The sequence below is a fragment of the Somniosus microcephalus genome, chromosome 1, assembly GCF_052327205.1.
Source record: "Somniosus microcephalus isolate GS21.2 chromosome 1, FLI_Smic_1.0, whole genome shotgun sequence".
NCBI lineage: Eukaryota > Metazoa > Chordata > Chondrichthyes > Squaliformes > Somniosidae > Somniosus > Somniosus microcephalus.
Window position 1 is genome coordinate 429,264,200 of NC_140987.1, and position 71,921 is coordinate 429,336,120.

A 71,921-nucleotide genomic window follows, 5' to 3' on the forward strand; every position below is an offset into this window, starting at 1 on the left:
GGCCTGCAGTTCCCTGGACATGTTCTCTCTCCCTTCTTAAATATAGGTATTACGTTAGCTATCCATTAGTCCTCTGGCACTACACCTTTTTCTAACGAATTATGAAATATAATCTCTTTTTTTAAAAAGAAAAGCAGCTTAATGCCATGACAAAAGCATACCGATGATCTTCTGTGGCTCAAGATGGCGAGGTAACAGAAAACAGAGAGTTGGGATAAATGGTTCATTCTCGGGTTGGCAATCAGTAACTAGTGGTGTTCCGCAGGGGTCAGTGCTGGGACCCCAACTCTTTACAATCTATATTAACGATTTGGAGGAAGGGACCGAGTGCAACGTATCCAAGTTTGCCGACGATAAATAGATAGGAGGGAAAGCAGTGAGTGAGGAGGACATAAAAAACCTGCAAAAGGACATAGACAGGCTGGGTGAGTGGACAAAAATTTGGCAGATGGAATATAATGTTGGAAAGTGTGAGGTTATGCACTTTGGCAGAAAAAATCAAAGAGCAAGTTATTATCTAAATGGAGAGAAACTGCAAAGTGTTACAGTACAAAGGGATCTGGGGGTCCTGGTGCATGAAACACAGAAGATTAGTATGCAGGTACAGCAGGTGATCAGGAAGGCCAATGGAATATTGGCTTTTATTGCAAGGGGGATGGAGTATAAAAGCAGGGAAGTCTTGCTGCAGTTATACAGGGTACTGGTGAGGCCACACCTGGAATACTGCGTACAGTTTTGGTTTCCATATTTAAGAAAATATATACTTGCCCTCGAGGCAGTTCAGAGAAGGTTCATTCGGTTGATTCCGAAGATGAGGGGGTTGACTTATGAGGAAAGGTTGAGTAGGTTGGGCCTCTACTCATTGGAATTCAGAAGAATGAGAGGCGATCTTATCGAAACATATAAGATTGTGAGGGGGCTTGATCGGGTGGATGCGGTGAGGATGTTTCCACTGATGGGTGAGACTAGAACTAGGGGGCATAACCTTAGAATAAGGGGCTACCCTTTCAAAACTGAGATGAGGAGAAACTTCTTCACTCAGAGGGTAGTAAATCTATGGAATTTGCTGCCTCAGAGAGTTGTGGAAGCTGCAACATTAAATAAATTTAAAACGGAGATAGACAGTTTCCTAGCTGATAAGGGAATAAGGGGTTACGGGGAGAGGGCAGGGAAGTGGACGTGAGTCTAAGTTCGGATCAGCCATGATCCTATTGAATGGCGGAGCAGGCCCGAGGGGCCGTATGGCCTCCTACTTCTTATGTTCTTATGTAGCTCCAAATGTTAGCTGCAGATTGGAAGATCCAGGAAAATCTGGGTCGTCTTTGCAGTTGAAACGACACAAACTGGTAGGCTTATATTTCGTAGTGCCAAAAACGAGATGACATAAGAACATAAGACATAAGATGTAGGAGCAGGAGTAGGTCATTCGGCCCCTCGAGCCTGCTCTGCCATTCAATAAGATCATGGTTGATCTGATCTTGGCCTCAACTCCACTTCCCCGCCCGCTCCCCATCACCCTTGACTCCCTTATTGTTCAAAAATCTGTCTATCTCCACCATAAATATATTCAATGATCCAGCCTCCACAGCTCTCTGGGGAAGAGAATTCCAAAGATTCACGACCCTTTGAGAGAAGAAATTCCTCCTCATTTCCGATTTAAAAGGGTGCCTTCTTATTCTGAAATTATGCCCCCTAGTTCTAGATTACCCACGAGGGGAAACATCCTCTCTGCGTCTACACTGTTAAGCCCCTTCAGAATCTTATGTTTCAATAAGATCCCCTCTCATTCTTCTAAACTCCAATAAGTATAGGCCCAACCTGCTCAACCTTTCTTCATAAGACAACTCCTTCATCTCCGGAATCAACCTCGTGAACCTTCTCTGAACTGCCTCCAATGCAAATATATCCCTCCTTAAATAAGGAGACCAAAACTGTACACAGTACTCCAGGTGTGGTCTCACCGACGCCCTGTACAGTTGTAACAGGACTTCCCTACTTTTATACTCCATTCCCTTTGCAATAAAGGCCAACATTCCATTTGCCTTCCTAATTACTTGCTGTACCTGCATGCTAACTTTTTGTGATTCATGTACAAGGACCCCCAGATCCCTCTACCTCAGCATTTTGTAATCTTTCCCCATTTAAATAATAATTTACTTTTTTATTTTTCCTACTAAAGTGAATAACCTCGCATTTTCCCACATTAAACGCCATCTGCCAGATTTTTGTCCACTCACTTAGCCTATCTATATCCCTTTGGAGATTCTTTGCATCCTCCACACAATTTGCTTTCCCACCTATCTTTGTATCATCAGCAAATTTGGCTACATTACACCTAGTCCCTTCATCCAAGTCATTAATATAGATTGTAAATAGTTGAAGCCCCAGCACTGATCCCTGCGGCATCCCACTAGTTACAGTTTGCCAACCTGAAAATTACCCATTTATCCCGACTCTCTGTTTTCTGTTAGTTAGCCAATCCTCTATCCATGCTAATATATTACCCCCAACCCTGTGAGCTATTATCTTGTGCAGTAACCTTTTATGTGGCACCTTATCGAATGACTTCTGGAAATCCAAATACACGACATCTACTGGTTCCCCTTTATCCACCCTGCTTGTTACATCCTCAAAGAACTGCAGCAAATATGTCATATATGATTTCCCTTTCATAAAACCATGCTGATTCTGCTTGATTATATTATGATTTTCTAAATGTCCTGCTATCACTTCCTTAATGATGGTCTCCAGCATTTTCCCAATGACAGACGTTAGGCTAACTGGTCTATAGTTGCCTGCTTTCTGTCTCCTTCCTTTCTTAAATAGGGGCGTTACATTTGTGGTTTTCCAGTCCTCTGGGACCTCGCCAGAATCCAGGGAATTTTGGTAGATTACAACCAATGCATTCACTATTTCTGCAGCCACCTCTTTTAAGACTCTAGGATGCACGCCATCGGGTCCAGGGGACTTGTCCACCTTTAGTCCCATTAGTTTGTCTAGTACTTTCTCTCTAGTGATAGTGATTGTTTTAAGTTCACCCCCACCCCAATAGCCCCTTGATTATCCATTATTGGGATGCTTTTAGTGTCTTCTACCGTGAAGACCGATACAAAATATTTGTTCAAGGTCTCCGCCATTTCCCTGTTTCCCATTATTAATTCCCCAGACTCATCCTCTAGGGGACCAATGTTTACTTTAGCTACTCTCTTCCTTTTTATATACCTGTAGAGGATCTTAATGTCTGTTTTTATATTTCTTGCTAACTTACTCTTATAAGCTATCTTCTCTCTATCATTTTTTTAGTCGTCCTTTGCTGCTTTAAAAAAATTTCCCAATCCTCTGGCCTTTCACTATTCTTTGCAACATTGTATGCTTTTGTTTCCAATTTGATACCAACCTTTACTTCCTTAATTAGCCACGGATGGTTCATCCTTCTCTTAGAGTCTTTCTTTCTCACTGGAATATATCTTTGCTGAGAGTTGTGAAATATCTCCTTAAATGTTTGCCACTGCTTTTCTACAGTCTTACCCTGTAATATATTTTCCCAGTCCACTTTAACCAAGTCTGCCATCATACCTTTGTAATTACCTTTGTTTAAGTTCAGGACACTAGTTTGAGACCTAGCTTTCTCACTTTCAAACTGAATTTGAAATTCTACCATGCTATGATCACTCTTCCCAAGAGGATCCTTCACTTTGAGATCATTAATTAATCCAGCCTCGTTACACATTACCAGATCTAAAATAGTCTTCTCCCTGGTTGGTTCCACAACATAGTGTTCCAAGAAACCATCCCGTATACACTCTATGAACTCTTCCTCAAGCCTACCTTTGTCTATTTGCTTTGTCCAATCAATATGAAGATTAAAATCTCCCATGATTACAGCCGTAAATTTCTTATAAGCCTCTATTATTTCTTATTTTATTCTCTGTCCTACGGTGTGGCTACTGTTTGGGGGCCTGCAGACCACTTCCACCTGTGACTTTTTCACAGAATCACAGAAACCCCACAGTGCAGATAGAGGCCATTTCGGCCCATCGAGCCTGCACCGACACATATCCCACCCGATCACCGTAACACCAACACATATCCCACCCTATCCCTGTAACCCCACCTATTTAATCCCCCTAACGCTAAGGGTCAATTTATCATAGCCAATCAACCTAACCCGCACATCTTTGGACTGTGGGAGGAAACCGGAGCACCCGGAGAAAACCCACGCAAACACGGGGAGAATGTGCAAACTCCACACAGACAGTCGCCCGAGGCCGGATTCGAACCCGGGTCTCTGGCGCTGTGAGGCAACAGTGCTAACCACTATGCCACCGTGCTGCCCTTATTTTTTTACCCTTATTGTTCCTTATCTTCACCCAAACTGATTCTACGTCTTGATCTTCTAGGCCAATATCATTTCTCATTACTGTACTGATCTCATCCCTTATTAACAGAGCTACACCACCTCCTTTTCCTTTCTACCTATCCTTACGAAATTACAAATACCCCTGAATATTCAGTTCCCAGCCTTGGGTCACCTTGCAACCACATCTCTGTAATGGCTATCAGATCATACCCATTTATTTCTATTTGTGCTGTCAACTCATCTATCTTGTTACGAATGCTGCGTGCATTCAGATATAGAGCTATTAATTTTGTCTTTTTACCATTTTTCCCTACTCTGACCCCTCTTCCTGATGTACTCTTATGTGTATACGCTCTGTCCCTTCCTGCCACACTCTGGTTATCATTGTCCCTATTGCTACCCTGCGCTTTTGCCGTCTCATTTTTCTTTGACTTTTAAAATTTTCGCTCAGCGTATCCCTTACCCCCACTATTTAGTTTAAAGCCCTATTTACAATCCTGGTTATTCAGTTCGCCAGGACACTGGTCCCAGCCAGGTTCGAATGAAGCCTGTCCCAACGGAACAGTTCCCTCTTATCCCAGTACTGGTGCCAGTGCCCCAGGAATCGAAACCCATCTCTCCCATACCAATCTTTGAGCCACTCGTTCATCTCTCGAAACTCAAGAAGCTTGATACCATCCAGCGCAGATTAGTTCACTTGATCAGCCCTCCCATTGGACTCTTATCTACCTTCTCCATCACCAGCACACTGTGGCTGCAGTATCTACAGGATGCACTGCAGCAACTCATTAAGCTTACTTTGACAGCACCTCCCTCCCCCATGACTTTAACCATTGAGAAGGATAAGAGCAACATTGTCATCACCTCCAAGTCTCCCTCCAAGTCACACACCAACTTAATTTGGACCTAATCACCATTCTTTCATCATTCCTGGGAGAGAACTCTAGAATTCTGTATTTAATACAAGGAGTGCAGCAGTTTGAGGAAAAGGCCCACCGCTACCTTCTCAGGGCAGCTAGGGATTGCCAATGAAAGCATCACCCCAAGAATAAATTTTTTATAAGCTCTATTGTGGACTTCTCTCCCACGCCACCTGTTGGTTCCCTATTTTAGGGACATTAAACTCCTGTCCATGGGGTTCAACAGGGATTTAAAGTCAAAACCTCTTGCACCCTAAGCAAGAATTGTACCCCTAGATCAATAAATAAGGCCTTGCATTTGAGTAGCTTGGCCACAGATGGTAGGAAGCCGAGGCTAGCTGACTTGAACAGCAGACAAAAGAGGGATCATACCCTTACAAAGGGAGAAAAAAAATAAAGGCTGAATTGCATAAACAATACTGTTTGCTTGCTGGGAAGTGGCTTTGGTGCATTAATGCAACCTGGCAGGTGCTGGGCAAAACTGGTTCTGTCAGTGTCTCATATTGTCTTTGCCAGTGGGCAGATGTGCATCTAATCCCACAATGCATGTGTGTTACCATGTAATGTGAGGTGGATCAAGACTGAACTTTCCCCCAGGTCTCTACCGGCCTATTTTTAACAAAGAGAGCATGTAACTAAGACAGGTAATTGGGATCTAAAATAAATCTATTTTCATCTACCTTTAGAAAGGATATTTTGAATACAAGTTTAGTCACTGAAGCACCAGTTCAGATGGCAGGTGAAAGTTAACACTTTAGTTGACAAAATTGCTTCATTTCCCTGGTGAGGACAGCGTTTTGGCTTGATTTAAATCCCTGCCGCCTCAGTAGGTAGACTGAGGGTGCTACACCATGCAGATGAAAGCTGCAGGTTTGATACTGAGGTGGCTGATCCTACATAGGGCAACAATATGGGCATCACAATGTCCACCAGGAAAGGGAAAATCAGCCAGGGTTCCTGCTCTTAATTCTAAATAGCCAATCAACACCCACTATACGGGTCCACTTGTGAACAATAATTACTCGGTTGAAGTGCAGCGCAGCTACTGGTGACTGCTGGTCTGTGCTCCAACATGAATTGGGGAAAATCGCAACAAAATACAAAATTCTATGGATTATCCTCGTTATCTTGCTACAGATAGAAGAATAAAGGAAAAGGTATAATAAAGGTCTTCGTTGTGATGAACTGAATGCATTGGCTGTTTGCTTTTAGAAGAATGTGAAATCGGAAGAACTGAAAAATACTAATCATTTAAAAAAAAAACACCTGTTTCATGATTACCGAGATTGAGCTGCCTGTGACACAGTGATATCTTCCAAACGGCTGCAGCAATGGTGTAGATAAATCCATTCATTTCAGAGATCAGTGCGTTCTGAGTCGGTTCATGTCTGCTGGAGATGGAATGATAGTAATTACACCAGCATTGTTTTGTATAACAATGAGAACATTAACCTTGTGCCCCCCTCCAACTTCCATTTATATATTTAAAAAAATCACTCACAAAAACACCCCTGCAATCCAAGTAACTATTGTAGCAAGCAAACTAATGGTGAAATGTGTATCTCTGTGAAGACAATAGACTAGCTTGTAAAGTGCTGGGATGAGGTTTTTTTTTGTCTGCAGTTATAGTTGTGTAACTTTTGTACAGGTTAAATGGAATATATTTAATGCACTTGCAGAGCGCATGGAAACATTGATTCACGGAATAAAGAATAACGGGCAAAATTGATGGATGAACAACAAGAAAAAGACTTGGATGCACAGGACCACAGTACAGCACTGGTTAACGGGGTCAATGTACACGGTAAGGAATTAATTATAGCTGTAAGATGATTCATCGACGATATTTTTGAAATGAGAATTTGCATTTTTAATGGATTTAGCTTTTTGAAAAATTTCATCATAAAAAGGTGTTACATTTCATACTTTTTTTTTGAAGAAAACTTAAGTTACAAACAATATGCCAAATCTAGTTTAATGGGCATAAAATCAGGCTGGGGGAGGCAGCCTGCATCATGGATTATAACATATTAGTGCAGGAAATTTTCCTAAAAGAACTTGAAAAAAGAAAAAGAAAACAATTTATTTCCAGTGATCTTAGGGAAAACAGGGTAGCACTGAGATATGAGCTGCACTTTAATGAAGAAACATTGGCATCAAACCACTATTATAATAATGAAAATTAAAATCTTTGGAATTTAGATGTTTGTCTCTCAAACTCCATGATTTTAATTTCCATTCTCATTAGATTTATAGTGCATCAGTCTTAATATGGTATCTTGATTGAAATTCTATCAGTTAGAAATAGTCTCTGGTATTGATACAGTAGGAAAGGGAGCAGAGGCTCTATTTCTCTTCAGCAATGAGCTAAATCAGGAAATAGCTCCACTAAAAAACATAGGGTTCGGCAACCTTCTCTTCCAGGATGCTAATCCAGCGTGGTCTCTTAACTCAGTACAGGGTGACTGCGCAGTACATTCTATTAGTTGAGGTACTCACTGACTCAGCTTCTCCTGGGTTTCATAGCCACACTGATTTGGATGCCCAGGAGTATATAATTGTAGGCAAATTTGTGTCTAATCCCTCCGTCCCTTCTCTCTCTCATTCCAACTGGTACGTCCACCTGGTGCATCCACCATTTCCACCAACCATTTCTTTTGGCCCCCTTTAAATAGAAAGATAACTTTCCCTTTCATTGGGGTGGTGAACTGGCGGTAGCAGATTGGACCGCCTGTTCTGCAGGGGTGTTCCCCCAGGTGGTGTTCCGCAGGGGTCAGTGCTGGGTCCCCAACTCTTTACAATCTATATTAACAATTTGGAGGAGGGGACCGAGTGTAACATATCAAAGTTTGCAGATGATACTAAGATGGGAGGGAAAGTAGTGAGTGAGGAGGACATAAAAACCTGCAAGGGGACATAGACAGGCTAAGTAAGTGGGCAGAGATTTGGCAGATGGAATACAATACTGGAAAGTGTGAGGTTATGCACTTTGGCAGGAAAAATCGTAGAGCAAGTTATTATCTTAATGGCAAGAAACTTGAAAGTACTGAAGTACAAAGGGATCTGGGGGTCCTGGTGCACGAAACTCAAAAGGTTAGTATGCAGGTGCAGCAAGTGATTAAGAAGGCCAATGGAATGTTGGCTTGCATTGCTAGGGGGATAGAATATAAAAATAGGGAGGTATTGCTTCAGTTGTACAAGGTATTGGGGAGACCGCACCTGGAATACTGCGTACAGTTTTGGTGTCCATACTTAAGAAAGGACATACTTGCTCTCGAGTCAGTACAAAGAAGGTTCATTCGGTTAATCCCGGGGATGAGGGGATGGACATATAAGGAGAGGTTGAGTAGATTGGGACTCTACTCATTGGAGTTCAGAAGAATGAGAGGCGATCTTATTGAAACATATAAGATTGTGAAGGGGTTGGATCGGGTGGATGCGGGGAAGATGTTCCCGATGATGGGTGAAACTAGAACTAGGGGGCATAGTCTTAGAATAAGGGGCTGCTCTTTCAAAACTGAGATGAGGAGGAACTACTTCACTCAGAGGGTGGTAGGTCCATGGAATATGCTGCCCCAAAAAGCTGTAGAAGCTACATCATTACATAAATTTAAAACAGAAATAGACAGTTTCCTAGAAGTAAAGGGAATTAAAGGTTACGGGGAGCGGGCAGGAATTTGGACATGAGTCTAGGTTCGGATCGGCCATGGCCCTGTGGGTAGCGGAGCGGGCCCAGGGGCCGTGTAGCCTGATCCTGCTCCTATTTCGTGTGTCTAATTCTGTTAGATTCAGGAGATGGTTCTGTGATAGTGGATTGGCGGTTAGGATCAGATCAGCCATGATCTTATTGAATGGCGGAGCAGGCTCGAGGGGCCGATTGGCCTACTCCTGCTCCTATTTCTTATGTTCTTATGTTCTACACCAATTGAAGTCAATGGAAAGGAAAATCATGCGGGGTTTATAACGGAAAGTCGATCTGCTACTGCCAGTTTACTGCCCCCGCTGAAAGTGAAAAATTACTCCCACAATGTCTGACATGCACATGCAAAAAAATTACAGCAGTGTACATGCTCTGCTCAGAACCAGCAATATAAGTGGGCAGCTTCGCTCGAACCCTAATTACATATAGAGCCTATTTAACAGGATAATCTCTTGATATAGCCAACTCACTCCCTCTCCTACCTTACCTTTCCTTTCCAGTCAGGCGACATGAATACTCAAGCAATTGCCCACTGTTTTATATGGAATTCTCTGTTCATAACGCTTTTGAATTTTCCTTGGTCTGCTCTGTATCCTAAAAGTGTGAGCTGTCCAACTTGCAGGTTGGGATGAAGCTTGGGGTTGGATGAAGCCACACAGAGACAGGTGTAGAGCATAGACTTGAGGTTAGGCATGATGCACAGGGAGTATGTGCTGGGGAACAAAATGGTACTTGCTGTGTTTGCTGAGGAAGCACAATTGGAACAGAGGGTTTTCAAAATGTGACAAACAGATGGTCAGATTGACGGCATATGATGCAGAAGAGGAGCACTGAGAAAAATGATTTTGGATAATAGCATTGCTCCCTGAAATTAATTTGCATCATTAAATCAGATATGGGAAAATCCACGGTTTCAGGAAACCGGTACCGTAAATATTAGAGTAAAATATACCATCAAATTTACCCATACAGAACTCATATATAGACAACTCACTCCCTCCCCTACCTTACCTTTCCTTTCCAGTCAGGCGACATGAATACTCGAGCAATTGCCCACTTTGTTTTATCTGGAATTCTCTGCACACAAATTTTGATTGATTTGATTAAATTAAGCACTTAATTTTCCAACAGTTAATTATCCATAAAGCCCACCCCATATCTGGAGAGAGCCACCTAACACCTTTTTTAGAATTGGCAACAAACGTGACAACTAGTGTGTGAAATCTGTCTCATTTCCAGCCTCTAACCTATATGTTGCAACCTTCCTTGTTTATCTTTATTTTGCCAGTACTGTCATGTTCGGTGCTCCACTGAACTTTCCTGTCTTGTCATTTGCAAATTGCAGATACTCGTTCTTTCTCCTCCCTGCATCCTCTCAGACTCATTGCATAGACGCCTCCCTGCATCCTCTCAGACTCATTGCATAGACGCCTCCCTGCATCCTCTCAGACTCATTGCATAGACGCCTCCCTGCATCCTCTCAGACTCATTGCATAGACGCCTCCCTGCATCCTCTCAGACTCATTGCATAGACGCCTCCCTGCATCCTCTCAGACTCATTGCATAGACGCCTCCTCTCACTCATTCTTTCACAACTGGAGCTCCTTACCTCTCTCAGTCTTCCTCCTACAATCTTGTACCTCTCCATTCTTGGCCCGCAGTGGGGAAGGGCCTTGGGTGCTTGGGCCGTAGATGGTCTTGACTGCGCTAAAGAATCTACGCACATCGTGGTTGTCGGCTAGCTGCTGGACCTCCTGCGCTTTTTCCACCCACCATCTGTTCTTTAGGTCGCTAGTTTTTTGTTGGACCTCGGCCTTCAGGCTTCTGTAGAGCTGCTTTCTTGCTCTCGAGTTCTGTTGCTGTTTCCAGCTCAGGAATGCCTTGCGCTTGCGGCTTATTAGCTCCGCCTGCTTCATGATGACATGCAAGCCGTGATCCTGACCAACGGTTCCACCACAGACCCAATTAACGTACGAACCGGGGTCAAACAAGGCTGTGTCATCGCACCAACGCTCTTCTCGATCTTCCTTGCTGCAGTGCTCCATCTGGAGTGGAGCTAATTTACAGAACAAACGGGAAACTGTTCAACCTCCGTCGCCTCCAGTCCAGATCCAAGGTCGTCCCATCCTCTGTCGTCGAATTACAGTATGTAGACGACGTTTGCGTCTGCGCTCACTCGGAGATCAAACTCCAAACCATCGTCAACACCTTCACCGACGCGTATGAGAGCATGGGCCTTAATTAAACATCCGTAAGACAAAGGTCCTCTACCAACCTGCCCCCGTCACACAGTACTGCCCCCCGATTATCAAAATCCACGACAAGGCCTTGGACAACGTGGACCACTTTCCATATCCGGGAGCCTACTATCAACAAGGGCAGACGTCGACGACGAAGTCCAACACCGCCTTCAGTGTGCCAGTGCAGCCTTCGGTCACCTGAGGAAGAGAGTGTTTGAAGACCAGGACCTCAAACCCGGCACTAAGCTCATGGTCTACAGAGCAGCAGTGATACCCGCCCTGCTGTATGCCCCAGAGACATGGACCATGTACAGCAGGCACCTCAAAGCACTGGAGAGGTACCACCAACGCTGCCTCCGCAAGATCCTGCAAATCCATTGGCAGGATAGGCGCACCAACGTCAGTGTTCTTGCTCAGGCCAACATCCCCAGCATCGAAGCTTTGAGCACGCTCAATCAGCTCCGATGGACGGGTCACATTGTCCGCATGTGCGATACGAGGCTCCCAAAACAAGAGCTCTACTCGGAGCTCCGGCACGGCAAGGGAGCCCCAGGTGGGCAGAGGAAACGCTTCAAGGACACCGTCAAAGCCTCCTTGGAAAAAGTGTAACATCCCCATCGACACCTGGCCCAAGACCGCACAAAGTGGAGGAGAAGCATCCGGGAAGGCGCCGAACACCTCGAGTCTCTTCGCCGGGAGCAAGAGGAAGCCAAGCGCAGGCTGCGCAAGGAGCGCACGTCAACCCAAGCACCCCACCCACCTGCCCCTTCAACCACCGTCTGCCCCACCTGTGACAGAGACTGTAGGTCCCGCATTGGACTCATCAGTCACCTGAGAACTCATTTTTAATGTGGAAGCAAGTCATCCTTGGTTCCGAGGGACTGCCTAAGAAGAGAAGGACAATCTTAAGGCTTGTACAAGATCACAAAATAATTCTGGACGAGAGAGGCCATTTGGCTCATTATTATTCATCCATCCAGAAGCACCTAACAGTACCCAAGCTCGGTGCCGCCTAATTACTATTTCCTGATTTATCTCATCTCTTTCACTCTTTTCAACCTTGCTGGTGCCCTGCACTTAGTGACCTAGGCCCTTCATGCTAGTTTCTCAATAATAAACAATGACATTACTCTGACCTGTTGTATGCAACACTGTGTAAAAAAAATACCATTTGTATGCAAAAAAATTCTTCCTTCGATGAATAGAAATTCTGACTCTGATATCAGGAAATGCAGCCTTTACCTTCACAAATCACAGAATAGAGAGGAGTCTCCTGAAGTTTCACACCTTTTGATTGCTCTTCTCACTATGCCCTTTTTGGTGACCAGCAACACACTCATTGTTCTGCATCAGTAGAATGGCTGCAGCTGCTTTCTATGTAAAGTGTGATTTTTTAAATCTCTCCAATGAAGCAGCAAACCCCAGTGACAGTGAAAGGTATCTGGAATTCTAAGGTTCTAGGTAGATCTGTCTATCAGGAACCTCCGTATTGCAGAGCTTTCGCCTTGTTGTTGGCTGAAGTTTCACCGTTGGAAGCTGTCACAGAATTTAGGCCTAGAAATTGGGTGTAGCCCCGCTTGAGGCGTTAGAACTGGCGATGCGCAAAGTTTATAGCCAGACTGTTGAGATACCACGGCAAACGTGGGAGTCGAGACCAGAGCTAGTAAAACACAACTGCTTTTATTCTACCTCATGGCAAAGAGGAACTGGAAAAGCCCGCGCATCCACTTAAATACTCCCAAGACAGGAAGTGCTCCCGGCAGCCTGTCCCTGCGGGAAACAAGTTGCTGGAGGAAAGGGCCCCCGGCTGGGGGCGTCTGCTTAAACTGTCCGTGCCGCCGTGAGCGGATTATGTCCAGTGGTGGCGTGTCGCCACAGAGCTCCCCCCAGAATCGGCTTAGGAGGAGTGGACGAGTCGTGACGGTGGTCTGATGGTTCTGCCGCAGCGGCTCTGAGTGGTCGCCGGTCTAGTTGGTGGGGCCGGGCGGTTTGCCGCCGGCTGTGCTGGCTTGCTGGCAGGACGGCCTCTAGTTGGAGGCCGGGCCATGGGGACCTGTTCCCCTGGTTCTGTGTGTGCTGGTTTGAGCCGGTCGATGGAGACTGTGTCGACCCTGTCGCCGAGTCGCAGCTTGAAGACCTTGTCCCCGGTTTGTAGTACCTCGTACGGTCCGTCGTACGGGGGTCGCAGGGGCCCGCGGTGCGCGTCGTGTCGCACGAAGACGAAGCGCGCCTGCTGTAAATTTGGCGGGACGTGAGGTGCAAGTTCGCCGTGTCGGTTGACCGGAAGTGGGGCGAACTGCTGAGCGGAAGAGAAAGAGTTGAGCCGCTGCTGTTCGGCCGACCAAGGCGTGGTAGCCTCCGGAAGGAATTCGCCTGGGACGCGCAGCGGTTGTCCGTAGACTAACTCCGCTGCCGAGGACTGGAGGTCTTCCTTGACCGCGGTGCGTAGGCCTAGTAGCACCCACGGTAGGCGGTCAGTCCAGGTACTGTCCTGCAGGCTGGCGCGGAGTGAGGCCTTGAGTGACCTGTGGAAGCGTTCACAAAGCCCGTTGGCCTGCGGGTGGTACGCCGTGGTTCGGTGGAGCGTCACCCCGAGGTTGCGTTCTGTGGCCGTCCAGAGTTCGGAGGTGAACTGGGCGCCTCTGTCGGAGGTTATGTCGGCCGGTACGCCGAACCTCGCAACCCAGGTGTTAACGAACGCCCTGGCGATGTCGGCTGTGGTGGTGGAGGTCAGCGGCACTGCCTCAGGCCAGCGTGTGTAGCGGTCGACCATCGTGAGGAGATAAGTTTGGCCTTGCGATGACGGCAGAGGACCGACGATGTCGACGTGTACGTGGTCGAAGCGGCGGCTGGGTACCTCGCAGTCTCCCAGGGGTGCTTTTGTGTGCAGCTGTACCTTAGCCCGTTGGCAGGCGAGGCAGGAGGTGGCCCAAGTCCGAACATCTCTGCTGAGGCCGCGCCAGATGAAGCGCTGGGAGAGGAGTTTGACGGATGCGCGGGAACCCGGGTGGGAGAGCCCGTGGAGCGCGTCGAAGATGCGGCAGCGCCAGGTTGCAGGGATGACCGGCCTGGGTTGGCCGAGTGAGACGTCGCAAGTGACTGCCGTGGCTTCGGGCCCGTACGCGACCTTGGCTAGGCGTAGCCCTGGCAGGCTGGTAGCCGCCGAGAGGAGGTCTGGGTCCGTGAGCTGGGCCGCTGCTAGTTGCGCGTAGTCGACCGCGAGGTGATTCGCGCAGATGGCGGGACGGGAAAGGCAGTCGGCGACAACGTTGTCTCTACCGGAGATGTGCTGGATGTCCGTAGTAAACTCGGACACGGCCGCGAGCTGGCGTTGCTGCCTAGCGGACCAGGGTTCGGTGTGCTTGGCCATCGCGTATGTGAGCGGCTTGTGGTCCACGTACGCGGTGAAGGGGCAGCCTTCCAGGAGGAACCTGAAATGGCAGACCGACAGGTGGAGCGCGAGAAGCTCGCGGTCGAAAGTGGAGTATTTGACCTCTGGGGGGCGCAGTTGGCGGCTGTAGAAGGCAAGTGGCTGCCACGCGCTATTGACCCACTGCTCGAACACGGCGCCGACCGCGTGGTCGGAGGCGTTGGTGGTGAGCGCGACCCGGGCATCGGCCCTCGGGTGCGCGAGCAGGGTGGCGTCGGTGAGCGCGTTTTTGGTGGCGTCGAAAGCGGCTGACGTGTCAGTGGTCCAGGCTACGTCCATCTTGCCGGATTTACCTCGGAGGGAGTCGTATAGGGGCTTCATGAGGGCTGCAGCTCTGGGGATGAACCTGTTGTAGAAGTTCACCATCCCGAGGAACTCCTGGAGGCCCTTGATGGTTGTGGGGCGGGGGAATTGCTGGACGGCCTGCACCTTGTTGGGCAGGGGGACGGCCCCAGCAGGGTTGATGTGGTGACCAAGAAAATCAATCTCGGTTAGGCCGAATTGGCACTTCGCCGGGCTGAGGATGAGCCCGTGTTGGGCTAGGCGCCCGAACAGGGAGCGAAGGTGTTCGAGGTGTTCCTGTTTGGAGGAGCTGGCCACGAGAATGTCGTCTAGATAGACGAATAGGAAGTTCAGGTCCCGGAGCTGGAAAGCCTGGGCTGCATTCTTGAGGCCGAAGGGCATCCTCAGGAACTCGGAACAGGCCGAATGGGGTGATGACGGCCGTTTTGGGGATGTCCGCGGGGTGTACGGGGACTTGGTGGTAACCGCGCACCAGGTCGACCTTGGAAAAGACGGTTCGTCCGGCCAGTCAGGCCGAGAAGTCCTGGATGTGTGGCACCGGGTATCGGTCGGGGGTGGTGGCGTTGTTGAGGCGGCGGTAGTCCCCGCAAGGGCGCCAGCCTCCGCCGGGCTTGGGGGCGATGTGGAGGGGCGAGGCCCAAGGGCTGCTGGAGCGGCGGATGATGCCGAGTTGTTCCATGGTGGTGAACTCGGCCCGCGCGATTTCCAGCTTGGCCGGGTTGAGTCTGCGGGCGTGGGCAGAAACTGGGGGGCCGGTGGTGGGGATATAGTGCTCCACACCGTGTTTGGCGGCTTTGGCCGAAAAGGTCAGGTTAGTGAGGGCGGGAAACTCGGCTAGGAGTGCCGAGTAGTCGTCCGTGGCTCTGGCGAGGCAGTAGGTTGTCAGGCCGGCCGAACGGGCCGGGGTGAATGCGCCGGGGATGGGGGCCATAGTGTTGATGTCGACGAGGCGGTGCCTCGGAATGTCGACAAGGAGGCCGTGGGCGCGTAGGAAGTCGGCGCCGATGAGTGGGCAGAGGACCTTGGCTGTGAGGAACTCCCAGCGGTAGCGGCGGCCCGCGAGGTCGAGCGTGACCATGCGGGTGCCATATGTGCGGATGTCAGAGCCATTGGCTGCGGCCAGCGTGATACCCCGTGTGCCGCGTTGGATTTCGAGGGCGGAGGCGGGGGTGATGCTGTGCTGGGCCCCTGTGTCGCACAGAAATCGGCGGTTGGTTCTGTCGTCGGTGACGTACAGTAGAGACCCCTTTTGCCCCGCGGCCATTGTGGGGGCCGGTGCGGGGGGGCGGTTTGAAAGTACACGGTGGCGTGCAGCTTTGGGCCCTAGTGCCAAAACGGGTGTGGTAGTAGCAGTGACCCGGAGTGTTAGGGCGGTCGGGCCTAGTGGGCCGGGAAGACCGCGTGGTCGTTGCCGTGAGGTCGGGCGCGACGTCGCGAGTGGACTGTGCAGAGAGCAGCCGGTCGGCCTTTTCGGCTATGTCATTCAGGTCCGTGGAGCCAGACTCCACAATGAGCGGGCGGATGCTGGTGGGGAGCTGCCGAATGAAAAGCGTGCGAAAGAGGGCGCCGGTGTTTTTGTCATCCGAGAGGGACAGCATGTGGGAAAGCAGATCCGAGGGTGAAGCGTCACCAAGGCCGGGGAGGTCAAGGAGTTGGCAGTTGCGCTGGTAAGAGGACGTTTGAAATTTTTTAAGGAGCGCAGCCTTCAGATGTTCGTACTTGCCTTCTGGTGGTGGATCCTGCAGCGCTGCCCAAACCTTGGGGACTGTGGCGTAGGTGAGAGAGGAGACGAGGTAGTCGTACTTTGTGGCGTCGACTGTAATGTGTTTCAGCCGGAATCTGGACTCAGCTTGAACAAACCAGGCTTCAGCCAGGTTCTCCCAAAAGTCCGGTAGTTTAACCGTGGCTGCGTTTGTATCCGCCATGCTAGCTTAGGATTCGTCCTGAGCGTCGGGGTCACCAGTGTTGAAATACCGCGGCAAACGTGGGAGTCGAGACCAGAGCTAGTAAAACACAACTGCTTTTATTCTACCTCATGGCAAAGAGGAACTGGAAAAGCCCGCGCATCCACTTAAATACTCCCCAGACAGGAAGTGCTCCCGGCAGCTTGTCCCTGCGGGAAACAAGTTACTGGAGGAAAGGGCCCCCGGCTGGGGGCGTCTGCTTAAACTGTCCGTGCCGCCGTGAGTGGATTATGTCCAGTGGTGGCGTGTCGCCACAAGACGAAACTTATCGCCGCCTGGCGCGATATTGGGTTGCATCGCCCCCAAAGGGGATTGAGGCGCTAAATCAGCCGTTGCACGGTGCTCTTAAGGCGCAAAAGGTCAGGCGCTACTCAATATCGACGCGGACGGGCGCAGCGCAGGTGAACTCAATTACGGGAAAGCACGAGACCTACAGGCGCCGGCCGGCTCTTAAAGGGGCGGGTCAGTCAGACTGAGCTTAAACACCCAACGCCCTGTAGGCCTCAGATTCGGCGCTCGTCCTTGTCTGGCGTTAGAAACTTGTGCATTATGGAGAAGGTTAGGCAGAGAGCAGAGCGCTTCAGCACTGAGGCTCTGGACCACTTGGTGGCTGCAGTTGAACACCGTCGAGAGGTACTGTATCGGGATAATGGCAAGAGGCCAAATCAGAAGGCTTATCGACGATCTTGGAGGGAGGTTGCTGTGAGGGTGAATTCCAGCAGCATGGCGACCAGGACCCCTGTTCAGTGCAGGAAGAAATTCAACGACCTCACACGGATCGTTAGGGTGAGTGATGGTTTACCAAACTTGTGCTTCCCTCCATCTGCAGCTGACTTCGGGCACCCTGCTGCAATGATGCGACAATGGCCATCTGTCAGTATGCACCCATGGCCCTTTCTGGCCACACACATGGACAGATGTCTCAAGGCCTCATGTAAGGGCTCTTGCACCATGGGGGGCATGCGATGAGGTCTCAAGGCCTCATGTAACAGAACCTCCCCTTCTTTCCCCTGCAGTCCAAGATGGCACAGATTAGAAAGGAGCAGCGTCGAACCGGTGGCGGACCTGCACAAGTGGTCACTCTCACGGATCTGGAGGAGAGAGTGCACCAGATACTTGGAGGACGTCTGTCTGGTCCAGTGACCACTGCTTCTGCCGACCCCATTACCGACAGCGAGGGTAAGACTCTCACCTTTTCCACCTGTTGCCTTCCACTTGGTCCCCCCGCCAGCATGCATCCTCAGTGTGCAGCCATGTCAGAGCCTTGCCGCAATCTGGCATGCCTTTCAGCAAACCTGTCCTTTTGCTAAAGCCACTCTTCCACCTCCCACTTTCAGATGAAGCAGCACCAACTCGGGCTCAACGCGCTGAAGCTGCCAGTGCCAGTGCCACCGGAGGCGAGGACCAGGAGGAATCCGGACCAGCTGTTGCAGAATCCGGGGAGCGGTGACATCTGCAGACTGGGGATAGTAGTCCCCTGGAGGGGAGGGGGGGTGGCTCTGAGGATGAACCAGTTGCCGGACCAAGCGGCATGGAGCAACGCAGGGGGGATAGGCAAGTTTGGCCACCGTCTCCCCGCAGGGCAAGGCAGGTCGTCATGACTGCTGCACAGAGTGCAGATGAGGTCCGTCGCCCTCCAAACAAGCTCCCATTCCGATGCCAGTTGGTCAAAAGGCTTTTAGGTGTAGTGGTGCAAGTGCTTCGGACAGGGTTGAAGGTACCAAGTACTGTAAAGCTCAAATCCCAGAACTCCGCTCCACATTAGCTCGCCAACTCTCTCTAGCAGCGAGCGCAATGAGCAGGCCAAGTGGCAGAAGATTCTGCAGTAGAGCTGTCCCCTTTAAATAGCGCCCCCCTACTCCGAGAAGGGCCTGTTAGCCCTCCCTCGAACTGTCACTAATAGCACTGGGCGCTAAGGCTCCGGGCGCCACCCAATATGCGCTCAGGCGCTCCTAAAAGGCGTTGCACACTGAAATGATGTCATGAGCTGCTTGCGCTCGCGGGCGCGCGCAAACACTTAGCGCAGGCGCTAAATGTATAGTCAATATCTGAGTTGGCACTATCTTCATAGCGTCCGCCCCAACATAGCGCTTCACCCCAATTCTAGGTCTCTTTAGGCGCTCAGCGCCGGCGCTACCAACCCAATTTCTAGGCCTTATTGTTTCCAATTTCTTGTTTAAATTCATCTGGATCCAGGTCTCTAATAGTGACCTTTTTGCTGTTAATTCTTGTATAACAAAGTGTTTTGCTCATAACTGCTTTCTTTCTATGACACGAGAAACCAATTGTCAAAATTACACCATGTTGGCAGATGTCTTTAATTTGATTCAGTATAACTGTTTTTGACTCACTTAGGCTATTAGAAACAGTAAAAAGTTAGGTGGACTGCTTTGTTCCTATCTCCCTGACCTGGGCAAAAAGAAGCATGAACCCTTGCTTTAGGGGTAATGAGTAGATGTCAGTGAATTGCATTAATCCTGTCACAGGTGTGAAAACATTGCAGCTCTGAGTAAGATGTTGTGCTCCTTTGCAAAGGACAAGACTGCTTAGAATTTACAGTCACTCAATTTGCAAGAAGCCTTTGCATGGTATCTGCCACTCAACCATGAATTCAGCCAATCATTCCAGGGATGGTTGAAAAGAATATTGGCTTGAATGACTGGAAGAGGCCATTAAATCCAAGCATGGTGAAGCCAGCTGTGACGAGCCTCAGGCAGGTGAGCGCACAAAGTCATCTCACTCTTCCCCGAATCTCACCCTTCCCCTTCCTCTTCCCAAGACCATTCCCATTTGGCTAAGTTATCCAAGCATCACAGAGATCTGCTTCAAAGGTGCGGTGAGTAAAAGCAGGAAACCAAACTGATCCAAAGGCATATCAATGAGGATAAAGGTTTCCACATTGACCACTTGAATTGGTCTTGATAGGGAGTGAGAAAAGTTGTGATGATTTTTATTTTTATCCTGAATGTCTGTGAATTGGGAGCTTATCCTTGAATCTTATTGCCAGACATTGAATATCTTAAGGCTTGGCTTTAACTACATATACAAAACTAAAAAGAGTAGGAAAAATGAATGGGTGGAATATTAATGCATCATTCTTTCATTGTTTCTTTGGCCAAACAATGTTTTGATTTTTTTTTTGCAGGAGAACCTTTCTGAAAACTGTTGGTGACCGTGATATAAACTGTGCATGTGCACCAGCGTGATGCAGGCTCACAACACTTTGACTAACTTTACAGGGAGAATTTAAACCCAGCCAGTATTTCATGTTTGTCGAAGCACAGAACATGGAAACAGCAGGTATGTCAATGAGTTCATAAATTATTCAATGCCTGTTGCAGAATTTTAAAAAATGTGCCAAAACTTTGACATATGTTGCTGTTTCCATGATATACATTTCAACGAAAGTCTTATAAATGGCCTCACTCGAGAATAGGAGGTTGAACAATACATCAAAAGGCTCCTGAGATTTTTGGATAATTTTGTCAACCATTTTAGTTGCTTGCTTCCTGAAAACAGTAAAACAGACTCCCGAACAAGTTCTTTCCCATATCTATTCTTTGGGCAAGATTCCTAACGAGGCAGAAAGACTACAAGCGGTGAAGTCCTTCTCCTGCAGGACCTAGCATCATGCAGAAAAGCTCTTCCATTTACTGTTGTAAACAGCTTTGGTGGTAAGTTTTCTGGATGCCATCATGGAAAGAAAGAAAAAAAACTTACATTTATATAATGCATTTCATGACCTCAGGAAGTCACAAAGCACTTTACAGCCAATTTTGAAGTGTAGTTTCTGTCTTAATGTAGAAAATCATGGTCTCTATTGCTTCTTATTGTGAGCTTTAAGTATTTGGTGTCTCCCAGTTGACAGCTAAGCTGTGTGTTGTAAAAAGGCTTGATGGTGTGTAAGACCAGACTTTTCCTGCCACCTGAGTCCAAAAAATTATGCTATCCAGGAGACTCGGAGTTTCCGAAGGGGAGAGCATATCATAGAAGTTGGCCGATCAGGCTTATTCTGGGTCTCTCCACTCTGACTTTTTACAGTACAATGAAAGGAGAGGGAAGGCTGAGAGGAAAGTATGTAACAGTCTGCATCTAATAAAACTTGCTGGTTGAACACTAGGTTTATTTGGAAAAAAACTGGTGAGATGGCATGAAAGTTCAATAAAGAGCTTGGAAAAGGGCGAGTCACACAATGGTACAGCACAATGTATTTGCAAAATGGGGATGTTAGCTTTGGATCATTGCTTCTATCGTCACTGGGTCAAAATCCTAGAACTCCCTCCCTAACAGCACTGGGGGGCACCTTCACCACACTGACTGCAGCTGTTAAAGAAGGCGGCTCACCACTACCTTCTCAAAGGCAACTAGGGATGGGCAATAAATCGCTTATCAGCGACGCTCACATCCCAGGAACGAATAATAAAAAAATATTTGTACACCTTTTGGGTAATCTGTTCTTCAAAGTAGTAATCTATACTAAATATTGTACAAATGAGAATGGGAGACTGGGTGGCACAGTGGGTTAGTACCTTTAAATTCTGAGAACAGGTTTTGAATCCAGCCCATGTTGATGAGATAAAAGTCTCTCCTTCACAGCTGTAAGGATCTTACACGAGATGGGTTTGGTCAGTCTTAACCCAGAGCCTTGTGGACATATAACATGATATTGCCCACATTCTTTTTCATTCATTGGCACTGAATTGACAGTTTCATTCTTGATGAGCATTAAAAAAAGGACTATCCTTAAAAAATACATTGAAAAAATGTAAACTAGAATACATTAAAAAAAAATTGGCCCAGGGAGTATTTCCGCTTTTCCCTTATTTTAGTTCTTCGCACCAATCTTAGCATAGCGTGCTCCTAGGCCTCTGCAATTCTGCTCTGCAGCCAGCCATAGGAGATGCAATTGAGTGGCGGCCTGGTCACCAACCTTTCATCCTCTCTAGGAAATTTTCTGCAGTCTGCTGTCCAACCCTCCTGATGGCATGACTGACCGCAGGATCTCATGGGTGTAAAACTATGTTCTACTGCTCTGCGCCATAACTTGGTGGCTTTTTAATGGACGACACTATTGCCTTATCTTTAAAAACATTGTTGAAAGTCATTTTGACCAAATTCAAAAGTGAAGACCTCATTGGGTTACTGTCAAGGATGTGCGATGGATTCGGAGCCTTTCATTTTGAGTCACCAAGTGTAAGGTTGGGGACCAAAAATAATGTTTAAATCTTTTGTACATTTAAACATTCCTGAAAAGTGCTAAGGTTTAAAATTCTGGTTAAAAGCTGGGACATTTGTTTGTGAATACATTTTAATCTGCTCCAGCAGTTGCCTGTTACTTCTGGTTGACCACATAGATGTGTCTGTTGAAAATGAATGTTTTTCATTAGATTCACTGTTTTTCTTGTAGCTGGGGAAATTGCCAAGAGATACAGTACTGCGAATTGTTTTTAATTATAATACCTATATGTATAACATATTAAAACTCTTATGTCTGCATGCTCCTCCTGTAAACATTTTCCATTATAAATTCCTATGTCCACATGTATACTGGAAACTGCCTCTGTAAACTTGTCCTGCTGTAATTACACCTTCCTCCAGTGTAGCTGCTGCCGTGACCACGGGTGGAATGGTGGAATTGCTGCATGACAAGTTTACATAGGGAGTTTACATTATACATGTGGACATAGGAATTTATAATAGAAATATAAAAAGAATGTTTGACTTTAAAATGGGGGACTAGATTTTGTTCATGTACCCTGGTCCAAATTTTTTTTTTCGTTCACGGGATGTGGGCGTCGCTGGCAAGGCCGGCATTTATTGCCCATCCCTAATTGCCCATGAGTGGCTTGCTAGGCTATTTCAGAGGGCAGTTAAGAGTCAACCACATTGCTGTGGGTCTGGGGTCACATATAAGCCAGACCGGGTAAGGACGGCAGATTTTCTTCCCTAAAGGACACTAGCGAACCAAATGGGTTTTTACGACAATCCGGTAGTTTCATGGTTGCCATTATTGATACTAGTTTTTTATTCCAGATTTATTTAATTAATTGAATTTAAATTCCCCAGCTGCCATGGTAGGATTTGAACACTTAGTTTCCGAATCATTAGCCCAGGATTTTGGATTACTAGTCCCGTAACATAACCACTATGCTACCGCTCCCAATATTGCCCTACTCCACCCAAATACTACACTTGGTTTGGACTTCCCCGCTGCAATTTAATAGGATATCAGCTAGTAATATATTAAAAATCTTACATCTGCGCGCACTTCATGTCAACTTTTTCCATTATACTGTAAATCGTTTTGTCCACTGTTTAATGGAAGCTGTAATTAATCTCTCCCCCTCTGCAGCATCACCACTGGCAGGAGGGTGTAATTACAGAGTGACAAGTTCAGATATGCAACTTGCATTATAAATATGGACAAAATAATTTATCGTGAAAATGTAACAGTAAGTGCAGAATGTATAACTTTAAAATGTCTGAACACCCAATTATTTCCCCTCCCCTTCTAGTCTTGCTTCACCTGAAGACTACCTTTGGTCTTAAGTCTCCGTGTGCAGTGACACAGGCGATCAACCAGTGTGTATGTGCATGCGTATAGATATTAAATGTAATATATATATAAACAATAATGTATATGGATAAAAATGGTCGAATCATAAAGGTCAGCAGAATTAGCATCCCACGCAAACCTTCCTTCTGTTTCCTGTTGTGGTTGTAAAAGCAGATTCTAGTCTGTAAAAAAAAAAATTCACAGTTTACATTCATAGTTACTTAGGTGATTAGTCTTTCAAAACTGTGATCACTTTTTTTGCCCCAATGACACATTTTAATGAAAGATTAATTAACAAATTAAATGAATGAATAATTCTCAGAATAACACTGAATTGGTGCCTAGATGAAAGTTGAGCTATAACCATAATGAGATTTTAACAAGTTCTGCCATATCCTTTCAGTTTCTATTGAGATAATTGTAATTTGATAGCAATAATAAATTCTGTACGCTGGCTATTTCAGTTCCCTTATGCCAAAATTATTCCTCTTAGTTCAAGATTGAAGAGATTTGTGTGTAATTTTTCTTATCTCTCCTTAGTAATGTATTTTAAATTGTTTATCTGCATAGCCTAAAAAGGGAACTATAGCACTGTATATTGAAATTGTTTAACTTTCTTCCTTCCATATAGAATTATGTGGTGCAGGGAAAATTATGAAGTCTTACAGTGCAGCAGATGCTGCAGTTACTTTATCATCTTTCACTTCACCAAAAGAAAATGAACTGGGCCACAAGGTGTTAACTTTACCAACTTCAAAAGAGGCCTGCGTGTTGGACCCACCCTCTCCTCTGAGACTAGCTGATGTGCCTGAACATACTTCAAATGATTCCTCCACACATGCCATTTCCCTTACATCTTGTGTTACAAAGGGTGTGAGTTATTTGTCCGTACCAGAGGATTCTGACAAAGCCCCATTCAGGTATATGGAGCCCAAAGGCATTTCATCGCTGTCTGACGATTGTTTGATGCAACAGAGCAGAACCTGTTTGGGCTGCTTCATTGAGTCGAAAGAAAACATTGATGCGGAGCCTGGAATAAGCATGAAAATAGGTGACATGAACAAGGATTGTGACACCTGTTCGGTCTCCGATATAGGGATTCAGTGCATGAGTACAGGAGAAAGTGCAAGATATGGGGATCAGCTGCTTTCAGACCAACTGTTAAGCTTTACTGTGCACAAATCTAGGACTACAGACAAAAGAGATGTGGAGAAATCTGACAGTGAGTCAGAAGATATTACTCAAAAACATTACTATGAAGGATTACTGCTGGACAAATGCAATGGAGAGGAAGCTTTACTATCGAATCCGAGCCAGGATTGGGCTTATTTTGAGTCTTTTATTAGTGAAAGCAAAATAGAACTGCTTGACCTGTGCTCAAAAAATGAGCTTTCAGTCAATCTTTTTGCCGAGGAAGAAGTGGACAATTACATGTTTGATGATGAATCGACTCTCAGCAGCGATGTCTGCTCTTTAAAGATTAGGTACGAATCCTTTCAAGACAATGTCAGAGAAAAGACGAATGCACTTCAGGAAGAATCACAGTTAAGCTTTTTTCCTAATGTCATCTCAAACTGCACAAAAAAGGAAGGCAAAGCCTCTGTGAAAATGAATTTAGATGGGCCACAAATCAAATCTGATGAGATTGACATCTGGGATGATGACGACCAATCGGAAGAGAGGGCGGGAATGCAAAAATATGGTAGCACTGTGGATGTAAAGCTATATGCAACTTCTAAAAGAAATCATTTCTTCGAAACAAATCATTCAGTGGAAGATTCAGGAGAGTACAGCGATGACAGCTATGGAACGGATTCCTCCTATGACACTGTTAAAGGTAGCATGGATAGTATTAGGTATCTTTCGAGACAAAATGCAAATTGCTCTGGTCAACTAAATTATGCATTGCGTGCCAAAAGGAAAGTACGGTATAGTGATGACTACTTGTACGATGTTGACTCCATAGAGAGTGAAAAGATTTCAGGAAAGAAGGAATGGCCGGCGGACGGCCCTAAGAAGGAAGATGATGATGAATGGTGTCCACGAAAGCGCCGAAAATCAGCTCGGAGAGGACCGCCAGTTATTATTAAATATATAATTATTAATAGGTTCAAAGGTCAAAAGGATATGCGAGTGAAAGTAAGTAAAATTGATGCCACCCAGACACGTGTTAATTTGACTGATGAAGCACTAGGTAAATATGAAAAACTTGCACCTTTAAAGGAATTTTGGCGCCAAAAACAAGCTGAGCGTGTGTTGTCAGTGCCTACTGAAAGAAGGAAGAGGCTGCATTTAAATAGTGCAGTGTCTAATGTGTTTCTTTCCCATCCTGCCAAGAGGAAAAGCAAACAGATTGCAAACAGACACAGGGCACGTAGAGTTCGGCTTGAGCTGGGGCCCAACAAGCAGATTGCGTGCTCTTTTGATCCAGTTGAAACTCAAAGGCTGACCCGTGCTGATCGAGAAGAGATGGCATTTGTAGACTCCCAGACATTTGCAATAGAAATCCCAAGCTGTGCAAATGGATTGTGTTCCACCAGCATTACATCAGGGACTGCTTCAGTGAGAAGCAAATCGCAAGGAAAGTTTGACAACAGAGTAAAGGAGAAAGGCAGACTAAAGAGACTAAAATTAAAGGCAGAAACCAAACTGAAAAACACCAGCAAAAAGCTCAAGATGGCAGTAAATGATGACATTGACACAGTGACAAATGCAAGTGAGATGGATTCAGCTGTAACGAGGCAGAGTAGTTCAGGTAGTCTTCTGACTGATTCCATTCATTGTGTCCCAGACAACACCCATTTATCTAAATCGTGCCATGCAAAGGCTGCTGCTAAGAATTCTACTTTTTCACCAGCCACCTGCTCTTCTGACAAGCCTGTGCCATCTGCTAATGCTGCAACTACTGTGCAAGTAATCCCTGGGGGGTATTTGCAGACGCTGCTGGATGCATCCGATTCCATAAGCCACACTGGGCTCTCCTACTTCCCACATCATTCTGTTGTTGTTTCCAAACCACAGAATCATTTCAACCCTTCAAACCTCACGCAAAGTTGTGTAATGTCCCCTCCCTCTGAATCCGAACAGCAACAGTCCCCTCTTTATCAGGAGGAAAAACAAAGCTTTGAAAAGTTGTGGCATGTAAAACAGGAGTATTCAGCTATTGGCAGAGCACCTGCCATTCTGTCGACTAGTCTGGTTGGTGTAGTATCACTACCAGCGGAAGGCACTAGCCTTTCAAGAACCATTAACGATAGTTATCAACAAATAGAAATACACAGTGATGGACTTGTGCTTAGCAAGAATTATTCCCATAACCAGCCACTGCAGTCAAATATCAGCTATCAATCATGCATAATAGAAGACAGTGATGGCAATTTTCAGCTCCATCGAGATTCAGTAGCTCCAGGTGACACCAGACTCATCAGTTTTGATTCAGTGGGTTCTTTGTCAGCAAGCTCCAATAATTTTAGCTCTTTAAGTCTGAAGTCATGTGAAAATGATGGTGAGGACGATATGAGTGATGACTTTTTGGCTCATTGCAGCCCCAAGCTAGTAATTCAGCAAAGCATTGATGAAGTTGCACCTCTAAAGGAATCTGCTGACCTCCTTGACATCTCAAACTTTACTCCCGATCGATTCAGGCACGTGACACTGTCTGAGATTTCCCCACCAATTACACCTGACCTGTCACCTGAAATAGTGGGACCAGAGGTCAAAACATCAAGCAAACCCAAAGACTTTCAGGAACATGCTCAAGCAATGCTTGGAGACCCAACTGAAATGAAATGGAACTGTACAGTACCCCAGACACCTGATCAATCAACTGAGACATTCGTTTTGAATAATCATCAGTTTCAGTTTCATACTTTTAATAATGACGATACCAGTGAGATGACTGAAAAGAACCCATTTGAAAAACAAGCTGATATGCTGAAATTAAATAACAGCAATAGGGGACAAAAAGCTAAAAGAAAAAGCACCTCCAGTAAGCATGTGGGCCCAAACCAAAGCTCAACCCCAAAAGGTGCAAAAAAACCAAGGAAGCCAAAATCTGCTAAAGCTACTGAGAAAACTCAAAATAAAAGTAATTCGCGTCAGAATCCTGGCACTTCCAAAAACTCCAAAAAATCAATCAGTGCAGCACACGCTAAAAGGAGTGATCAGGAGCTGCCTACAGCTAACAGCAAGTCTCTGGATGCACTTGTTAATAAAAACAGCATATTACCTTGTGTTCAACTGCTTAATGAGACCCTTCCACATCGTGGTCCTGCTGCTGCACGGGGTAGAAAGCAAAATGGGGGAAACAGTACCTGGCCTTTGAGTAAAAAGACCAGTGCTGATTGGTCTGGGCACAGTGTTACAAACAGTAATAATCTGTTAGTTGACGATCAGAGGGAATTTGAAGAACCCAGTAATATACTTTCTAATATTGCCTCTGGAATGGCTGAAGTCCAGCGTTTTATGATGGCTTCTATTGAACCAATCTGGAGCCCTGGGGGACATAACATTGCCTCAGGTACATGCCAGTCACTTGAGGCAAACAGCCTGAAATGGAAAACCTTGAATATTTTGGGTGGTACAACATCAGAATCCAAAAAGAAATCAAATAGTTCTTCGCCTGCTAAAAACCGGAGAGCAACAGCCAAGGCTTTAAGTAACAAAAATCCTGCAAAATCCACAGTTCCTCATATTGCTGCACCAACCGGTCCTAACAATGAATTTAATTTCAGTTCTGGCATACGAGGTGGCATTTTTGACAGAAGCTCTGATACTTCAAGTATTCCTGCCAGTAACGGTCCCATCCACAAAAAAATGTACCGTCACAAAGCAACGTTAAAATTGTCAGGGGATGAAAAGGGTAAGGTAAAGAGAGCAGAACGTGAACAGCAGCACAAGAACCCATCTGTGACAGCCTCTCTTGAAAAACTGAGGTAATACAGCACTACAGTGGATGTGATGCACCCTTTACTTTCCCAGCACCTTCTAAGCCCAGGCACTGTCCCCTTATTTTCCCCCTTTTTTGACGCACGAATTGCATGCCAGAGGAAGTTTTTTTTCCCCCTTTTCAAAAAGAATGATTTGCATGAGAACTCCTGGAATGGCAAACTCATTAAGGAATAACCTTTGTTCTGGCTTGGCTGTGGTACAATTAACATGGTTGCCATTAGTACTGCTATTTCACTTCTTCAGTTTTTTCTTAATCCTTGACAACATTTTAGTAGACTCTTTACATTTTCTACAGCTTCTGCAAAAAAAAATAGAAAGCCTTTGAACCATGGAATAAATTATTTGGTTTTCCTGCAGCAAAAATGACTGCAGTTTGCTCGCAGTAAAAAAAAATGGGGCCTTTTTGAGTTTTACCTATGTTTGAAGAAGATTAATTTTTTTTCCGGCAAAACAATTGCGCTTATGTTTAGTGTTCTTCGGGATAATGTTTCACAAAAGAAGAATTGTTCAGAGGCCTTGTCAGTGATCAAACTAAAATGGAAGTGCTGGAATTACAAGAGATGTAATTGTTGTGTATCTTGCAAAATTAAGTATCTTAGTAAGACTGCAGGTTCTATGCTCTAAAGAGCGATAGAGCTCCTTTTCTTCACCGGTGATGATGTACAATAACACATGCACTACTTGCAAAAATCTGTGCCAAACCATGAACAAGTGTAAAGATAATTTTATGACAATAGGAACATAACAACTTTGATAAATTTTTCTTTATATATGTTTTAAAAAAAGAGAGGGAAATAAAGACAAATTGAACTTATTATTCCAGTAATATTATGGCAAGTCCCTTGAAGCACCTGCAGCTCATTGTGGATTATGGCACCTCAATCATTACCAAAACACTGACGACTAACAAGTTCAGCAGTGGTTCCAGTTTGCCAAATATGCTTACCTCATCTGCTTGGCAACTCGCAAACTCGCTCTGGGGAGTCTAGATGGAATTAACTGGTTTGTGTTCAATCTGAGCTTTATCGCAAGTTCAAGCAAGGGAAATATACTGTGTTTGGAACAAGCCTGAGAAAAGCAGGAAGTGCTGTCCATGTACTGAATGGAGACATTCTTACCATTCAAACTATGACGAGGTCACGATGGACAATTGGAGGATGGCTTAAGGTAAGTGTATGTTTTGATAAAGTTGAGAAACGTTTGTTTTTTTTAAAAAAAGTAGAGCTGGACTATAATGTTTCCAATGGTTCTTGTTGATCAATTTCATACTCAAATAGGCTTAATTCTGGAGATAGCATTTTGGAGACCCATTCAGAGATCCTGAGTTAGTCAGTGATCATTGATCATACCCTGAAATAGTTCATCCACTGTGAAGTGGTTATTAAACAGGCAAATTAAGTATCTGAATGCATCTGGAAGGTATTGGTTGCAAGTTAGAACAAGTTGTGCTGACATTGTATAGATCAATGGTGAGGACAATCTTGGGCCAGAATTTTGCCTACCTTGGCGTGGCCGGTGTCCGTGGCAGGTCATGACCCCGCTGCTGACTCCATCCCACTGTTGAAAATGAACTTACCTTAATGGGGCCTATTAAGCCTGCCCAGCGCGTTGCCCAGCTCAATGAGATGGAGTGGGCCTGGTGACGTCATTCTTGACGTGTTTTAAGTCGGGATCCTTAACGGGACCCTGGCCACATTACATTTTAAGTTTAATCTAACATAGTGGGTGTTGAATCTTTACTGTACAATAATATAACAAAAGTTATATATGAGTGACAAAGAAATATTTAAGTAATATCATTAAATAATATGACACCATCTACAAATACAATCAAGAACATAATTTAAAAAGTACATTAATTGGGAAGTTATTGGTGCTTTAGTCACAAATCTATAGACTTTTGTATCAGTAACTGGTACAAATAAAAGATGTGTGTGTAAAGGTAATATTTAAAATTAAGCAGATTTTAAATGTAATTGTAAAGGGGTGGATTTACAATCTTATGCAAGTTCAGCAGAAGAGCTGCGGAATGCCTGACAGACAGTGTAAGTGGTTTTTATAATGTGTTTCTGGGATTTCTGCAGCTCTTCCGTTCAAGTTAACAATGGACAAGTGAGAGAACTTCCGCAGAAATTCACCCTAAAATCTCAGACTGAAAAATTAAATTAGTCATATTCAGGGACTGAAAGCAAATTGAACCAGTGGAATGAGTGATGAGAATGAAATTGTTACGGTTGATGACTTGATTTAATGTATAACTGGACAATCACAGTATACTGTGAGAAAAACCTGACCAGAAACAACACAAAAATTTATTTAAATGATATATGTCATTTTTTATAGTGCAGATCAATTCACTGCAATTACTGTTGAGCTGGAAGGCAACAGCTGAGAATGGCCAGTGAAAAATGTATTGCCCTCACCATCCAGGGTAACACTTGCATCCCTTCAGGAATTTCTGAATTAACATTTACCAGTAGCTTTTCAAATAGAACAGAATCTCCAGCAATCTGTTAGCTGATGTAATCAACATGATTTTATTTTGGTTTGTTTTTCAAGCTGTCAAGTAATCAGCTGCAGCAATGTCCACGGAACTCACGCCTCAGATTGACAGACATGGTTCCCGAGCTACGTGATTCCTGTGGCCTTGCAGGGGAATTTAAAAAGTAGGGGGCAAAGGCTCTTAAGTGCCTGTAAAGTACCTCATAATGATTTTAACTGGGTCCCCCGCCGCTGCAAGTCGGGTCGGCTCCACGATGACAGACGCGCCTGTGGGAAAGGCACGTGGGAGCGAGATGACAATGGGTTCCTGACCCGCTGTCAAAAAAAACAACTTTCCCACCGATCGCGCCTGTTACCACCACGGAAAATTCAGCCCTTGGAATACGCTGTGCTGTTTTGATCATTATACCTCAAATAGCGTATAGGTGAGTTAGGGTGGCCAGGATGATTTCAGGCTTCAGAGGGTGAAATTATGAAGAAAGGATGAAACAACTAGACTTATTTTCACTAGAGAAAAGACTGAGGGGAGACATGATGAAAGATATAGGTAAAGTTGAAGTAAGCAGGCTGTTTAAGTTGGACAGTAAGATAGGACTAGAAGACTCGAGCGCTAATTTCACAGACTCAAGGCTGAAGGACCTAATCCTGTTCCCATGTTCCAATATTTAAAAGGAAGTTGGATCGATATTTATTGAGGAGTATTGCAGAATTTTAAGACATTTAACCCTTTGTGGCCTCGCCTTTCCTCATCTGTGTAATCTTCTCCCCCACCCCCGGAACACTCTTGGCCTCTGACTCTGGCCTCGTGTGCAAACCCCTCCCTATGCCCAGCATTGACGGCTATGATTTCGGCCACTTTAGGTCCCATGCTCTGGAATGCCCTCTCCACACCTCTGCCTCTCCACCTCCCCTGTCTTCATTTAAAACCCTCCTTGAACCACATATCTTTGACCACACTATTGGTTACCTATCCTAGTATGTTCTTTGCCTCAACATAGATTACGTGGAATATACAGCACAGAAACAGGCCATTCAGCCCAACAGGTCTGTGCCGGAGTTTATGCTCCACATGAGCTTCCTTCCACCCTACTTCATCTCACCCTATCAACATATCCTTTTATTCCTTTCTCCCTCATGTGTTTATCTAGCTTCCCCTTAAAGTCATCTATGCTAATCGCCTCAACTACGCCTTGTGGCGAGTTCTACATTCTAACCACTGTCTGGGTGAAGAAGTTTCTCCTGAATTCCTTATTGGATTTGTTAGTAATTATCTTATATTGATGGTCTCTAGTTTTGGATCCCCATAGGTGGAAACATCTTCTCTACATCAACTCTATCGAGCCCCTTCATAATCTGTTGAAGGCAAGAAGACTGAAGGTTTTCTGCACAGTTTAAGGCATTAATTTGAATATAGCTGCATTAAAACCTGTTTATACTTTTATTTGATGCATTATAGGGAGGTTTTTTTGGTCAGATAGATTTCAGTGTGATTATTAAGCCCGATGGACTGACTCCCAACATTCAGCTTCACCCCACCAACACAAATACCTTAAATGCTACTAAATTACAGTTTACATGGTAGAATTGCAACGCTGTCTTCCCAACACTAAGCATTCCTGGACACAATGCAAGGTGCGGAGCCGAACTCTGGCCTGTGCGCGCAACAGCCTCACAACTTTTGCCCCATGTGTTTCACTAGTCAATTTTCAAAGTGAAATTGATGAACTTGTACACCTTGCCAAAAATACATGGTAGAGGCAATAAATTTTAAAGACCAAGATACACATTTGAGTATGAACTGGTGCATCACTAGAGGATTTTAAAAATGAGATTCAGATGCCTAGTGTAAACCCTTCACTGTTTTTATTAAGTTTCCTGGGAAGAATATTGCTTCCATCTGATATCTGGTGCTTTGAATTTTCAAGAAGATATGGTCTACTAGAGTTTAAAATAAAAACCAGACAGTCTTAATTAGCTTTTTGACCTTGTCATTAACTGGCTTTATTGGTTGCCAACAAATTGTTTTACCCAACATCCACAGTGTACTATTGTGGATTGATAGTGCCACTAAACACCTGAAGAGGTTCAAGTCAGAGCAGTCTGTGAGAGAGAGGTGATGCAGTAACTAATCACTAATCCGATTCATTACATTTCAACTTTGGAGACCTGTGCTTCAGCTGGTTCCTAGGAGAGAAGATAAAGATGAAGATCTCTGCTCATAGATCAATGATTGTCGGGAGTTATAAGTTAATTGAATGAAGGAATCTCCATGGAACCAATCCAGAGTTCAAATTTAATAATTTTCAGAAGCAGCAAATATTTCCTAGCAGTTGTACCTGTCACTCGTAAATTTTAATTTCCACTAAGAAAGCACATTTGAATCAAAGCAAGAATGAAGGCTGAATACTGGGAATCTGATACCTTGGTTATATTGTTCTTTGTAAACAGTTCTCTGAAATCAGTTTGAAACCCAATTCCCATTCCAACCATGCTTTCTTTGTAAAATTGGTGCAGAGAAAGCCAGCACATTGATTTCTGTCCAGTTTATCCAGTATCCAATTGCACTTTATCTTCCAAATAGTTTCAATTCAGAGTTGGAAAAATGCACTATTAGTACAGTTGCACTGTTGAATAATGCATCCTGAGTAATGCATGAATGAGCTGGATTTTTAAAAAGTTTATCGCAAAGCCAGCGCAACAGCTCTGAATTGAGCAAATTTGCTTCTGATGCAACAAACTGAAATTTAGTTGAGTTGGATTTTGGTGCCAATAAGTCTCCCAGTGGGTGATCTGCCAATAGATAATGCGAATCACACTGACAGCTCGCCCTTGATGCAATGTTTCCCCCCTAATTTTCTGGAGGGGTCCCTTTAACTGACTGCGTGGCTCATTCAAAATTTCACGCGTGCACGGTTTCTCCCATTGAAATGACGGAGAGCGGCCTGTGCAAGACCTCCAGACCGCTGTGCGGCTTAACGGGAACATTGCCTTGATACTAAAATGAGGTCCAACCACGAAAATGGTTCAAGCCTTGTGGCAAAGCCATTGGGCAGGCATCGCAGACACTCCAGCCACCGCCTGCCTGATATACGTGGCAAACCAAAGTCAGTCCCGTAGAGTTAAACAAAAATGGAGTCCAGTGGAGGGCTACAGGGCTGATTCCTGAACTTAGCGGGCTAAGTCATGAAGAAAGATTGTCTGTCCTGGGAAGTTACTTTCTGGAGAGCCATCAGATAAGATAGGGGTCACAATAGCAAAATACTGCAGATGCTGGAAATCTGAAATAACAACAGATAATGCTGGAAATACTCAGCAGGCCAGGCAGCATCCGTGGAGAGAGAAACAGAGTTAACGTTTCAGGTCTGGGACCCTTCATCAGAACTGGAAAAAGCTGGAGATGTAACAGATTTTAAGCAGGTGCAGAGATAGGGGGGCGAGGGGGGGGGGTGGTTAGGAGGGGAGGAAGGAATTGAAAGAACATACTGTGCTTATGTAAGAGGCAGGAAAGATAAAATGTTGCAAATGGGAATGGCAAAATAATACAGCATGAAAAATGGGGGCAGGGGTTATTGTCTGAAATTGTTGAACTCGATGTTGAGTCCGGAAGGCTGTAAAGTGCCTAATCGAAAGATGAGGTGCTGTTCCTCAAGCTTACGTTGAGTTTCATTGGAACAATGTAATAGGCCGAGGACAGAGAGATCAGAGTGGGAGTGAAGCAGAGAATTAAAGTGACAGGCGATCGGAAGCTCAGGGTGACCCTTACGGACTGAACGGAGGTGTTCCGCAAAGCGGTCGCCCAATCTGCGTTTGGTCTCCCCAATGTAGAGAAGACCGCATCGTGAGCAGCGAATACAGTATATTAAATTTCAAGAAGTACAAGTAAATCGCTGTTTCACCTGGAAGGGGTGTTTGGAGCCCTGGACAGTGGGAAGGGAGGAGGTAAAAGGGCATGTGTTGCATCTCCTGAGCTTGCACGGGAAGGTGCCAGGTGAAGGAGAAGGGCTGTTAGGGGTGATTGAGGAGTGGACCAGGGTGTCGCGGAGGGAGCGGTCCCTTCGGAGTGCTGAACGGGGAGGTGAGGGGAAGATGTGTTTGGTGGTGGGATCATGTTGGAGGTGGCGGAAATGGCGGAGGATGATCCGTTGAATGTGGAGGCTGGTGGGGTGAAAGGTGAGGACAAGGGGAACCCTATTGTGGTTCTGGGAGGGAGGGGAAGCGGTGAGAGCAGAAGTGCGGGAAATGGAATGGACACGGTCAAGGACCGTGTCAACCACAGTAGAGAGGAATCCTTGGTTGAGGAAAAAAGAAGATATGTCGGAAGCACTGGTATGGAAGGTGGCATCGTCAGAACAGATGCGGCAGAGATGGAGAAACTGGGAGAATGGAATAGAGTCTTTACAGGAAGCGGGGTGGGAAGAAGTGTAGTCCAGGTAGCTGTGGGAGTCTGGCCTTGTAGTGGATGTTTGTCGAAAGCCGATCGCCAGAAATGGAGATGGAGAAGTCAAGGAAGGGAAGGGAAGAGTTGGAGATGGACCATGTAAAGGTGAGGGAAGTGTGGAAATTGGAAGTAAAGTGAATGAACTTATCTAGTTCAGGGCGAGAGCAGGAAACGGCACCGATACAGTCATCGATGTACCGGAAAAAGAGGTGAGGGAGGGGACCTGAGCAGGACTGGAACAAAGAATGTTCCACATCCCATGAACAGGCAGGCATAGCTAGGGCCCATGCGGGTTCTCATGGTAACACCTTTAATTTGGAGGAAGTGAGTGGAGTCAGAGGAGAAGTTGTTCAATGTGAGAACAAGTTCAGACAGGCGGAGGAGGGTGATGGTGGATGGGGACTGGTTGGGTCTCCGTTCAAGGAAGAAACGGAGCGCCCTCAGGCCATCCTGGTGGGGGATGGAGGTGTAGAGGGATTGTACGTCCATGGTGAAAAGGAGGCGGTTGGGGCCAGGAAACTGGAAACTGTTAAAGTGACGGAGGGCGTCGGAAGAGTCGCGAATGTAGGTGGGAAGAGACCGGTCAAGGGGAGAAAAAATAGAGTTGAGATAGGAAGAAATAAGTTCCGTGGGGCAAGAACAGGCTGAAACGATAGGTCTACCAGGGCAGTCCTGTTTGTGGATCTTGGGAAGGAGGTAGAAGTGGGCTGTGCAGGGTTGGGGGACTATGAGGTTAGCAGCCATGGAGGGAAGATAAGATAGGGGACTTGATAGGGGTCTTTAAGATTTTCACATGTATGTTGAATTTGGGTGCGGGAAAGTTCTTTTGAGCAAAGGATTGGCAAACTAGGGGACACAGTTTAAAGTTAAGAGTGTCAACAGGAAGTGAGAAATTTAGGTAGTTTTTTTTAAGCAAGGTGATAGATTTGTGGAACAGCTTGCCAGAGGAGGTGGTGAAACAGAAAGCCATGGCAAGTTTTTTTTTAAAAAAGGACTGGAGAAATTCCTTTTAGGGAAAGGATTACAATGCTCACAGTTATCACAGTAAGGTAACTGATGGGAGGTTTGGAAGATTAGGCTAAATGGACCAGTGTCACCTCCTGCCCAAAACATTACTATATTACTAATATCCGGTTTAATGCAACATTGTGCAACGGTTTACAAAGGGACTTTCCACATCAACTCCTATTTTAAAAATCAGCTAGTTTCAACTTTGACTCCTTTTTGATTTTTGTTCAGTGATTTCTGTTACTTTTTTTTAAAATGCTTCAACAGTAAAGCGGACTTCCTTTAATGGCTCAGTTGGTGGGCTCACTACTCTGGTGTAATGCTGAACCAGACAGACAAGGAAGGTTCCAAGCTTGATCCCTGGTTTCACTTGAGTCAGCTGATCATAGCCAATTAATGACAGGGACACTATAATTGACTCTGTTTCCCCCTGAAGTACGGAAGGGGGAAAATGGGGTAGGGTGCCAGGTTCCTGCTCCTACTGGAAAGTGCATTTGTGTGCACATTCGCTGAGGACATCATCATTCTTTTTAAAGGCCTATAAAAATCTGTAGTTAAGCCAATTTATGAAAGTGCACCAAACCATGACCTTCTTTACAGGTGATCTGGCTTATGTCACTAGGTACAAAATTAAAATATCCTCCTCTCCAGAGCCCCTACAGTGCACTTTAATTATAACAAAAAAAAACACACATCCAAATCCTGGTTCTTAGTGAACTTCTTCACACTGAAAGAAAATCAATATAGCAAGCAAATTATAAATGATACAAAGATCTGGGAAGTGAAGGTAATAATAATGATTATGGCTGCTGGCAGCACAACTGTCTCGACATCTTTACAGCTGGTACCTGTTTCCATTCCTACCCGCACCAAAATGTTAAGCATTGCCTCTTGCAGATTAAAGAAGTGTGAGATTTCTACCCAGTTTGTAATAGATCAGGGAATTAAACCACTGCTATATCTCTAATTCTGAACCGAAGAGCCTAGTCATACTAACAACAGAAAATGCTGGAAAAACTCAGCAGGCCAGGCAACATCCGTGGAGAGAAATTAGAGTCGACGTTTCGGGTCTAACCCTTTTTCAAACTGGAAAGGAAATGAAATAGATCGAAGGCAGGGCTGCGATAGAACAAAAGAAGTAAAAGAGACATTAAGAGGTATTCAAAACCAGACGAGATGGTAATAGGACAAGTGGAGACAAAAGACGGCAAGATTAGGTGTGAAGTGTACTGGCAGGATGGGAGACAGCTGCCGTGTGGGAAAGAGAAAAAAAAAGGAAAGGGGGGGAAGGGAAGATCCAAAACACAGGCGTGGAAAAAAATATAAGTAAAAATGTAATAGGGGCTGAGGTTATGATCTGAAATTGTTGAACTCATCATACGTTTCTGATAAAGAATGGAAAAACTTGCATTTATTTAGCGCCCTCCGGGACCTCAAGATGTCCCAAAGCGCTTTACAGCCAATGAAGTACTTTTGGAGTATAGTCACTGTTGTAATGTAGGAAACGCGGCAGCCAATTTGCACACAGCAAGCTCCCACAAACAGCAATGAAATAAATGATCTGTTCTTCTGTTTTAGGTGTTGGGTTGAGGGATAAATATTGGCCAGGATACCAGGGAGAAACCCCTTACTCTTCTAATAGTGCCTTGGGATATTTTACGTCCACTTGAAAGGGCGGATGGGGCCTCAGTTTAATGTCTCACCTGATGGACGGTACCTCTGACAGTGCAGCCCTCCCTCAGTAACTGGACTGAAGTGTCAACCTAGATTATATGCTCAAGTCTCCGGAGCAGAGCTTCAACCCACAACCTCCTGACTCAGAGGCAAAATTGCTGCCACTGAGCCAAGGCTGACATATACAGGAGTCTATCCTTAGGTTCAAGGAGGAAGAGTAAAGAAAAAGTGGTTCAGTAATAATGTTCAGTAATAATGTGCTGCCTTGAGTGCCTTTAGAGTGCTTTGTCAATTTGATGTAGTATTTACTTAATGACAGAACATCGGTACTGTAATAGCAGTAGAGATAAAAGGAAAATCTGTAAGTGTTGGAAATCTGAAATAAAAACAAAAAAAATCTGTGTGAACAACTGAAAAACACAGCTTAACATACTGGGCCTGCCTGATTTTGCGGTCAGAGGCTTCCCGTGGGCGGATGCCTCCGAACCACAATAAATCTACGCACCTACCTGATGGTCCTGGATCCATGGAGACTCGTGCTCCTGGGCCTCTATGCGTAGGCCTGCATAAAGGCCCACGTATCCCAGGGAGCGCATGCAGTTCGCAAGCACCCCTGGGATCATGTGGGCCGGCCCAATCAATCAGAAAGGGGGATTCCCATTATGCTTATGGGGATTCCATTTACGTACGGAATCTGCAATAAGCATGAATAGGAATCCCCTAAAAAACACATGTACACAAATTTGAAATTTAAAAAATCATTACATGTTTAATTAAAATACAATTTCATTAAATATTTAAAACAAAAATTTAATTTTTTGAAAAATAAATGTAAACATTTTTTAAGGGGCCAAAAATAACACAAACTTATTTTACAGGTTTTTGAAGGTTAACATGATTTTAAAAGTTTTAATTTAATATTTATTTTCACCCTTATGCTGGTAAAAGAGGCCTTACGCCTGCTTTTACCAAGTGCAAGAGTTTCACAGGCATTCGCTTGGCAGTAGTTGGGCAAATAGCCCAACTCTCCGCCAATGAATGTCTATTTCCTGCGCATGTGGAGGATCTGTCAAGAAGATTCTTGGCAGATCGCAAGTTCCGGGTTTTCGCGCATGCACAGCCCATGTGTAAACCCGTAACCTGCACGGCATTTACGAGCGCACGCAGTCATATGCCACAGAAAATCTGGGCCATTGTTTGGAGACCATGGGCTCGATTTTGTCAATGGAGAGCTTTTGGAGGCGGGACTCCCACTTTTTGGGTTGTAGTCCCGTCTCCATCTACTTGTGGCCAACCCACGCTATTTTCCCTTGATTGACCTTGTTAAGCCCGCTCAGCAGGCCAATTAAGGGACACCTGGTTACTGGTGACATCACTGATTGACATTTCATCTGTCAAGAGCTTTTGACAGATGAAAAATCAGCGTTTGACAGCTCTATGAAGCTGTCGAACACTGACAATCTGTCTTCTAACTTGAGTCCTTCTCTCCAGACCAGAAAGCAGAGGCTGCAGCTTTTGACAGTTCAGCGGCCATTCTGCTTTCTGTGCCGGTGAGCTGAGGGACTCCCGAGAACTGAAGGAAGGAAGCCTGCAGGAGAAAGTAAAGGTAAGTAAAACTTATTAAAACACTTTACACTTACCTCACACTCTTACCTCTGCACACATGCACCCATGACTCACCTGCACAACGGACATCTCGACCCCTCCAACCCCTGTAGACCGACGGTCCGCCTCGCTAACTTGGCGTGGTTCGGAGCCGTCGGGAAGCTCACTCTTCAGGGCTAAAAATAGGGATTAGGCAAAAAACTGCCTGTTAACAGGCAGTTAATTGGCACTAATCCCCTTCCCGCCTCGGGGAGGCGGCTCCCAGCACAGGTCGGGTACCCGCCTCCTGGGACATTGGCACGGAGGCGGGTTGGGGGCAGGATGGGTTTCTGCCCCCCGATTCTGCAATTTTCCCACCACTCCCGCCTCCAAACCCGCCTCCTTGGGGCTTGGAAAATTGAGCCCCATTTGTCAGAACAGAGCCCAAGTTCCTGAAGAAGGATCTCCACCCAAAACACTAACATATCTCTTTTTTTGAGGTGCTGATGGTGTGCTGTGTATTTATAGTATTTTCTGTTTCCAGTACTGTATTAACATTTATTTTCCATTAAACCGATGGGGTATCCAATTTACACACGCCAGGTCCTTAATCATCATGACCAGTTGCAATTTTAACCATCCATTAAACACATGGCTGGATCGAACATTAACCCTGTCCCAAAGTTGTGAAATTTTCAGAATATGTTAAGGTTGAACCTTTGTGGTTATTTTTGAGGGACAGCCATATCACCAGCCGGGTTATTTATATAACATTTGCTAAATGATTTGTCAAATAATTCACTGTTTACTGTAGTCAGCTAAAATGGCAGCAATTTGAGATAGATTATCAGAGATAGTCGACATGCGTACTTCATGAATGGCGTTAAAATAGCTGCGAATGAAGCTGAACGAGACCTTAGAGTCTTCGTAGAGTCCACGCTAAATGTGTGCAACCATTGCAGAGCAGCCACCAACAAGGTTATAGAATATTGAACTGTAGCCAAAACAGTAGAATAGAAAAAGAAAGACTTGAATTTATATAGCGCCTTTCAAGACCACCGGACGTCTCAAAGCGCTTTACAGCCAACAAAGTACTTTTGGAGTGGAGTCACTGTTGTAATGTGGGAAACGCAGCAGCCAATTTGCACACAGCAAGCTCCCACAAACAGCAATGTGAAAATGACCAGATAATCTGTTTTTAGTGATGTTGGTTGAAGGATAAATATTGGCCCCAGGACACCCGGGATAACTCCCCTGCTCTTCTGCGAAATAGTGCCACGGGATTTTTTACGTCCACCCTGAGAGCGCGGATGGGGCCTCGGTTCTAAAGTCTCATCCGAAAGACGGCACCTCCGACAGTGCAGCACTCCCTCAGCGCTGCACTGGAGTGTCAGCCTAGCTTTATGTGCTCAAGTCCCTGGAGGGGGACTATGAACCCACAACCTTCTGACTCAGAGGCAAGTGTGCTAACCACTGAGCCACAGCTGATCAAAGGAGATAATGATCAAACTGCTCTGGTGAGACAGCACCTTGAATACTGCGTCCAGTTCTGGTCTCCACGAAACAAGACACATTCAAGCGCTGAAGGCAGTGCAGAGAAGAGCCATGATGCTGATCCCCAATGTCACTGGTCTGAGTTATGAGGAAAGATTGGAGAGACAAAGGGCTGGATTTTGATTGAGGAGGCGTGTAGGAGGCAGGACTACAATTTTTGGGGTTGTAGTCCCGCCTCCATCAAGTTGTGGCCAACCCACACGATTTTCACTTGATTGACCTTGTTGAGCCCAGCCAGTGGGCTCAGCAGGCCAATTAAGGGCCACCTGGCAACAGGTGATGACACAGATTGACATTTCATCTGCCAAAAGCTTTTGACAGATGAAATATCAGCGTTTGACAGCTGTTTGAAGCTGTCAAACACTGACAATCAGTACTCCAAGTTAATTGGTGGATGAATTAGCTGTGCAAATAGAGGTAAATTAATATGATTTGATTGGGATTACGGAAACATGGCTCCAGGGTGGCCAAGGCTGGGAACTCAACATCCAGGGGTATTCAATATTCAGGAAAGATAGGCAAAAAGGAAAGGGAGGTGGGGTAGCATTGCTGGTTAAAGAAGGGATTAACACAATTGTAAGGAAGGATATTAGCTCTGATGATGTGGAATCTGTATGGGTAGAACTGAGAAATACCAAGGGGCAGAAAACGTTAGTGGGAGTGGTATATAGACCTCCAAACAGTAATGCGGAGGTTGGGGACGGCATTAAAAGGGAAATTAGAGAAGCGTGCAATAAAGGCACAGCAGTCATCATGGGTGACTTTAATCTACATATAGATTGGGCTAACCAAATTAGTAACAATACTGTGGAGGAGGAATTCCTGGAGTGTTTACGGGATGGTTTCCTGGACCAATATGTCGAGGAACCAACCAGAGATCAGGCCATCTTAGACTGGGTATTATGTAACAAGAAAGGATTAATTAGCAATCTTGTTGTGAGAGGCCCCTTGGGTCGGAGCGATCATAATATGATCAAATTCTTCATTAAGATGGAGAATGAAGTAGTCGACTCAGAGACTAGGGTCCTAAATTTAAATAAAGGAAACTACGATGGTCTGAGGCGCGAGTTGGGTAGGATTGATTGGGGAATGTCACTCAAAGGGTTGATGGTGGATGGGCAATGGCAAACATTCAAAGACCTCATGGATGAACTACAGAATTTGTTCATCCCAGTTTGGCATAAAAATAAAACAAAAAAGGTGACTCAACCGTGGCTAACAAGGGAAATTAGGGATAGCATAAGATCCAAGGAGAGGACATATAAATTGGCCAGAAAAAGCAGTAAACCTGAGGATTGGGAGCAGTTTAGGATTCAACAAAGGAGGACAAAGGGATTAATTAAGAAAGGGAAAATAGAAAATGAGAGTAAGCTTGCCGGGAACATAAAAACTGACTGTAAAAGCTTTTATAGATATGTGAAGAGAAAAAGATAGGTGAAGTCAAGCGTAGGTCCCTTGCAGTCAGAATCAGGGGAATTTATAATAGGGAACAAAGAAATGGCAGACCAATTAAATACATATTTTGGTTCTGCCTTCACAAAGGAGGACACAAATAACCTCCCAGAGATGTCGGGGAACATAGGGTCTGATGAAAGGGAGGAACTGAAAGAAATCAGTATTTGTAAGGAAATGGTGTTAGGGAAATTGATGGGATTGAAGGCTGATAAATCCCCAGGGCCTGATAATCTACATCCTAGGGTACTTAAGGAAGTGGCCCTAGAAATAGTTGATGCTTTGCTGATCATCTTCCAACATTCGATGGAATCTGGAACAGTACCCATGGATTGGAGGATAGCTAATGTTACCCCACTATTCAAAAAAGGTGGTAGAGAGAAAACAGGGAATTACAGACCGGTAAGCCTGACATCGGTAGTGGGGAAAATGCTAGAGTCCATTATAAAAGATGTAATAGCAGAGCACTTGGAAAACAGTGACAGGATCGGACAAAGTCAACATGGATTTACAAAAGGTAAATCGTGCTTGACTAATCTACTGGAATTTTTTGAGGATGTAACTGGTAAAATAGATGAGGGAGAACCAGTGGATGTCGTGTATTTGGACTTTCAGAAGGCTTTCGATAAGGTCCCGCATAAGAGATTAGCGTGTAAAGTTAATGCACATGGGATTGGGGGCAAGGTATTGACTTGGATAGAGAACTGGTTGGCAGACAGAAAGCAAAGAGTTGGAATAAACGGGTCTTTTTCCGAGTGGCAAGCAGTGACTAGTGGGGTACCGCAGGGATCGGTCCTTGGGCCCCAGCTATTCACAATATATATTAATGATCTAGACAAGGGAACCAGATGTAATATCTCCAAATTTGCAGATGACACAAAGCTGGGTGGGCGTGTGTGCTGTGAGGAGGATGCCAAGAAACTCCAGGATGATTTAGACAGGTTGGGTGATTGGGCAGATGCATGGCAGATGCAATATAATGTGGATAAATGCGAGGTTATCCACTTTGGTGTCAAAAACAGGAAGGCAGATTATTATCTGAATGGCAATAGATTGGGAGAAGGGGAAGTGCAACGAGACCTGGGTGTCCTTGTGCACCAGTCGCTGAAGGTAAACATGCAGGTGCAGCAGGCGGTTAAGAAGGCAAATGGCATGTTGGCCTTCGTAGCGAGAGGGTTTGAGTACAGGAACAAGGATGTCTTGCTGCAGTTGTACAGGGCCTTGGTGAGACCACATCTTGAGTATTGTGTGCAGTTTTGGTCGCCTTATCTGAGGAAGGATGTTCTTGCCATGGAAGGAGTTCAGCGAAGATTCACCAGGCTGATACCTGGGATGGCAGGAATGACGTATGAGGAGAGATTGGGTCGATTGGGCTTGTATTCGCTGGAGTTTAGAAGAATGAGAGGGGATCTCATTGAAACTTATAAAATTCTGACAGGACTGGACAGACTAGATGCAGGAAGGATGTTCCCGATGGTCAGGGAGTCCAGAACCAGGGGTCACAGTCTAAGGATAAGAGGTAGGCCATTTAGTACAGAGATGAGGAGGAATTTCTTCACCCAGAGAGTGGTGAACCTGTGGAATTCTCTACCACAGAAGTCAGTTGAGGCCAATACATTAAATATATTCAAGAAGGAGTTGGATATATTTCTTAAGGCTATAGGGATCAAGTGGTATGGGGAGAAAGCAGGGACCGGGTACTGAATTTGGATGATCAGCCATGATCGCATTGAATGGCGGAGCAGGCTCGAGGGGCCGAATGGCCTACTCCTGCTCCTATCTTCTATGTTTCCAATTCCTTCCTCTCAGGCTGATTTAGAGATCTCTCCAGAACAGAAAGCTGAATGTTGCAACTTTTGACAGCTCACGGCCATTCTGCTTTCTGTGCCGGTGAGATGAGGGACTCCTGAGACGTGAAGGAAGGAAGGAAGGCTGTAAAGGTAAGTAAATGTAAGTAAAACTTCTTTAAACACTTTACACACACCAAACACAGTTACCTCTGCACTCATGCACCCATCACTCACCTGAACACCGGACATCTCGAACCCTCCAAGCCCTTCAGCCCGACGGTCCGCCTCGCTAACTTGCCGTGGTTTGGAGCCGTCGGGAATCCCACACTTCAGCAATAAAAATAGGGATTAGGCTAAAAACTGCCTGTTAACTACCTGTTAACAGGCAGTTAATTGGCACTAATCCCCTTCCCGCCTCAGGGAGGCGGCTCCCAGCACAGGTCGGGTATCCGCCTCCTTTGAAACTGGCATGGAGGCGGGTTGGGGGCGGCATGATTTTGTGCCCCCCCGTTTTTGAGATTTTAACCCCCCACACGCCTCCAATCCCGCCTCTGTGGCCCAATGAAAATCCTGCCCTTAGTTTTACAGCCTGGAAACGAGCCATTTAAGAAGTGATATTACAGAGGTATATGAGATAGTTAATGGTATAGGAAAACTTAATCTGCAATATTATTTTAAATTAAATGGTGGGACTAGCACAAGGTTCCAACTACTAAAAGGTAATTTTAGCAAATCAGATTACAGGACACTTTTCTTCAGAGTGATCAATGTGAAGAACAGACTTCCAGATAGAGTAGTAGAGACAAAGGCCGTGAATTTAATAGTGCTGAGGGGGGCAGGTTTTGAGGCGGGTCCGCTGTCAAAATTGCAAAGATTGACAGCGGGTAGGAAACCCGCTGTCAACCCGCCTCCACGCGAGTCTCCCAGGTGTCGGGTCTGTCAGCGCAGAACTGACCCGACACCAAGCGGCATGGGAGACAATTCAGCTACTTAAATGGCTTGTTAAGGGCCAAATTAAGAGTATTTTGAGGCTTAATTCTAATTTTACTTTCTCCCCCCACGGGTTACCCGCTGTTCGGGGAACATGCCAGCTCAACCTGGCGTGTTTTGAGTCTGCTCTGATGTTTGTGAAAAAGTGACAGCTGCAGAAGTGGTGTCAAGGATGCCATGTTGCAGATGGTGTAGTTTCAGAGCGCAGAAAATGTTGGTTACTGCAATTTTAATACATATAGAGATTTCTTTAGCTTACAAATTTTTAGATCCAACTGTATGTCCAGTGCCACCTCATTGGGAGAACCCCTCTCACCATTGACAGATCGCTTCTGCCATCTCACCTGTGGGGGCGGGGGGGGAGGGGAGTTATGTCTGAACAATCACTGCAACTCAGTAATACACTTCTCAAATAAAAACAGAAAATGCTGGAGATATTCAGCAGGTCCGGCAGCATCTGTGAAGAGAGAAACAGAGTTAATGTTTCAGGCCGATGACCTTTCATCAGTACAGTTCTGACGAAAGGTCATCGACCTGAAACGTTAACTCTGTTTCTCTCTTCACAGATGCTGCCTGACCTGCTGAGTATCTCCAGCATTTTCTGTTTTTATTTCAGATTTCCAGCATCTGCAGTATTTTCTTTTTGTAATATACTTCTCAAGGTGTGCTCAGATCTGTCCAATAAGGGGCACTTTTTGAAAAAGAGATTTCACTGTATGACAACACATTACCAGAAACTTCACATGGACATTGGCTAAACCTCTCAAGTGTCTACCCTTGTGTGTTGTTAGTTGGTATGTTTGCAGTAGGATGAGGTTGAGTGTGAGGGGTGGCTAGTGAGGTGGGGAAGTGATAAAGTAGATAGAGAGGATTGGGTGGAGGTGCAAGGTAAGTTGGTGTCCTGGGGAGGTCTCTTCCGCCCTTGGAAGGGAAGATAACCTCCCTGCATACTGTGACTCCCTCCATAAGCATATGGAGGGAGTCATTGGAGAGCCTGGGTGCAAGCGTTCACCTTTGTGCAGTGATTGTCAGTGCTTGTAGCACCTCAATGCTGTCAAACACTGACAGAACAACTGTCAAACTCCATGTTGACGTGGTCCCTTTAAGAAAATCAGCTGATGATACGTCATCAAATGACGTCTTCAGACCCGCTTCCTGTTAATTGGCTGATAAGCCCACGCAGGGCGGGCTTAACAAGGTCAATCAAGGTAAAATCACATCTGCAGAGCAGATGCAGCTAGGAGCGGGACTGGAACCCGGAAACCAGCTGTCCCGCCTCCTCCATTAAATTCGCGGCCAAAAACTCTGGAATCATTTCAGAAACAATTAGATTCTACAATAGTGGGGGTGTTAGACTCTCACTGGATGGATGAATTAAGACGAGCTGAATGGCCTTCCTCATCTGTAATTACTTTGTGATCTTGGAAACAGCCCATAAGCCCAAACAAGGCTGGAACATAATGGCCTAGAAATTCGGTGGCACCCCATTTGGGGCGCCAGTCTCGCCTGGGTGCCGAAAGTACTGCCCCGGAAGGAGCCGCGAGCGCCAGCCCGATATTCAGTTTGAGCGCCCCAAACGGAAGCGCGGCGCTACTCGAGGCGCCCCATCATCCGTCTTGGGGCGCTGCAACTGAAAATCGCAGCGCAATGTGCGGCGCTGCGGTACTGCAGGCCTTCCTCCCCTTCTTAAAGGGGAGGGGCCTGCTGCAGCGCGATCAGAGATCGCGAGTGCCGGCAAAAGAGCCCGGCACCAAGGAGAAGTGCCGGGCGCTTGGGACACAGCCTGCACAACGTGGGGGAGGGGTTAGGAGGCCGGGGACGGGAGCGCAGAGGTGTGCTGGCAGGCAGCCAACAACAAAGATGGCCGCCCCGCACCGCCTTTAATTTGCGCCTCTACCGCCGCAGGTAGGCCCCCCTGAACCGGTTGCAAATTGCAACCGACATTACAGCGGGGGGCGCTACCAAATATCGCGATCGGGGTGGTAGCGGGGCGCTGCGCACACCGATGACATCATCGGTGGCGGCGCAGCGCTACAGGCTAACACCGCCATTAGTGCCCCTCTAAATTTCGCGGGAGGCGTGGCCAGTGGCACTAAACCCACTAAGTGCCCTCTTTGGGCGCTAACTGATGGCGCAGCCCACCGAATTTCTAGGCCAATGTGTTTGAGTTTATAGGATCATGTCCCAAAGAAGGTGCTGTTTCAAGGTTCATAGTGCTGGATACCATCCTGGTTAAAAAGAGGTGAATTAAATGAGGATGTGGCAATTAGGTACAAGTGATACAGAAACGTTTTTTTTAAAGTTCCTAAAATTCTGAATTTTAAAAAAGGTTAAAAGATCTGATAGAGGTATTGAAAATTATTTCTTTACTCTATCCCCATTTTCGTTCTGCCTTTCGTGACAAAAAATTACACCTGTTTATAAAGGCGAGAATGGTAATGTTGCTCAAACTGTGGAGACCCACAGTAAAAAACATTCGCCCACACCAATTCTCACTCACTCGGAGAAACAATCAAAGGACCCTCTTGCCTCTCAGCTCTTCAACTCAGATCAGTTAAACCAACATTGAACAATTTCATTCCAGAATCTGGGACATGACTCCCTGAGCTTCATTTCTCATTGTGAATAGCTGCATGTGCTCTGTGTAGTTCCTGCCTGGGAGATGTGTTTGGGTTATGTATAGACCTGTAGGACGATCAGGACACAAATGGAAAACGGTCAGCAACATCGTACTGTTTCGAGCACTGAACCACCAACATGCTAACAGCCTATGAAAGTTTAACATTCCCTCAACGCCACTCCCAGAAGCCAGTCCATCTGAACCTTTTCTTTCAAAATAAAGTATGGGAAGGATTAGAACATAAGAACATAAGAAATAGGAGCAGGAATAGGCCACTTGGCCCCTCGAGCCTGCTCTGCCATTCAATAAGATCATGGCTGATCTTTGGCTCAAAGCCACTTCCCCGCCTGCTCCCCATAACCCTTCACTCCCTTATCTTTCAAAAATCTATCTATCTCCACCTTAAATGTATTTAATGACCCAGCCTCCACGGCTCTCTGGGGCAGAGGATTCCACAGATTTATGACCCTCTGAGAGAAGAAATTCCTCCTCATCTCAGTTCTAAAAGGTCGACCCTTTATTCTGAAACAATTCCCCCGAGTTCTAGATTTCTGCACGAGGGGAAACATCCTCTCTGCATCTACCTTGTCGAGCCCCCTCAGTATCTTATATGTTTCAATCAGATCACCTCTCATTCTCCTAAATTCCAATGAGTATAGGCCCAACCTGCTCAACCTTTCCTCATAAGTCAAACCCCTCATCTCAGGAATCAACCGTGTCAGTCGTCACTGAACTGCCTCCAGTTCATTGATGGCGATTCAGTGCCATCATCTGAATTGCACTTACCTACCACAAAGGATATATTGTATTGTAGAGTGATTATTTCTAAGGTTTAGTGTTCAATGTCTTTTTAACTTTGGCTTTAACATGTTTTTTTTTTTGTTTTTCTGGCTTCTTCAGTCACATCAGGGTGAAACTCAATGGGTTGCCTCACTGAACTCGCCTGCCTGCAGTTCTGGCCATTATTTTGCTTATTGCCTTTCAAACTTCTACCTACTGAGATTTGAATGTACATACACAGCTTAAAGAGAAGCAGAGGTACCACTGAGCTGCTAGTGTTTCATGGTGCTAAAAGAGATGCATTTCCTAAATGAAGGAGAGGAAAAAAAACCTCACAGGAATGTAAAAATAAAATGTTTTGAGATGTATCACAATACAATACTGAAACATTTTAGTATTGTTTGCCTTTCTTTAGAATGAGCTTTATAAATATTGATCTGTAGAGTTAAAAAAAAAATATTCTAAATGAACTTTGACGTCTATAAATTCTTGTATATTTTTCAGTGTGCCAATTTGTAATATATTTTGTAAGTGTATATTTTTCTTAGAAGTGATGTGATGTGTTTGGATGTGCGCGTAACCCTTTTATTCCTCAGGGTGTTAATAAAAGGACGTAGAGTTACATTAACTGCTCTGGAAAACCAAAATACCGAAGAGAGAGATAGAGAGAGAGAAAAAGGCAAGCATTTTGTTGGAGGTTTTGTAATAAGCTGAATTATGTCGTGAAAGAGTGTAGTGAAACAGTGAAAAAAAGAAAAAAAAAACACAAAAAATGTTTGCAAAAAAATTTGTGGGCTCTTTGCTGTTTTATAGACCCTTTCCTTCTCTTGTAAATTATTCTGACATTCAGTTTTTGTTGTAATTGTTGCAAAGGTTTTAAATATTTGTGCTTTCAAATGCTGTACGGTACATGTAAATGTTATTCTTGTTAACTTGATGCGTTTTTGTAATACTGTCATTTATCGAATAAATGTAAAACACGAGAATTAACATTTTGAAAGAATGACTCTACGAAGACTGCTTAAGCTACTGTTCAGAAACAGACCTGCATCAAAAAAATTTAGCTAATTGACTTTTTTTGGTGTAAATTACTTTTTTTTTTAAATAAAAGTTGTTCAAAGTCCAAACATATTACATTTTTACAGTACTTGGAAAATACGTTTTGTTGTTTTTATGGTGTTGATGCTGATAGAATTCTAATTTTTAAACTCCTGTTTTTGCTGCTGAATACCATTCCCTAAAAGGCAGCTTTAATCTTAATTATTTAAAGCTGCAGTATGTTATATAATATACAAAATACACACGTGTAAAATATATTTTAAAAATGGCAAGTGCTGCAAAATTTGTTACCCAACCCAGTGCAAGTTGTTCTGTTCATATAATATATAGTGACGGTAATTTTGCGATAATAAAAATGTTCCTATTTCATTGGCCCCTTTCTCTTGCAATAATAGCTGAGGACTTTCATCAGAACGGTTGTTTTGTGTCCCTGGTTTTTTTTTTCAAAATACTGTTGTGGATAGTTGCGAGATCAATAGATTGAGTGGTGTGTTTTACAGCATGCTAAACTCCCCCAGCTTTTCTTTTTAAAAAAAAAAAATGAACACTATATATTATAACTAACAATTGTGTTGGAGTGAGTTACAGATTGTAATACCGTCAGAAGATTCATACAGCACTCGGGAACTACTTGAGACTTGCTTTTGTGGGACTTAATGCAAATTCAGTAATATGTAGTACAACCTTTGTAACATGTTCAAACCCTGTATATTTAACCATATTTTACAGTACGTATATATATTGTAAAATATGGATATGTATGTTGCAAAACTGCTGTAAGAAAATGTGATTATATACTTCGTGACATACAGAGTATGTAAAACTGAATGAAAAGTTTGTTATTTGTTTCTTTTCAGCTATCTTTTTTGAACATTGCATTCATATCAAGTAATTTAATTCTGAATTATATAATATATTGCAGTTTTAAATCTACTTTGAAGGGAAATTCAGAAGAATACAGGAATTGCTCGAAATAGCACTGTCTCTGTAAGCTTATTAATGAACCCATTGGGTTTAATTTTCAATAGTTGTTTATAAGTGTGTGTTTGAAGGAACAGTTTTCTGCAAGTATTGTTAAATATTTATTTTGTATAAAGTTTGTGAAATGGTTGCACTCATTAGTGATTTTTTTTTATTGTCTGCACCTTACCTATTGCCTGCAATCACAGTTTGATGGAATGATCGCAAATGTTATCTACAATTTTTTTGTTAAATGGCATCAACAATTTTTTTCCCCTTAAGCTCACAAAGAGAAGCGGTATCATTGTGCTGAAGTATGTCATGTTCCTTTAAAGATATATATCAAATAAAAGTGCAAAAAGTACAAATCACATGCATATATGCCTGAGGTATTTAGAAGTTCAGAGATATCCTACAGACTATTCTGCAGTGTCGCACCGGTTATTGGTAGTTTTTGCAATGCTGGGGTTGTCAATCTATGTTAGACTCGTATGGAAAAAGCATTTTTTTTAAATTCTTTTTTAAAAATCACACTTCTATTACAGTAGACTATTCCAGAAACAACTCAAAAGGGAAGTGCCTTAGCAGTGCGTGATGTTGGTTTACCATTGTTCTGTTCCACAGCAATGGCTGGACACAGGACTGTACAGAATCATAGAAGTTTACAGCACAGAAGGAGGCCATTCAGCCCATCATGTCTGCATCAGCTCTTTGGTAAATCTGTGAGTCTCTCCGCTATTCATCCCAGATCTCAGCTGGGTAACTGGGTGGAGGCTGAAATGAGGCAGGAAGTGCTTTTCTACAGGAGTAATGTAAGATATCACACAACACCAGGTTATAGTCCAACAGCTTTATTTGAAATCACAAGCTTTCGGAGTGCTGCTCCTTCGTCAGGTGAAGTGGAGAAATGCATAAAGAAATGCATAAAGACTCCACTTCACCTGACGAAGGAGCAGCGCTCCGAAAGCTTGTGATTTCAAATAAAGCTGTTGGACTATAACCTGGTGTTGTGTGATATCTTACATTTGTCCACCCCAGTCCAACTCCGGCATCTCCACACCATTTCTACAGGAGGGCAGGGAAAGTTGGCAAGTAACTCAGCATGGGTTTCTCTCTTGCATCTCCTTCTGGCTGAATAATATCAACAGAGTAAATGGACTGTTCATCCCCTCCATTTAGTGAGAAAAAGCATGCTACAAAAGGAGATATGAGAAGGAAACAACTGATGTTTAAGCATGTGAATATTTTCTTTTCATATCCACAAATCATCTGTAGTGTAAATGGTGGCCAGGTAATCTTTCGTTAAGTCGCTACTCCACAGTGAAACTGACCTCCACTAGGTGTATGAGTATTACCCAGAGACTAGTCTCCCTTTGTTTTCCCTCCTTGTGGACCTCTCAGCTGCATAGATGTGATTTTTGAACATTGTGTATGTTAGAGGTTAGAAGCAGAATACCCAGGCCTTCCACTCTATGCAGCCACGCATTGGCCCTGCACACACACGTTTTAAATACCTGCAAATTAGGACCACAATCCAGCAGTTACATGGGCAAGATCCAAGCTTGAAATCTTTCATTTATACGACATAAATCTCAGATACATATACCATTTAGAATTAATTTTGAAATCCACTTTATATCTAGATGACCTGCGCACAGCATAAAGGGGAGGGCATTGACTCAATTGGGTACGAAATGGTATAGCCAAATGTGAAAAGTTCAAATGTATCCAGACCATTGGTGAGGCTGCTTAAGTTGGATAATTACGTGACTGTTCATTGCAAGAGATGCCAAGCTAAGAGGACCACCTTTCCACATATGAAATTGGAATTTGGTACTGAACGAATGTGCGGAACTCAAGACACAATCTTCTTGCACTTCCAAGCTGCACTTCCTATGCCAGGTAATGCCAACTTAAAAAAAAAATATATACTGTTGCTGACTATAGATAGCTGTTTTACTAGTTTTAAAATATTAAGCCTGCAGCATTGAAAGATGCAGAACAAGCGTTCTTTAACAAGACTGCTGAACCTGCTAATAAAATTCTCAAAGTGGAAAGAACAGCTTACGGGCGGTAGTTGAAACATATTTGTTTCAGCCAGTCTGAGGTGTTCTAAATCTTATTTGGGGTTCTTTCAAATACTTATGCCCACTATGTGCTAACAAAAAGCTGTAAATGGATGAATTATGTGATGCCTTGGGAGGATGATAAGTAGGTTAAATTATAACAACTGAGAGTATTTGGCTTTCTGCACACAACATGGCTGAGATTTCAAGCATCCTGGTGATGCCTTTGTCACTCTGACTCAATTGGGTAAGAAATGGCATAGCCAAATGTGAAAAGTTCAAATGTATCCAGACCATTGGTGAGGCTGCTTAAATTGGCAATAGGGAGTTATTTTGCATGATGCAGCGCAGCGGAAACGATGTTTTCAATTCATTACCTTCAGTATTTGTGTAAATACATTTCAATATATAAACGGTCAGGTAAATTACCTGAAACGTATAAGCAGATTTAAAAACCTGAGAGAAATAGCTGGTGAGAATTAGCAGGCGATGAAAGCAGAAACTTGCCAAGCTCATGTCCCTCCTCCCAAAATAAGGAGAACACAAATATACAGCACAATTGTGTAAATAAATGTTCTATTGAAATCACTTAAGAATGAATATTCTACAGTTTTGTCAGTGCATGAAGTGCTTATGAAGGGAAGTATATGAAATTGATGTTGACAAGAATAGAGATTGACTGTGGCTCACAGCAATAATAACTTTGTGTTTATAGTAAGAGCATTTACAGAGTTCAATAGGCCAGATAAGCTAATTGCTTCTCGTAAGATGGATACAGCATTGCTTTAAGATTAAACAAACGCCATTGCATGAAAAAGAGAACTGCTAGGAGGCAGAAAGACCCGTGGGAGGTGTATGGAGGCAGTCGGGGTGGGGGGCTCTGGCTGAGATTGGGGGGGCCTCTAGCTGAGATCGGGGTGGGGGGGCTCTGGCTGAGATTGGGGGGGCCTCTAGCTGAGATTGGGGTGGGGGGGCTCTGGCTGTGATCGGGGTGGGGGGGCTCTGGCTGAGATTGGGGGGGCCTCTAGCTGAGATCAGGGTGGGGGGGCTCTGGCTGAGATCGGGGTGAGGGGGCTCTGGCTGAGATCGGGGTGGGGGGGCTTTGGCTGCGATCGGGGTGGGGGGGCTCTGGCTGAGATCGGGGTGGGGGGGCTCTGGCTGAGATTGGGGTGGGGGCGGCTCTGGCTGAGATCGGGGATGGGGGGGCTCTGGCTGAGATCGGGGTGGGGGGCCACTAGCTGAGATCGGGGTGGGGGGTCTCTGGCTGAGATCGGGGTGGGGGGGCTCTGGCTGAGATCGGGGTGGGGGGGCTCTGGCTGAGATCGGGGTGGGGGGGCTCTGGCTGAGATCGGGGTGGGGGGGGCTCGGGGTGGGGGGGGCTCTGGCTGAGATTGGGGGGGCTCTGGCTGAAATCGGGGTGGGGGCTCTGGCTGAGATCGGGGTGGGGGGGCTCTGGCTGAGATCGGGGTGGGGGGGGGCTCTGAGATCGGGGTGGGGGGGCTCGGGGTGGGGGGGGCTCTGGCTGAGGTCGGGATAGGGGGCTCTGGCTGAGATCGGGGTGGGGGGGCCTCTAGCTGAGATCGGGGTGGGGGTGCTCTGGCTGCGATCGGGGTGGGGCCTCTAGCTGAGATCGGGGTGGGGGGGCTCTGACTGAGATTGGGGTGGGGGGGCTCTGCCTGAAATTGGGGTGGGGGGGCTCTAGCTGAGATCGGGGTGGGGGGCTCTGGCTGAGATCGGGTGGCGGGGTGGGGGGCTCTGGCTGAGATCGGGGTGGGGCCTCTAGCTGAGATCGGGGGTGGGGGGGGCTCTGGCTGAGATCGGGGTGGGGCCTCTAGCTGAGATCGGGGTGGGGGGCTCTGGCTGTGATCGGGGTGGGGCCTCGAGCTGAGATCGGGGTGGGGGGCTCTGGCTGAGATCGGGGTGGGGGGGCTCGGGGTGGGGGGGTTCTGGCTGAGGTCGGGATAAGGGGCTCTGGCTGAGATCGGGGTGGGGGGGCCTCTAGCTGAGATCGGAGTGGGGGGCTCTGGCTGAGATCGGGGTGGGGGGCTCTGGCTGAGATCGGGGTGGGGGGGCTCTGGCTGAGATCGGGGTGGGGGGGCTCTGGCTGTGATCGGGGTGGGGCCTCTAGCTGAGATCGGGGTGGGGGGCTCTGGCTGAGATCGGGGTGGGGGGCTCTGGCTGAGATCGGGGTGGCGGGGCTCTGGCTGAGATCAGGGTGGGGGGCTCTGGCTGTGATCGGGGTGGGGCCTCTAGCTGAGATCGGGGTGGGGCCTCCAGCTGAGATCGGGGTGGGGGGGCTCTGGCTGTGATCGGGGTGGGGGCCTCTAGCTGAGATCGGGGTGGGGCCTCTAGCTGAGATCGGGGTGGGGGGCTTTGGCTGAGATCGGGGTGGGGGGCTCTGGCTGAGATCGGGGTGGGGGCTCGGGGGTGGGGGGGGGCTCTGTCTGAGATCGGGGTGGGGGGGCTCGGGGTGGGGGCTGGAGATCGGGGTGGGGCCTCTAGCTGAGATCGGGGTGGGGGCTCGGGGTGGGGGGGGCTCTGGCTGAGATCGGGGTGGGGCCTCTCGCTGAGATCGGGGTGGGGGGCTCTGGCTGTGATCGGGGTGGGGCCTCTAGCTGAGACCGGGGTGGGGGCTCTGGCTGAGATCGGGGTGGGGGGCTCTGGCTGTGATCGGGGTGGGGCCTCTAGCTGAGATCGGGGTGGGGGGCTTTGGCTGAGATCGGGGTGGGGGGCTCTGGCTGAGATCGGGGTGGGGGGCTCTGGCTGTGATCCGGGTGGGGCCTCTGGCTGAGATCGGGGTGGGGGGCTCTGGCTGAGATCGGGGTGGGGGGCTCTGGCTGAGATCGGGGTGGGGGGCTCTGGCTGAGATCGGGGTGGGGGGCTCTGGCTGAGATCGGGGTGGGGGGCTCTGGCTGAGATCGGGGTGGGGGGCTCTGGCTGAGATCGGGGTGGGGGGCTCTGGCTGTGATCGGGGTGGGGCCTCTAGCTGAGATCGGGATGGGGGGGGGCTCTGGCTGTGATCGGGGTGGGAGGCTCTGGCTGAGATCGGGGTGGGGGGGCTCTGGCTGTGATTGGGGTGGGGCCTCTAGCTGAGATCGGGGTGGGGGGCCTCTAGCTGAGATCGGGGTGGGGGGCTCTGGCTGAGATCGGGGTGGGGGGCTCTGGCTGAGATCGGGGTGGGGGGCTCTGGCTGAGATCGGGGTGGGGCCTCTAGCTGAGATCGGGGTGGGGGGCTCTGGCTGAGATCGGGGTGGGGGGCTTTGGCTGAGATCGGGGTGGGGGGCTCTGGCTGAGATCGGGGTGGGGGCTCGGGGTGGGGGGGGGCTCTGTCTGAGATTGGGGTGGGGGGGCTCTGGCTGAGATCGGGGTGGGGCCTCTAGCTGAGATCGGGGTGGGGGGCTCTGGCTGAGATCGGGGTGGGGGGGCTCGGGGTGGGGGGGGGTTCTGGCTGAGGTCGGGATAGGGGGCTCTGGCTGAGATCGGGGTGGGGGGGCCTCTAGCTGAGATCGGAGTGGGGGGCTCTGGCTGAGATCGGGGTGGGGTGCTCTGGCTGAGATCGGGGTGGGGCCTCTAGCTGAGATCGGGGTGGGGGCTCTGGCTGAGATCGGGGTGGGGGGCTCTGGCTGTGATCGGGGTGGGGCCTCTAGCTGAGATCGGGGTGGGGGGCTCTGGCTGAGATCGGGGTGGGGGGCTCTGGCTGAGATCGGGGTGGGGGGCTCTGGCTGAGATCGGGGTGGGGGGCTTTGGCTGAGATCGGGGTGGGGGGCTCTGGCTGAGATCGGGGTGGGGGCTCGGGTGGGGGGGGCTCTGTCTGAGATCGGGGTGGGGGGGCTCTGGCTGAGATCGGGGTGGGGCCTCTAGCTGAGATCGGGGTGGGGGCTCGGGGTGGGGGGTGCTCTGGCTGAGATCGGGGTGGGCCTCTAGCTGAGATCGGGGTGGGGGGCTCTGGCTGTGATCGGGGTGGGGCCTCTAGCTGAGATCGGGGTGGGGGGCTTTGGCTGAGATCGGGGTGGGGGGCTCTGGCTGAGATCGGGGTGGGGGGCTCTGGCTGAGATCGGGGTGGGGGGCTCTGGCTGAGATCGGGGTGGGGGGCTCTGGCTGAGATCGGGGTGGGGGGCTCTGGCTGAGATCGGGGTGGGGGGCTCTGGCTGAGATCGGGGTGTGGGGCTCTGGCTGAGATCGGGGTGGGGGGCTCTGGCTGAGATCGGGGTGGGGGGCTCTGGCTGAGATCGGGGTGGGGGGCTCTGGCTGAGATCGGGGTGGGGGGCTCTAGCTGAGATCGGGGTGGGGGGCTCTGGCTGAGATCGGGGTGGGGGGCTCTGGCTGAGATCGGGGTGGGGGGCTCTGGCTGAGATCGGGGTGGGGGGCTCTGGCTGAGATCGGGGTGGGGGGGCTCTGGCTGAGATCGGGGTGGGGGGGCTCTGGCTGAGATTGGGGGGGCCTCTAGCTGAGATCGGGGTGGGGGGGCTCTGGTGGGGGGGCCTCTAGCTGAGATCAGGGTGGGGGGGCTCTGGCTGAGATCGGGGTGAGGGGGCTCTGGCTGAGATCGGGGTGGGGGGGGCTCTGGCTGCGATCGGGGTGGGGGGGCTCTGGCTGAGATTGGGGTGGGGGGCTCTGGTTGAGATTGGGGTGGGGCGGCTCTGGCTGAGATCGGGATGGGGGGGCTCTGGCTGAGATCGGGGTGGGGGGCTCTGGCTGAGATCGGGGTGGGGGGCTCTGGCTGAGATCGGGGTGGGGGGCTCTGGCTGAGATCGGGGTGGGGGGCTCTGGCTGAGATCGGGGTGGGGCCTCTAGCTGAGATCGGGGTGGGGGGGCTCTGGCTGAGATCGGGGTGGGGATGTTTTTGTCTTATAATACTGTGAAGCGCCTTGGGACGTTTTACTACGTTAAAGGCACTATATAAATACAAGTGAGATTACTGTCAGTGAAAAATATTTACCCCTATTGTATAGATAAATAACGTGTGTATGTCTATCTATCTATATATATAAAAGGATATGTCTGTCTGTCTCTCTGTCTGTCTCTCTGGCCGGCTATACAATCAAAAGTTATAGAGCGTACCTACACGTTATATCAAAAGAAAGCTCATCATTAGGGGACTCTTGTTGGCGTATTTACTTTTTGCTCGGACAAAAGTTGTGCCGACGGTCAGACAAAAATTGTGCCGACGGTATCCAAAAAACGTTCAAAATTCCTCTCATTATCTGCTCATTTGCATCGCGTGGGGGCGGGTTCATTGTGTGTGCGGGCGGGCCATCCTACAGTTGAGTGACGTGATGATTGACCAATCCTACAGTTCAATGACCTGACGGTTGACCAATCGGTGCGTGTGTGGGCGGGCCTTATCATTCTGAACCGAGGTGAGTCGCCGCCATCTTGATTCCAAACTTTTCATTTCATTTTACTGCTTTCTGCGTCTTTAAAAAAAAAAGTTGCTTTTAAAACACATAGGCCTAGAAATTCAGTTGTTTGCGCCAGCCGCTAGCGCCTTAGGAGGAGGAGATGTGGGGTGCTAAGCGGCTAGCGCCCGGGCGCAGCGCGATCTGCGCCTCTCGCCAACTTCAGTTAAGATTTAGCGGCGGTGCCAAGCCTTTGCGCGCGCTCAGCTGCGCGTGCAGATCCTGACTTCATTTCATGGTGCAACGCCCTTTGTGCGCCCCAAACCGGAAATTCAGTGGCGCCGGCCTATTGTGCGCCTGGCGCCCCTAGCGACTGGTAGAGGGGAACGGTTCCCAGTCGCTGCGGGGCACGGGGGGCGCTAATTAAAGGGCACTCCTCCTGCAGTAGAAATGGCAGCCATTTTGCAACACTCCTTCTTTGTGAGAGACGGATCTTTGGAGAGAGACAAAGGTAGCGAGCTTTCTGGTTTGGCTCAACACTCGCACAGGTACTTGTGGCTTCAGGCCACAGCTTTGCACTTGTCTTTAACTTCAGAGCCATAGCATTGATTGGAAACATATAATGGGGGCTGCAATGGGTGGAAACGTTGGGCTTCTCCATTGCATTCAAAGGGCTCAGACGCCGTGAGAGAGTACCAGTCATGGCCAGACGGAGAAGGGGCAACAGGCGTCGGCAAAGGAGGCCTTACCCGCCAGCAGTTCTCATATCTGAACATGTCTGACGAGCAGTGTGTTCGGAGGCTGCAATTCAGAAGGGCGGTGGTCACTGAGATCTGCCACCTGCTTCGCGGAGATCTGCAGCCACAGCTGAGGAGCAGGACGTCTCTGTCGGTGGCAGTGAAGGTGACGGTGTCTCTCAACTTCTATGCCACTGGCTCCTTCCAATCCGCTACTGGGGACATTTCCAACATCTCCCAGTTTGCGGTACATTGCTGCATCCGCCAGGTGACCAATGCCCTTTTCAGAAGGAGACGTCAGTTCATCTCCTCCATGACCGTTGACAAGCAGCAACAGCGTGCAATGGGCTTTGCAGCATTAGCGGGCTTCCCCATGGTGCAGGGCGCCATTGACTGCACGCATGTGGCTTTGCGGGCAACTCTAGAGAATGCCGAGGATTACCGCAACCGGAAGGGCTACCATTCGCTCAACGTGCAGTTGGTGTGTGACCACAGGCAGCTCATCCTAGCTGTCAATGCCCGCTTTCCAGGCAGCAGCCACGATGCCTTCATCCTGCGCCAGACTTCTGTGGCAGACATGTTCCAGGCCCAGCCTCACCCACGAGGATGGCTTCTCGGGGACAAAGGCTATCCTTTGTGCACCTGGCTGATGACCCCGCTCCGTGCGCCCCTGCTGAAGAGGGATACAATGACAGCCATCAAGCAACCAGGAACATCATTGAGCAAACAATCGGCATCCTGAAGCAACGGTTCCGCTGTCTGGATCGTTCCGGAGGAGCCCTACAGTACTCGCCTGAGCGAGTCTCCCATTTCGTTGTCGTGTGCTGCATGCTGCACAACCTGGCTATCCGCAGGACTCAGCCACTGCCACCAGACATTGGAGGACCACCAGAGGAGGAGGAGGAGGACCAGCACAGGAGGGAGGCAGAAAGTGCAAGGGCCGCCCGTCGGCGGCTTATTGCACGTCGGTTCTAGGCCCCCTCTCAGGGAATGGCTTGTGCCAATGGCACAAGATGAATGTCGCCGCTCCACAAGCCCTCAGCCGAGCAGGGCAACCAGGACTTCCAAAAGAAAGCATGGACAGTGCGATTTCAGAAAATTTATTACTTTGATACCTCTGTGCCCTTCCCACATAACAAACTAATGGAGAGAAGCCCCCCCCAAAAAAACAAATAGACCAGTCTCGGCCTTTCCAAAAAAACAAATAGACCAGTCTCGGCCTTTCCAAAAAAACAAATAGACCAGTCTCGGCCTTTACAAGTAAAACAAAGACACCAGTATCGGCCTTTACAAGTGAAACAAAACATTTGGCCACACCTTCTACTTTTTCCCCCGCGAGGGTGATGCGTTTCGCATCCGTGACTGGCCCCTGCCCGCCCTGCAGCTCCTCAATGGGACCCCAGTGGCTGTAGCAAGGCTGGGGGAAGGCTGCTGAGGGTCAGATGGCGAGACGGCAGATGCCCTTGGGGGTCGGCCTGGACCAGCTCTGGGCCTGGAGGGGCCGGCTGCTGACTGCTCCAACTCTGCTTGGGCGGCAGCAGTCTGTCCAGCGGCTGTTGGCAGCTGCAATGGAGGAGTGACAGTTTTGGCTGCAGGAATGCTGCCAACCTGACAGATCACAGGTACTCCCTGGTCGCCTGATACATTGGCACTCGCACGGGCCAGCACTGCAGCATGCGCAGCAATCTGCTGAAGCACAGACTGCTGGGCTGCTGCGGCGCGGCGAGTGCCCTGGCGATGCCTGGCCGATCCAGCGAGGGTGGCAGCAGTTAGTGGCCGTGTGGCCCTGGTCTGTGTCCGCATGACACCAGCCAGTGAATGCACGGCACGACTGAGCACTTGGCTAGAAGCCGCCTGTGCTGCCGCGAAGTCCTGCAGACTCCTGGCCTGTGCTGCACTGAATTGTTGCAGACTCCTGGCCTGTGCTGCCCCAAATTCCTGCACACTCCTTGACAGTGACTCTATGGAGTCAGGCATCCTTGCCACTGCAGCCATGAGCTCAGTGTGCCTGCGCTCAGCCTGGGCGGCCATTTCCGCTAGGAGCCGCACCTCCTCTGCGCTCACCGTAGCAGGACTGGAGGCCGCACTAACCCTCCGGGGAGAAGGCCGCCGAGCTTCCCCACCCCTCCCGCGTTGCTGCAGCCCGCTGGGCCCCGGAGCTTCACTCTCCTCCGACCCTTCCCCCCTGCTCCCCTCCGACCCTTCCCCCCTGCTCCCCTCCAGGGAAGACGTGTCCCCATCATCGCCATGGGCTGCCTCAGCTGAGGGTGGCACTGATGGTCCAGCTTCCTCTTCCTCCTCCTCGCCCTCCGATTCACTCACAGTGCCAGCTTGAGGGCCCGCCTCCTCACCTGGCGATTCAGCATCTGAAAGCAGGGAGGCACAAGAGTTGCTTTAGAGTGAGGACAGGGCGGCAGCGAGGGAGGCATGAGTGCTGCTATGCACTGCATTGGTCCGACAGTGGCAAAGGATGCTGTTCTGAGGCGCAAGTGGAAAGAGAGAGGTCAAAAAGGTGATGCCCTTACCATTGGGGCCCACAACAGGGTCGGCATCTCCACTGGCGACGGGGCCAATCAGCCGGCCTGACATAATGCGCTCCACACGCTGCTCCAGGTCGGAGAGCTGTTTGAGGTCAGGATGGCCTCCCCCGGTCTCACGCTGCTGCCTTCGGTCGTGCGCCACCTTGGCCTGCAAGAGAAAGGACGGCCTCTAAGTACAGTGTGAAGCCCTGATCTTGTCTGCACTGCCTCCCATGGTGGACTAGCCCTGACAGTGTGAAGCCCTGATCTTGTCTGCACTGCCTCCCATGGTGGACTAGCCCTGACAGTGTGAAGCCCTGATCTTGTCTGCACTGCCTCCCATGGTGGACTAGCCCTGACAGTGTGAAGCCCTGATCTTGTCTGCACTGCCTCCCATGGTGGAATAGCCCTGACAGTGTGTAAAGTCCTGAATGTGCAAGTGATTTTCATGACAGTCCCATAGCTGCTGGATGAGGGCTGGGCATTAGGGCTTTCAGGTCCCTTTGCCCATAAACTGAGGTGCACATGCAGGGATGAGGAGGACACTGGAAAGGGTACTCACCCTGACAACCCGAGTGAGGTCGTTGAACTTTTTTCGGCATTGTACAGGAGTCCTAGCAACCACGCTGTTGGAGGTCACCCTGTTTGACACCTCCGTCCAGGCTTTCCGATAGGCGCTGGGCAGCGGCCTCCTGCCGCCTTCAGGGAACAGAACATGGCGCCTGCGCTCCACTGCGCCAACCAGCACCCTCAGGTCACCCTCACTGAAGCGCTGCACTCTCTCCCTGGCCTTCTCCATTGTCCTGGGTGTTGTACAGATCAAGCAGCAGTGGTCAGGCCTTGCTTCAGGGCTGCATTGTGCATGGCGTGGCAGCCAAACAAATCCACCCTCCCCCTTTAAGAGCTCACCGGTGCCAGAGTGTCTGCCTTCAATCAGCAACTCGCCGCACCTGCGCTGCGCCCGCCCTCGGGGGTATCGCCCCGGGCCGCCGGCTTAGCGCCTAATGATAGTCATGCATCGCCTGTTTTAGCGCAGCAGCAACCTCTTGGGGCGATGCCACTGAATATCGGCGAAGGTGGCGCTAAGTTGCGCCGGGCGCAAACTTTAGCGGCCGCCCGGCTGTAGCGCCCCAAACATGGCTATACTGAGTTTCTAGGCCATATTGTTTAAAAAAAAAGTTAATTACTTTCTAAATCTTTTATCTAATCTCATTAATTTTCCTACCTTTCCCCGTTTTTGCAGGTAGGCCTCGAAGCCTGGGCGTCTGTTGCCAGCCATGCTGGACCCTAGGCAATTGTTTTGTGGCAAGCTCCTCCCACCCCTCACCCCCCCCGCTGGGCCCAATTCCGAACCAGCGGCCAGCCATCTTGGTAAAGGCTGGCTGGGCTCACTGCAAGTTCCTCGCGCTTCATTCACGCTCGCGCTGCACAGCGCACGCGCACCTCCACACAGAGCGCGGCCAGAGGGAAGCGAGCAGGTTAGTTGGGAGGGGGGTGGGGCGGGGCTCGGGAGGGGAGGGGGAGCGGAGAGGGTTACCCCAGCAACCAGGCTCGCCAGCCGCAATTGGCCGTCTCAAGCCGCCCAGGCCCGGTCCCGGAGATCGGGAGGCGGAGAGGGGAGGAGGGTTACCAAGGCAACCGGGCCCAGCCAGCCGCAATTGGCTGTCTCAGGCCCGGTCCCGGAGATCGGGAGGCGGAGAGGGGAGGAGGGTTACCAAGGCAACCGGGCCCGGCCAGCCGCAGTCGGCCATCTCAGGCCCGGCCTCGGGCTGCTCGAGGCGCCCCGCGTCCCTCTTGGGGCGCTGAAACTGAATATCGCAGCGCAACGTGCTGCAGAGCGCCACATGCTGCGGCACGGCGCGCTGCGGTACTGCAGGCCTGCACCAGCGCGATCTCTGATCGCGAGTGATGGCAAAAGAGCCCGGCACCGAGGAGAAGTGCCGGGCTCTTGGGACACAGCCGGCACTGCCGGGGGGGGGGGGGGAGAATCAGGAGGCCAGGGAGGGCGGCGCGAGGAGGTGCTGGCAGGCGGCCAGCGAAAAAATGGCCGCCCCGCACCTCCCCTTTAATTTGCGCCACTACCACCACAGGTAGGCCCCCCTGAACCGGTCGCGAATTGCGACCGGCGCTACGGGGGAGGGGGGGCGCAACCCAATATCGCGTTCGGGGCGGTAGCCGGGCGCTGCGCACACCGATGATGTCATCGGTGGCGGCGCAGCGCTACAGGCTAACGCCGCCATTAGCGCCCCGCTAAATTTCGCGGCAGGCATGGCCAGTGGCGCTAAAGCCACTGAGTGCCCTCTTTAGGCGCTAACTGGTGGCGCAGCCCACCGAATTTCTAGGCCATAATTCCTGTTTTAACCAGCCAGATAATGGCCTACACTGGTTTCTTTCAGCCGTTAACAACTCTAGCCCCTTTGGCCAACTGGGGAAGACTTGTTGCTGTTTTTGCTTAGTTGCAGTATTACCAAGATTCGAATCACATCAAGGTTGTGCCAGTTCTCAACAATCAGTTACCTAATAATATCCTTGATTTGAAAATATGCTTCACTGACATCCAGTGGGAGATCCTTACATAATGGCCCTGATTTTAAAGGGTGAGGGGGGCGGGGGGGGTTGGTAGGGTGTGGGCCAGCCCCGAAGCGGGCGGCACATCCGGGGAGTCTGGGGACGTGAAGGCCTGGCCGAACTTGAGGGCTGGGCCTCGTTTACATAAATATTCCTGGAGTACCATCCAAACCTGGCCAGATCTAGTATCTGGCCAGCGGGCAGGAATTTAGCGGCTGCAAGACCAGTAGGAGGTGTACGGAGTCAATCGGGGTGGGTTCTGGCCGTGGGGTGGGGGGGCTCTGGCTGTGATTGGGATGGGGGGGGCTGTGATTGGGATGGGGGGGCTCTGGCTGTGATTGGGGTGGATGGGGGTGCTCTGGCTGTGATTGGGGTGGATGGGGGGGGCTCTGGCTGTGATTGGGGTGGATGGGGAGGCTCTGGCTGTGATTGGGGTGGATGGGGGGGCTCTGGCTGTGATTGGGGTGGATGGGGAGGCTCTGGCTGTGATTGGGGTGGGGGGAGGGGTGGCTCTGGCTGTGGATGGGGGGGCTCTGGCTGTGATTGGGGTGGGGGGGCTCTGGCTGTGATTGGGGTGGATGGGGGGTGCTCTGGCTGTGATTGGGGTGGATAGGGGGGCTCTGGCTGTGATTGGGGTGGATGGGGGGGCTCTGGCTGTGATTGGGGTGGATGGGGGGGCTGTGGATGGGGGGGGCTCTGGCTGTGATTGGGGTGGGGGGGGGCTCTGGCTGTGATTGGGGTGGATGGGGGGCTCTGGCTGTGATTGGGGTGGATGGGGGGGCTCTGGCTGTGATTGGGGTGGATGGGGGGCTCTGGCTGTGATTGGGGTGGATGTGGGGGCTGTGGATGGGGGGGGCTCTGGCTGTGATTGTGATGGGGGAGGGCTCTGGCTGTGATTGGGGTGGGGGAGGGGTGGCTGTGGATGGGGGGGCTCTGGCTGTGATTGTGATGGGGAGGGCTCTGGCTGAGATTGGGGTGGGGGAGGGGCTCTGGCTGAGATTGGGGTGGGGGAGGGGTGGCTCTGGCTGTGATTGTGATGGGGGAGGGGTGGCTCTGGCCGTGATTGGTTTTTTTTTGCCTTATAACACTCCTGTGAAGCACCTTGGCTTGTTTTACTACGTTAAAGGCGCTATAGAAATACAAGTTGCTGTTGTTAGGTCTGAGCCAAAGGCAAGAGTGGCCCAAGGATTCCTTGTGAGGCCTGGAAGAGCGCTCCTGCCCCTCCTGACCCACAAGGAAACCTAAAAGGACATTTTAAAACTTACCTTCTGGTCCTCTTCATAGACTGATACAGCATAGGAGGCCATTTGGTCCATTGGGTCTGTGCCAGCTCTTTGAAAGAGCTATCCAATTAAACCCACTCCCCTGCTGTTTCCCCATAGCCTTGTAAATTTTTTATCTTCAAGTATATATCCAATTCCCTTGTGAAATTTATTATTGAATCTGCTTCCACCACCCTTTCAGGCAGTGCATTCCAGATCATAACAACTCGCTGTGTAAATTTTTTTCCCTCATGTCGCCTCTGGTTCTTTTGCCAATTACCTTTGACATTATGCCCTGTATACCCAAGTCCAGGTTAGGTTATTAAAATATATATATATCAAAAATATTTACTGGCCCAGGATCCCTCCTGCCGGCAGGTCTAATCTGACAGGAAAGTCATCACTGTTCACTTGGTCAGGCCTTCAACTAAAATTGCAGATCAGGTCCTGATGACATAATTGGACTCAATACGCATATTTAAAGGAGAACCACACTACCTTCCTGCCGGTGTCCCGGGTCCTGCTCGCCTGCTCAAAAGAGCAGCTTAAGATCGGGGCATGGCAGGGAGGCAGCAGGATCAGAGGGTGTAAGTGACTGGCCTCATTTTAACTGCCCCCCCACCCCCGGTCCATTTTCTGCAAGGTGGGGGGGGGGGGGAGTTAAAATCAGGTCCAATGTGCCTGCTGTTGTTTACCACTGGTAAAGAAATAGTTGCCCTTTTAACAGATTTTATTCAGAGGCACTATTATAAACCTCGATGGATTTGCTGGGTTTTATTCTGTCCTATTCAATACTGCCGTAGCACCCTGCTGCAACCATCATTTCTAAATGGTATAAAATTAAGGTGATATAGAACCATTACTGTTTTTACCATAGCTTTTTCTGATAACCCTCCACCCCCATTATTGCTCGTATTAAATTGTCCTCTTGAATACCATAGCAAGTCATTGCACTTAAAAAGCTCTGTTACTATAATAGGACCAATAACTTTGACAATCAAAGCCAACTAGCCTATAAGCTCCTGGATGATCCCTTGCCTGGTGCTGATGTAGTATATATGACTGCTTCACTTCCAGTTGAATGGAATACTGGTCTCATAAGAGAAGTCCTTAAACTAGGAACTATTCTGTTGGGTGAGAGAATCCATTTAAACATAAAAACTGAGGCTGGGGCAGAGATGGAAATACAATTGGCATAAGCACTTTAGATTGGCAGTATTTTCCCTGCAGAACTGCTGTTTTTTTAAAAAAATCACTTTTACATGTCGTATGGTGGTGCTCCAAAAAGACTTCGTTCTTTTAATGCCATCTGCTTATCGAAAACAGGCCACACACACCACTGCAACAATTAACGTTGTTACATAGTAAATACAATATGGAAAAGCTTTAAGTTTTAATGAATGTAATAAGGATTTGTATGTTAGGTGTTGAAGAAAAAAACAAGACTTGCGAATTGTACGATCAATTTTAGAACATACGTCACCACCCACTTGTATTTGTGTAATATAAAACACCTGGGGACAATTTTTGTCTCATTAGCACCCCATTTTTGGCATAAACGGGGCACTAGTAAGATGAAAAATAATGCCGACTTGCAACTTTCGGGCGGATCTCAATTTAGGCATTCAGCACTCCCACCCGAAACAGGCAGGAGCCTAATTAAAAGATTCAGGCCGGGGACTAACTGACGTTGTCAGGGCCCCAATGCCATTTTTTGGTGTCAATCAGTGCTGCCACCGTTACTTCCTCAAACTGTGGGTGGTACAGATTGGGAAGCAGCCATTCTCAGCGCTAGTTCGAATCCCACTCCAGAGACTTGAAGCACAAAAATCTAGGCTGACACTCCAGTACAGTGCTGAGAGAGTGCGGCACTGTCTGAGGTGCCATCTTTCGGATGAGACGTTAAACCGAGGCCCCATCTGCTCTCTCGGCTGGACATAAAAGATTCCATGGCTCTTTTTCAAAGAAGAGCAGGCAGTTATCCCTGGTGTCCTGGCCAATATTTATCCCTCAATCAACATCACTAAAACATTATTTGGTTGTTATCACATTGCAGTTTGTGGGAGCTTGCTGTGCGCAAATTGGCTGCCGCGTTTCCTACATTACAACAATGACTACACTTCAAAAAGCACTTCATTGACTGTAAAGCGCTTTGGGATGTCCTGAAGTTGTGAAAGGCGTGATATAAATGCAAGCCTGTCTTTCTTTACTGAAAGGGATCCACTGCTGTAGTGCGGGAAAGCTGGAAGCAGGTCTGGCACTCATTTTAATCTTTTATGAGTTTTGAGCCTTAAAGGCTTCCTTAAATTCATCTCCTTGCTTCTGGGCGAGCTCAGTAAATTTCCCTGACGCTGAAATATGCTGTTCCGTTTAATTCCTGATGTTTTCAGCCCTCCTCTTGAAGGTGCTGCTGCTGCAGGATCATGATAAGCATCAGCTCCACCAGATTTCCCACCCTCTTAAATGGCTACTCAATGCAAATAAGGCCCAACCCCCAAAACCGTCGCACCTCCTGTCAACATAATTGGGGTGGGTGGGGGGACACGAGGAGGAAGCGTGGCCGCCCTGCCCACCACCCTCCCGATGTGCACTCCACAGCAAAATCGCCTCCCTAGTCTGTTAAAATGTTAAAAGGATTCGATGAGGTAGATACGGAGAAATGATTTCCTCTGTAGAGGAATCAAGAATGAGAAGACGTAATCTTAAAATTAGGGCTAGGCCATTAAACAACAACTTGCATTTATATAGCACCTTTAACATAGTAAAAAGGTCCCAAGCCACTTCACTGAAGCATTATCGGACAAATTTGATACAGGTCCACAACCCCTTATCTGCAATTCCGAATTTCGAAAAGCTCTGAAAACCGAAAGTTTTCCCCCTCACGCTCGCGCTCGCACCCCGACCTCCCCCCTTGCACCCTGACCTCTCGCACCCCGACCTTCGCGCTCGCGCCCCAACCTCACCCTCACACCCCGACCTCCACAAAAAAATGTTATGTGCGGCAGCAATGGGACCAAATTGACACAAGATCCAATACTGAGAATGGTAATAAGAACAAAATTCTATCGGGAACAGAAGTAAATAGGTGAACTTCAAACACAATGTCTGAATAAAAGAGGAACAATTTACAGTGATCTACTTACAGTATGGCCTTCCTCAATCATCAGGGCTTTTTTTTTAAAAGCTCAATTCATTTTGTACCGTTCTGAAATCCGAAAAATTCCGAAACACATCTGGCCCCAAGGGTTTCGGATAAGGGGTTGTGGACCTGTACCAAGCCACATAAAGAGATATTAGCACAGGTGACCAAAAGCTTGGTCAAAGAGGTAGGTTTTAAGCAGCATCTTAAAGGAGGAGAGAGTGGTACAGAAGCGGATAGGTTTAGGGAGGGAATTCAAAACCTTAGGACCTAGGCAGCTGAAGGCACGGCCACCAATGGTGGAATGATGAAAATCAGGTTGCACAAGAGACCAGAATTGGAGGAGCACAGAGATCTCGGAGGGTTGGTAGGACTGGAAGAGGTTACAAAGATAGGGAGGGGCTACTTATCCCTTAGGAGGGAAATCAGGAAGCATTTTTTCCACACAAAGGATATTAGGAATCTGGAATTCTCTGTCCCACAGTGCTGTGGATGCTGGGACAATTGGAACTTTCAAGACGGAGAGATCAGCCATGATTTCATTGAATGGTGAAGCAGGCTCAAGTAATCATACTGTTTCTCTATTTGGGCGTAAAATTCTCCATTTAAAAAAAAGTACTTGGAAAAAGTCTAACCTAACATTAACCATTTTGACCTTCAGTTTAACTTGTGTCATTCTCTGTCAAATGCATTGTACAGTACGTGTGTTCACCGATAGTTCTTGCCTTGTTACCCATTTGCCTTCAATAAAGGATCCAAGTTGGACAATTCTTAAGAAATCACAGTGGTATTCACGTGAGTTAGGACTACAATACTGTAATAATAGAGCAAGCCCGGAGATAATGTGTGGGCAGATAGATGGTGAGTGAAAGCTTCTGACATGGAAGGGTGCCCTATGAGAAGAGATGTCAGGATTAGTATTGTAAAAAAAAAATGGATGAGTCACGTTGTATGAACTTCACTGGGTGTTTTGGAAGGAATATGTAACAGGATAATACATTCTGAAGAAACAAGCTACCAGCAGCTAACCTTGTGTGAGAGGTAAAGGTTACTTGTATTAATTCTGTTACATGAACTAAGCAGATGCTAAATACAAGTGATGCCAAACACACACAGCATTTTTTTAAATGTGTGTGTATAAAAAGGGATAAAATAGAGCGGACTTGAAGTCAAAGTCTTTTAGACACAATGGATGGTTAAACACTGATGTGTACATCTGCAAGGAAATCCCTTGCAGACAAAGTAAGTCTTAATTTGGCCTTCGTAACCTTTCCAAGTTAACATCTGGGGTGTTATGCTGCTTAATATATGTATTATTTTTTTCCACTTTATTTTGAGTGGCATGGTTCCATATTTAAAAGAATGAAGCAGTACGAAAGGATTGAAGCCTAAGCTGTGGGCTCTACTTGGATGTGTGGTCAGCACCCAGTCTTAATTTTTAAACAGAAGATTAGCTAATGTTACAAAACGGTACTGAAGTAAAGAATCTGAAATGTTGGAAATTGTGTCAAGTTGGTTTGTGCTGTGTCTGTTTTGTCTCTTGTACTAGGTTGTGTCTGTTAGCTGCCCTTGGTCAGGGTCCCATTGTAAAACAACCTTAAGTGATTTATCCTGTATGAACATCTAACGACCCAAGTTTGAATCTAAGTTTCAGTGGCATTTGCATTTAGATTTCCCCTAAGGGACCAGGTTTAGCTGTCCCATCTAAGTCATCTGTTGGAGGGATGGATCGGTCAATTGCACTTCCTGATGTAAGATTGGAATTGACACCTTCTGTGGGCCATAGAATTCCAGTGGAGGAAGATAGTGTGTGGATGCAGGAAATGTATAACTTTTGTCGGGTCGGGGGGGGGGGTGGTGAATAAAGATTAAAACGGAGAGTGAACCACAACTATAAAACACATAGGCCCATATCTTTCTCTTCATCAAACTTGTGTTTGTATCAAAAATTTGGGTGTCAACAATATCCAAAGTGGCAGTTTATTATTTTTTTTGCCTCTGTTCCTCTATTCAGGTTCCTGGATTATGAATTCTTAAATGCACATGGCAGAAAGCAACAAGCAACCATCAGGACACGCCTACCATTATTCAGGCTTTACACTTCTCAGCAGCTGTATTTCTAGTAGCGAAGGAAGAAAAATAGTAATTAGAGAATTGCAGTCAGCAAAATGGAAGGAATAAACAGAAATAGTAGGAGATTTTCCAGGATATTTGCTGGTGCAGACATGTGTGTCTATTTTTGTATATATAAAATGTTGCACCTAGCACATGTTTTGTTCAGCATGTCACACTTCAACATCACATGACTACATCAGCAAATTTGTTTTACTTGATTGGAATCTCGGAAAATATCAACGAGAAAAGATGCTAATGAGTACATAGGAAACCAAAAAATCAATCAGCAAATCAACTAATAAAAGAAAGTAGAAACTGAATCTCCATAAAATTGAGTACTTGCCACCGGAAATAAGGTTTGTAATATAACAAAGACATAAAACGTTACGCAAAAATGATTAAACTTGCAAACCCAACAGCACTTTCTGTGTTTGAGAAACTTGTAATAACATTTTCCGTGCCTATCGTCAGAAGCCTGAGCCTGGTGGAGTTCATGCACGTTTCCAGACACATCACTATTGGCTGATGCAACTTGAACTCGCAGGCTACAGCTCACAGCATGCATCTACCTACAATCTGTGCTAGAAATTTTTATCATTAACACCTAGACTGACAATTCACAGATCATGACCGGACTTACTGGCCTAGAAATTGGTTCCTGCCAGCATGAACTAGGCACAGGGAACAATCATTTACGTGAGTCTGGCGAGCTGGAGACAACTGCTGGGCATGCCCAGGCAGCTTGCCGGCGAAGAGAATTTCAATTTCGGACCATTATTGCATCGCCAGCAGCGGCCCTCGGGTAGATACCGGGAGGGGGCCAACAATTGGTGGAGGGAGGGGTGCAATTGGATGGGGGCCCGAGCTGGGACCAGCAACGGTCTTCAGCACTGCAGTGGAGCTGGGAGGATCACTCCTGCACATCCAGGCTCCACATTCGGCTGGCGGCCTCTAGTGGTCCCTTTTAAGGACCGTTGGTTAGGCCGCATGTTGACCACATTTGCTTGAACGGAAACCCAGTTTTACAAAGGGGGCCTCAAACGGGTATTAAGCACTTTGCACATGCAAATCGGGGGCCTAACGCCTGTTTCAGACGAGGGCCCTGGATGCCTCATCATAAATCGCAACTTCTACAAGAAGTAACTCAGGAAGTACTACTGAACGGCCAGCTGTGGGCGCCGTCCGAGGAGTATAAATATCGGGCGTGGGCCCAACTTGGCCAGAGACAATCTGGAAACAGGAAGCTAGTGACTACTAACTAGACCTCCATGTTTTGTTACAAGTCGATTAAAGCCTTGCTTTATGTACAACCAAGTGCGTAGTGAGTCTTTATTACGTCACC

The 71,921-nt window shown here is 47.5% G+C and overlaps 1 protein-coding gene across 1 annotated transcript; it reads left to right on the top strand.

Annotated features, from left to right (window-relative positions):
• Positions 1-5,266: 5,266 nt before the first annotated feature.
• nexmifb (neurite extension and migration factor b) lies at positions 5,267-50,992 on the top strand. Its single transcript, XM_086000425.1, has 5 exons — positions 5,267-7,084; positions 20,063-20,217; positions 24,105-28,407; positions 29,247-29,590; positions 48,936-50,992. The coding sequence occupies exons 2-4, from the start codon at positions 20,184-20,186 to the stop codon at positions 29,410-29,412; spliced, it is 4,503 nt and encodes a 1,500-aa protein (XP_085856551.1). The 5' UTR covers positions 5,267-7,084; positions 20,063-20,183; the 3' UTR covers positions 29,413-29,590; positions 48,936-50,992.
• Positions 50,993-71,921: the final 20,929 nt, after the last annotated feature.

Bases quoted from the DNA above. Each gene is read 5' to 3' on its own strand.
- nexmifb (XM_086000425.1), top strand. From the start codon at position 20,184: ATGTTTGTCGAAGCACAGAACATGGAAACAGCAG. The intron at 20,218-24,104 runs GTATGTCAATGA...CCTTCCATATAG, and splicing joins ACAGAACATGGAAACAGCAG to AATTATGTGGTGCAGGGAAA. The intron at 28,408-29,246 runs GTAATACAGCAC...TTATTATTCCAG, and splicing joins GCCTCTCTTGAAAAACTGAG to TAATATTATGGCAAGTCCCT.